At 47.4% G+C, this 72,089-nt stretch overlaps 1 protein-coding gene across 1 annotated transcript; it reads left to right on the top strand.

The window, feature by feature from the left end:
* Positions 1-13,284: 13,284 nt before the first annotated feature.
* SMAD7 (SMAD family member 7) lies at positions 13,285-64,773 on the top strand. The gene is made up of 4 exons (XM_085629597.1): positions 13,285-14,618; positions 20,458-20,511; positions 27,141-27,212; positions 62,731-64,773. Exons 1-4 carry the CDS (start codon positions 14,150-14,152, stop codon positions 63,267-63,269), a joined length of 1,134 nt encoding a protein of 377 aa, XP_085485723.1. The 5' UTR covers positions 13,285-14,149; the 3' UTR covers positions 63,270-64,773.
* The last annotated feature ends 7,316 nt before the right edge of the window (positions 64,774-72,089 follow it).

The following is a 72,089-nucleotide window of genomic DNA, read 5'->3' as shown; positions in this document are numbered from 1 at the left end:
ACTTCAAAGAAAATATCTACATCACTTCAAATTATGTAAGGGATTCTCAATAATTAAGAAGTTGTTCGTAATTCCTCCTGGAGATTTTAGAGACTGGATCAGACACTGGTATCATGAACTTCCTAGTGCTGGCCATTTTGGTCAAAATAGTCTAAGAATTGGCAAAAATATATTTTTATTGGCCAGATATGAAGATGGAGTTCCACTCTATATTAACTCCTATCCTGTCTGCTAAGTCTCTAAGAAAAGTACCCATGCTAAAGTCCAACTTGCATTTAATGGATAATAGCAAGCAGTCCAACAAAAGATCAAAGAGAATTGTCATTTCAACTGAACAGGGCTCTGGCTAGAAAACGGTAATTTGGCGCCTAGAGCTAAAATTCATACAAAATCAACCTAGTGTATATATGTTTTCTCTCAAAATAAGTAAGTGAGGCTTGATCAAGTAACACACATTTGTAACTCTCAGCGAAAACATATCTAATGTGCAGGTGTCAAGATCTTAACCCCGAAGAAGCCTGGAGGGGAAGATGTCATTCATATGTACAATACGCGCCTCATTATTCTCACAAAATCCCTCTTCCATTTGCAAAGGTTAAAAACCATGTTCCACTCTTCGGAACTGTGAAAGGTTATACATGAGCCCTATGGCTTCTGGGCCTTGAAGAGCCACAAAAATGAACACGCATATTCAGTTTTACAGGAAGCCTCTAACAAATATAAAACAACATTCATATTTGGTTCAAAGTGTTGATACATTCTGGGTAATGTATATGATTGCTAAAATTAACGATGGCCCTACTCACACAGCAGGTCACACACTAGACATTGTCTTTTCCAACTCACCTTTTCTCAAATGCGAAGCCCCAAAGCCAGTAAGCTGGTCTGACCACGCACTTATTGACTTTCAATTACAGAGACTCAGAGAATTGCAGCCGCCCGCTCTTCGCAAACAGTCCACATATAGACAATTGCATAAAATCAACCCAGGAACCTTCTCAATGGCCTTCACTCCCCTTAGGGACCTTCCCCATAGTAATATTGAAGAGAGTCTAGCCCACGTCAATAAATCAAGCTTAGCTGCCATTGAACTGACTACTCCACTGAAAACTAGCTCAAACAAACACAGACAAACCCAGGCAGTGTGGTTCACCCCCGAACTTCATAAGGAAAAAAGCCACTGTAAAAACCTAGAAAGAAGATGGCGTCGAACCCATCTCGAAGTGGACAAAGTAAATTACAGGTTAGCTCTCTCCCTCTATCACAAAAGTATAAAGCATACCCGGAAAACACATATTGTCCAACAACTTAGCCAAGCTGAAAACACCCCTAAAGCCCTGTACCAAATACTGAAAACCTTCACCAGCCCCAAAGCTTGCGAACTGGAAGAAAGCTTCCCTCAACCTCTCTGCGATAAAATAGGGGCCTTCTTCATACAGAAAATAGACATCATCTGTAATTAGATTGCCGCTACCAGCTGTCCTCCATTGCCAAACACCATCACAGGATCTCCTCCTAACACTAGGAAAACAACACTGTTAAATTTCCCTCCTTTATCGCAGGAAGAGACTGAGATGCTAATGCGCAAAGTCAAATCTGGCTCCCCTCTCGATGTCCTACCTGCAAGTATCTCAGCCTCTCTTACAAAAACACTATCAAACCCTATCTGCTCTTTATTAAACCAATCTGAAGGAAGGCCACCTACCCTTAACATGGAAGGCGGCTCAGGTCATCCCAATACGAAAGAACGCGAAAGCGTCCATGGAAGATCTGTCCAACCTCCGCCCTATTTCCCTCTTACCATATCTGAGCAAAGTTCAAGAAAAACATGTCAACACTCATCTATCAGCCCATATCGAATCGGCTGGCTACCTGGATCCATCGCAATCAGGTTTCCGACCCAAACATAGTACGTAAACTGCCCTGGTAACCGTTACTGACAACATCAGGCTTGCGCTAGATCAGGGCCAACCTACCCTCCTGGTGTTGTTAGATCTTTCCGCCGCATTCGATACGGTCGACCACCAGATTTATTACAAAGCCAGAAATAATTGGACATAAAGACACCTCAAGATGAGAGTGCAGAAATACATCGGAATCAGCATAAAGCCAAACCTGCGCATCCAGTTTATACGGTGTAGCATAAACAAAACAATAAATTCAAGAAGCAGAATACAGAGGATCGGAAAGCATGAGTCCTAGCTTCCCTGCATCAAGGGATGATGAATATAAAGCATTAATCTATTCCTACACTAACGCTAAAATGACATCCCTACTCAAGCATCTTCAGGGACCAGAAATTAAAGGGTGTCAGGAAGTGGAGTCTTCCTGAAAAGTTTCTCCACCATCGATGGGTCAATAGCATAAAGCTATTGAGACAGAGCTTGTTCTAAGGTGCTCTCTCTCCGAAGGCAGAAGAAGAAGTGGACACTTTCCCTACTCCCAACAACACAACAGCTGCGGCCCGTACAGGTAAGAGCGGTGGGGAGGTGGGGCCGGATGAAGGGGATTTCAACGGACGATGACAAGGGAAAATTAAATAAATAATTAATTTTCCCTCTGTTCGTCTCTGGGTACAGTCCTAAAGGTAGTTTTCCATGGGACCGCAGTGTTCTTCTTCTCACCACTTCTGTCCTTGGTTCCCAAGCCTTCTCCTGTGCGAAGGACAATGGTCTCCCTTTACCGATTCACACCGTCCAATGTAACTTTTTATCTCCTTGCCTGACTAATAAAACAAAGACATTATTCTAGCTAACAAGAGCACTTCTTTCACCTGCAACACAAAGCGTGAAGAAGAACAAATTCCTCAGCACACAATTCAAACTGTTAATTCTAAAGAGAGAGCTTCCAGGGAAAATGCGTTTCAGGCCCACAAGATTTGGCTAGCATAAGGAAAATGGTGTGTGAGCTTAACGAAATTGCATAAGGAAATAAGGCACATTTGATTGATGTATTTGCCTACAATAAAATGACACGATTTTGGTGTAGACCGATCCTTGACCAACATTTTAGCAGATGCCCCCCTGATTGGTGGTAAACCTGTTCCGCTGTTACTTTATGCGGATGACGCTGTTCTTTTATCTCGAACACAGTTGGGCCTACAGCGCCTTATTGATAATTTCACGCAGTTTATACAAGCTAGGCAGCTTCGTGTGAATAAAACTAAGACATACGTAATGTCATGTGGTCAGGCAGCCAAGCAGGTAAAACATACTTTCTTTCTAGATAAGGAAAAACTGACCTCTGTTAAATCTTTTTGTTATTTGGGAATAACATATAGTAACAGTGGGTCCTGGAATGCGGAATTTGATGCCGTAAAAATAAAAATGTTACGGTCTACTAGTAGTATTTTTCGTTTTGCCTTTAAACTTGGCTCACGAAGTATCTATGATATGTTGAACATATATAACGTATGTTGTGCTTCCTCTGCTCTGTATGGGGCAGGGGTATGGGGTCACTGTGAGGGTATTTCCCTGCAGAAGGAGGAAAACAAGTTCTTAAGGAGGTTATTATGTGTTCCCCCTTCCGCCTCCATACAGTTGATCCATGACGAAGTTGGGATCGAGTACATCTCTGACTTAGCAGCAGTTCGGCCACTTTTATTGTGGCGATCTATTTGGGCTAAACCGGAGACCCGATTCACTCAGGATATTATCCTTGACTGTATAGGTTTGGATCATTCCTCACGGGTATTATGGTTAAGATACATCCATCATTGGTATCTACTTTTGTTCAACATTAATGTGTTCCGTGAGCCGGAAAAGGTTGTATCCATTTCAAAAAAAGAAATTAAGATAACGTTCCTTAATTTTCGTAAGGCTGAGCGAGACAAAGCTGTTGGAAATCTTGCTACTTTGAAATTTTACAAAGATCTAAATTTAGCTTCTGGACTACAATCCTATCTTGTATTTGTGACCCGCCCTTCCCACCAGTATGTATTAACACGGGTCAGATTGGGTATAGTACACCACTTGGTTGCTTTTCCAAACACAAAGACTAGTTTAAACACACCTTGTCCGTGTGACGGTACTTCTCGTCAGAGTAGTTGCCATTTTTTACTTTTTTGTAAATTTTATCAGTATTTTAGGCTTAAATACCTTAAACCAATTTTTATTAAATACAACATCTGTACCACACAAACAGCATTGATATTTTTATCTTTACTAGTGAACGAGGAGATTTGTTTCTTCTTGGCTACTTTTATTCTAAAATGTACAGCTGCCAGGAAAAGTATTGTACTTTAATGTTGTTTACTGACCTGTCTGTACTTGTGTTATACAGCTGCCAGGGTTTATTCATGATGAAATTAATGTTATTATCCCTGTCTGTATACATATGTTTTATTTCTCTTTGAATTTTATATCAATGTCTGTATTAAGGTATTTATGCAGTGCCCCACAGTATAGAATGATTATTTAATAATTTTAATATACAGTTCCCAGTAAAGGCCTAGTAAGTAATTTCTACTGACTCCCAGTTAGTTTATGTAAGAACGTCGTGTATTTTATAAAAACATGTTGATCTATAGAGGCATGATTACTTTTCACTTGCTGCACTTTAGCTTTTTCCATTTTTTAGGAAAGATTATTTGGTGATTTTAATATTTCAATTGTGTTTTTGCTTGTATGATTTGTATGTACAAATCGAATAAAAGCTTTTGAACGAACGAACGAACGACACGATTAATCAACACATTTAATAAATAAATAATTGTCAGTTTCACAACACAAACTCTTCACATTAATGTTCTCTGCTAGTTACACTCACTTTCTACGTTAATTCTCCATGTTACTTCACATGAGCCTAGGCACATCACATTTCAGATGAATACATTTCACAATATTGGCACCTCATGTTAATATGACAAAAGAGTATATGCGGGTGCGCTCTACACATGTGATTATAATGCACACCCTCAAATAAACTTCATTTTCTGCTACCCCAGTTCCCCCCTCTGATGACGCTGAGTCATCACAAAACACTTTAAATCCCTGTAGAGTAGACCGATCTGAACAGATCTCGTAGCTAGTCTCCTCAGTCTGAAGTCCCCCAACCGCTTCAGATTCTCATAATGGCTGTTCTGCAATATTTCCACCCTTATTTCTCTCTCCCTGAAGGAATCTTCCATTTGCCTTGCCTTGTGCCATTTGTATGCTCTTATCATACCTAGCAAGATGATAACACAGACCAAAACAATTTTTATTGGCTTCAAGATGTATCCAAGAATTACCTTTCCTAGGTTAGCAAACCAACTTCCAACTGCTCCAGATCCTTTTCCAATCTTATCCAAAACTCCCTCAGTTGCCAAGTCATGTATCTCATGATGTATATCAGTGATGGTACTTTGTATCCCCTTAGATCTTTACTTTTATCAGGAATGTAAGTACAACACTGTTGGACCTTCAGCATCTGACAAACTCCGCCCTCTTTTGCTAATAACACATCCAAAGCACGGTTTTGCATCAACATCACTCTTATCAAAACCATTTCTCCACCTGTGAGCAGCAATGGTTTCGCTGTGTTAACCGACAACTTATCCACAATTGTAGACAACCTTCTAATCTTGATGTCATTCAACACCACACCCAAACTAGGTATCATCGTACCAAATATGTCTCCCACAATTTCACCAGCATTCAGTCCATGCTTTTCCCTATGGTTTATCTTCCCTCCAAACTCTCCAAATAGTCTACTTGATATATCGTTGGAAACACAACTGCCACATAACAGGTACCATACAAATTATTCGGAAGCCCAACGTATGCATTCTTCCCACACACAAAATATACTCCTGGCACCACTTGCACTGCTTCTTGGAGGAACTTCTTCGAAGAAGTATCAATTCGGAAGAAGTGATCACATACACTCTGTCCCACAAAAATAGTGTCATAACGGGCCTGTACCTGTTGAATGCAAAGATTGCCTCATTGCTCCCAATCCAGAGCTATAGGACAATAGCTTCCCATAGCCTTGTGAGCTAGCTCCTCATTGGTTCATTCAAAGTTTCCTTCTCTATTATCAAGCTTAACAGTTAAACCTTTATGGCTATCCTCTACGTGATCTACAAATTTATTTTCTGTATCCGTTAGGTTGAAAGTTAGATTAGGTCTATGCGCATAAGCAGTGTCTAGTGTTACTTTGGGTAAAATACTTTTCCATTCTCTCTTCTTGCTTGTAATAATCATACTTGTTCAGGTGTTTATAGACTCGTAATGACCCCTTCCATAGATCATGCTAAGGAGCAAACACCAACTAATACCATACCTCAGAGGTAGTTGGTGATACCTGATCTCCTCCTCAACTGAAGCATACACTCATAACAATTGCTCACATCCATAGAATTCACAACAGTTTAGCATAAACATTCAGTGTGTAATCACCTTTAGACAAATCTACATGCAGAAAGCAACTAGTTTGCTTTATTAAGCCTTTATCAGATCCTAATGTACCCTCCTATGAGGCAGCAGTGGTAGGTGCTATATCCCATGTACCCTCACTCCCTGTTCCTCAACTTTATGTGCCCTTAAAATGGACTCAGTAATGACTACAGCTATTACTGTGATTACCCCTACAATAAGTGTACCTATAATACATTTGTGCCTACAATTCGAATTTCCAGACTCCATTTTTAAAGTGGCTCGAATTGTAGCTTTAAGAGGCTCAACACACAGAGTCTCTTTTTTCCGCTCTTTTTTAATGCTGTGCAAAAAGAACAATTGATGGATAGAATGCAGAACAATGTCATACATTCACCCCAGTACAGAGATCTGGGCCTAAATCCATTATTTGTTTGCTCACCATGCCATTCCAGTTTGGACCCAGCCATTTGCAAATCAGTCTTGACCCTGCGCCCAATGGGAACAGTCCAGCCCGAACTGCCAGGCCAGGTCGTCCCTGGACTGGAATCAAGCATCCTTACTTTTGATGGCATCTATGAGGGCACCCTTTGCCTTGCGGCAAGAATTGTTGAACCAAGTTTGTTTGGCACCCTTATTCACCTTAGAATGCATCAGAAGATTACAAATATTAGTCAGGCTAGTTGTCAATTCTACGTGCAGAGCCTCTAATCTACTGATGGTTTGGGGAAAGTCAAGTGTCGTGGCAGCCTCCTCCATTTCCGTTAAGGGCGAAATAGTTAGAGAGTATAATGCGGCTGCCTTATCTGGTGACTGCTTGAGTATTCCCCATCTAATTCTCCTTCTATTGTTAGCAAGTGTTAAAGTGCTACCTGCAGGGGTACTAGTGGTCTTGGGATTATAGAGGTCTGGAGGCTCCAGCTCAAGTATCAGGGTGTTGTGGTCACTGTCATGTCTCGGCATGACAGCGAATTCAACAACCCACTGCCATATGGTTGTTTCCACTAGGATATAATCCAACAGAGAGGATTGTCCAGTTCTATTGAAGGTTAGCTTCCCTGGCTGATCTGACTTGGTACTGCCGTTACACGCCCTCAGGGAATGGGTTAGTGTTACTACATTAATCTGAAGTACTAGGGGGGTCCAGGCCTTAACCGGTGGAATTTGAGGATCAGGAATTAGCTAAAGACAATCCTCATCGCTAGGGGGAGCATCAGTAGGGGCAGCGAAGGGGCTCGAATTGGCAATTAAAATCTCCCCCTATAATCAGCCTTGCATTCGGGGTGTTAATTCAATAAATGTGTTTTAATAGACTTATAGTCGGGGGTTCCTGTGCAATGCTTACAGGGTGGAAATAAATGTTGATGAAGGCTATTTTGATCCAGAATGAAAAGGTGAGTACAATACACTGGATGTCGTTGGATAAGGTGTTCAACTGCTCAACAGTACAATCCCAGTGAGTAGCAACCCAAGTGCATAAGCCCCCCGAGGGTTTACCTCTTCCCCTCGTCGTAGCCAACACATTGAAAGTTGCAAAACCCCCCTCACAATGTCCTCCCTTGCCCATGTCTCCTGAAACATACACACATTATGGTTGCCTACAAATTGCCCCCAATCTGGGCAGTGCAGTTTGCTTTTTATTCCGGCGATGTTCCATGATAAAACCCTCCGTTTATGGTTGGGGTTAAGGATACCACCATGTGCATTATGACTGTTAGGGTTGGGGCTTTGAATGAGCCCTAACTGGGCCGTGGAGGCTACTTCAACAACTTCCAATGGGGGGCCACTCCTAGCTGGACTAGAAGTTAACGAGTCGGGAGAAGTGAGAGCTAGGTTGTTAAGCAAATCTACACCGATCCCGTCATAATCTGAGATTCCCCGATGGGATTCAAGTTGTTGGTCCCTGGTTCATCTCCATTACTACTGAGGATATTCTGGGTCTGCAGCCCACTATTGCTCACCCCTGATTCCCTGTTGGCCCTCAAGTCGCAGAACTAAGAGTGTGACCACCTTGCTGCGCGAGTCAGTCCACCTCCTCAAGGGCCCCAAATCTGTTTGCTACTGGGATGTTTAAGAGAGGTCTAGGGGGTTGGCCTACTATTGGATGGAATTGAAACCTATTTGCTGGAGCCCTAGAGGTTGGGGTCCAAGGTAGGGTGTAATTGTGAGAATAGAAAAAAAACAGAGTATGAGCTCGGACCCCTGTGCATGGTGCATAGGAACAGGCAATCTGGCCTGCTAAGGTTTGTACAGTCAGGGAATTACTAAAATTAATAACTTTGCAGTCTCCTTGTGTTGATTTTGGATTCTTACCCAACCACCCAACTCTTCGAACCATTAAGATTTCTCCTCCCCGGTCATAGGAGAACTGCTTGTGCCTGGTTAGCCAAAAAAGGCACTTGTTCCTTAGGTCCAACTGTTTCTTTCTGGCCATTTTTGATCTCAGGTACAATAACATAAGGGAGTGAGGCCGAGGGTAAATTTATGGTCGGGGTAGTCAATAGTACTGATCCCTCTGCCTCTACAGGGTCAAGCCTTTCCCTGCCTACCCTGTGCTCTACTTGGGTGGGCCTTCTTCTTTGTAAATCCTCCTTGTTGGGAGCAGATTTGTTGCTTCCTTTCGCATTGGTAAGGCTCCTGGGCCAGTTATTGTCCTCAGATCTTGGGCTGGGTGGATGCCAGGCTTTTCTGAGTGAGACAGAGTATTTTCAGCTGGCATTTCCTCCGCCCTACCGGCACTCATATGGATAGTGGAGGATACAACCCTTGGAGGACCACGCTTGCCTGGGGAGGATTGGTCTACACTGTCCGTCTGGGACCTACAGTCTTTCCTCTTCCCTAAAGCAGGGGTAGTGCTATCAGAGGGATTGGTATGGCTGCTCTGACCTATTAGTTGACCTGTGCCTGGGTAGTTAAGTAGGAGTGCAAGCTCTTCCTTTACGATAACTCTCACCTGGGTCTCTAACTCCATTATCAGATTCCTCACCCAAGAAGGACAATCAGAAACTAATTGAGGGTTAGTGGGAATTTCAGTCACTCTCCTAGTTCATCTTCGCTGGGTATTAACTCTGGGTTTTTCCTTCTCTTAGCCCCTGACCCATTTCCAGTTTTACGTCTAACAGTCTTAGATGAGCTGGTGGTGGTGCCCCCGTTACGAGTTGCTGGCTTCACTGGGAGTTGTTGTGGTGCTAGTGGAAGTGGCTCTATTGTTCCAGACATAGATTCTGCTAACCCAGATGCAGATCCAGGGATTATTGGTTGGGAGATGGATGGCTCAGGCCCCTGACAGAATATTTATGGAGTTAAAGACAGGCGCCTCTCTGTCAACTCTATTTCAGTCGATATCACCCCTATGGCACTCTGAAGCATCCTGTCAATTGAAGTTTGGGGCAAAGGAGCAGGAATAGGCACCTGGAGGTGTTTTTTTATACTGCACAAGTACGCTAAACCACGTGCCGAGTCAGGGAAGGGTATAATACCACCACACCTTCAATGTGAGCCTAAGAGGAGTAGAGTAGACTTGGGCACAAGACTAGGATTACAATTAGAAAAGGCGATACAAAAGATACGATCTAGTTGGCCGATTAAACAAAAGGCACAGAGAAATGGTGAGAAGGAGGATGTCAAGGAGTCAATAAACACAAGAAGAAAATGTCTCAGCTGATGACCGACATAACATGAAGCTTGTGCAAGTTCCACAAATTGTTTGTGTGGGTCACTGGGTTGCAGGTTCCCTGGTTCCACCACCAGCTCCCAGGGGTAAATAGGGGGAATGCGTTGGTAATTCTGCAAAACGGTGTGAAGAAGATACAGGGTGCAAACAATTGGATTGGAGGTCCCAAAGAAGTATTACCAGCTTAAGAGCACCGAAGAGTAAAAATCAATGGGGGTGGCCCTGCCCTGCCTCTTCCTGGCAATGACGGACAAGGACGGGCCCACCCTTGGCCCGGCCCACGTGCATCCAGCGCCGCAGGGTAGAGGCAGCACTTTAAAGCACGATGGAAATGCCTCCCCCTCAGCTGTGGCGGTCAGAGAAGCACGCGTTGCACCCTGGGACTTGCAGTCCCACCAGTGTGTGGCGCGAGCCTGCGAGGGAGGAAATAGAGGGAAGATGTAGCACCCTAAGATTAGGATCCCACCAGGTTGTGATGCGGCGATAGTTTGTGCCCCCAAGAGTGGCCCAGTCGGAAAGGTGTCTGCATGCCTAGGGAGCACACAGCCTGGGAGATTAAGGCGGGAGGGGGGGGGGGGCAAGCCGACACCAAACCACTTTTATTGTGTGTGAAAAAGGCCGCTTTATTGAAACAGGTGCATATCACAATTTAGACTCCTTGGCCACTGCCTTACAAAACTAAAACCTCGCTATACAATAACTTCCTGACCCCTTGTTTCTTCCCCCAGCCCTACGATCCCCACATCAGTTCCCCCATCCCTTAAAATACAACATAACATTCCATAACCGACATATAACCCAATCCTACACCATGTAGCCTTTCCAACTCCCAAACTCCCCTGACCGTAACCCCTACCTGCCTCCTGTGCAACTGTAACTATCCAACCTCTAATCTAAACTTATCCAACCTGGATACCCTTTACCTGTCCCTGGACCCAAATTACCAAACCTATAACAACAAACTCTATCCAATCCCGGCCAACTGTCAACCACCCCACTTGCACCTGTTCCAAGCGACAATACATCAAACTGCCCCTATGTACCTATTCCAACAAATGCTGCCCGCCATAAATCCTATTTGCAATCCAACCCCCTCAACTGACGCCCCCTCATCCCCTAAATATTAGGGTGGGTGGGAGGGAAAACTTTTAGACTAGCGCTCCCAGCCACCAGGTCACCAAGCCTAAAATGGTGGCTGGGAAAGCGCGGAAACGCCCTAAATACCCCTTGGGCTACTTTTCAGGATTTTGGGCTACATTTGGGCTATCCCCAAATATAGCCCAATATTTACAAAATGGCCGCTCCGGCCACTCCCCCCTCCCAATCTGCCCGGGGGGTGGGGGGGGCAGACCTCGCTGTGCTCGGCTGCCCCCCAGGCTCCCATTGGACACTGTGAGCTCGGATCACCCACAGATCAGTTCTTGGCACCGTAAAAAGAGATCAGACCTGACCATGCAGTAAACGTTCTCTCCTGCCCCTCAGTTTACCTAAATTATTTTTTTTAAAAAAATGTTACGTTGCCTGGGGCACGCGAACAGACACTGGTACTATTTCCATTTCTGCGAAAATACCGCAAGTCGTCAGTAGGGGGCGACACAGGCCTCTCATTCGCGAAAAACTTGAGCGCTCAAACGGGGGGGAGAGCCCTGTGTTTGTGAAAAATGTATGTTTTCACTCGCGCTGGGACTTATGTGGCTGACTCTTAACATCCGTGGACCATTTACTGGACTCACAGAGCTACCGTGGAACAGTCGCGGAGGAGAGAGGCGATGCTCAGAATGTAGAGGAGCCCGCGTGGGGAAAGTGTCGGAAGCCTGTGAAGCCTCCTTAGAAGCAAACTTCTACAGCGCCAGCCCCGCCCCTTTATACGCACCTCCCCCACTTGCACCGGGGCGTGTGCTCGCTGCTCGTGCAAAAGGCTGGCACCAAGACCTAAGTAACGCCCTCTCTGCTCGGCGCAGGAACACAGGTTTTAGCAGCACAGCCCCCCATAGCACCTTCCTAGGCACGACGACTGTGGGCAGAAACCCTGATGCTCTCGACTGTGGCTCCGATAAACAGATCTGGGGAGCCAAGGCTCGTGGCACTCTCGCCTGCAGCGTGCGCGCGCACACGCAGCGAGGATAGCACCCATTGCCACCCACTCCATGCTGCATGCACACGCAGGGCACTGAAGAAGAGCCGAGGGGCAGGGGCTCGTTGCATATAGCAGGCAGACCAAAGTGTCACCCTGCAATACGTGGTGATTGCGCAAAGAGCAGTGGAGCTCCTTGGCACGTGCACGAGCTGTGGGGCTAGAGTACTGTAGCAGTCCAGTGGTGCATATGCACAGTCTGGGAACAGTGGCCCCTAGCGCCTCCCCCTTACATTCCCCGATTCTGTAGGACCAGGTACCCGTGTGGCCCTCTCCTCTGATACAAGTATGCAGGCTGGCACCATAAACTCATAACGCCCCCCCATCTGCATGCACACAGGGCTGTGGGATACGAGTTCGGTAGCACCCACCTTTCCTGCACGTAAGCAGGCTGGCTCCGAAGTCCCTGGCACTCTCCCCCGGCTGCAGAATCAAGACACTTTGGCACCTTTCACGTCTCCCGACAGTAGCGCCCCTCTGCGGACCCACCCACGTTTGCATGCACACAGGATAAGAGATCAAGCACTTGGAGAACCCTAATACGACAAATGCACCCCGACTGGTAGCAAAGCACCCCGTCGCTGGACCCAATGAGACCTTTCATGTGCACAGTGGAGTACATGTACACTGACGTGCATCAGAGCCCCGTGTACGCACATTTGCACGCACACAGGGTCTGGGATTGGGGATTTAGGGCACCCTACCAGGGCACGTGAAGACAGAGTGGCCGCAGAGCCCCGTGGCGCCCCCATTCCCGTTTGCACGCACACAGGGTGTGGGATCAGGGACTTGGGGCACCCTACCAGGGCACATGTACACAGACTGGCAGCAGAGCCCCGTGGCGCCCTCCCCCTCACAAGCACGCAGTCTCAGGCTACTGCAAGCAGAGCTCTCGGAAACCCGAGCCGCTGTTTGCGCAACACAATCCCTTTTTTTTTTCTAAAGCGACAGGGTGTCTAGACGGCCATGTGACCGGGCCGCGCCACTGCGCACTGGAGACTGAGAGCAGAGCCGGGGGCTGCCAGCCAGGGACAGGGCTGGGGGAGCGTGGAGACAGAGAGGCCAGGGGGGCGGGAGAGACGGGAGGAGGAGGAGGAGGGAGGAGGAGGGCCGAGAGCTGGCAGGGGGAGGAGAGTCAGAAGGAGCGAGGAGACGCGGAGCGCACTAGGTAACATCCACCTCACTGGATGCACAGCTCTGAGCCGACGAGCCGCGCGAGTGGACGGCAGAGAGAGCCGAGAGAGCAGTGCCAGGGCCCGCGTGTTCCAGCAGCACAGTGCCTGGAAGGCCCTCTCGCACCCCACGTCCACGCCAGGATCATGTGCACAGGGAGCCCGACCGCGGGGGGCATGTGACGCCCTGGATTGCCGTGCAGCCACTTTTATTTTCTTTGCAACATTGCTTCTTCCCTTGGTGCCCCCCTCTGGCCCCATGTTGAACCTTGCGCCCTTCTGGACACGCAGCCGGGGATATTTCGTGGGATGCTGCCTGCTTCTGCCCTAAGGATTTGTACACAGCGTGGGCCTGTGCTCCGGACTTAGGTGGCTTTTATTTTTGCTATTTGGTGTCGTGCATTTTCTGTGACTAACAGCCAAGAGAGGTGGACGCAGCTTCAGCCCCGTGGGGCGCACAGGGATGCTCTGCCTGCCCGGAGGCAGGCAGTAAGAGGCTGGATTCAGGGGGAGCCCCTGCCCGCGGAGGGTGAACGTCCCGGGGAACCCCGCGTGGAGGTGGCCGCAGTCTACACTTGGACCACCGGAGGAGCCCCACTGGAGGTGACCGGATCCCCGGGGGCCCCTGCGCGCCCGGAGACTGGCGCATGTCGGAGAGCGCCTGGGCCGCCCGGATCGCCCCCCGCTCGGCGCCCTCTCGGGGGGCGGCTGCTGTTGGCTGTGCCCCGCCGGACTCGGAGCCCGGATCCTTCATGGTTTGCGGACGGCATGCTCGCCTGGTAGCCGCCGGGGAAGCCTCAGCTTGCCGTCCCGCATGTTCAGGACCAAACGATCGGTGCTGGTCCGGCGGCTCTGGAAGAGCCGAGCGCCCGGCTGCGGGGAGGGCGCGGAGGCCGAGGCCCGGGACACGCACCCCAGCGGCACCAGCACCGGGGGCTGCTGCATGGGCAAGGCGGCCAAGATCGCCCGGGCCGCGCCGGCCCCCCCGGAGGCGGAACTGAAGGCGCTGGGCCACTCGGCGCTGAAGAGGCTGAAGGAGCGGCAGCTGGAGGCGCTGCTGCAGGCCGTGGAGTCCCGCGGGGGCGCCCGGACCGCCTGCCTCCTGCTGCCCGCCGAGGCCCGGCCGCAGGCCCTGCCGCTCTTACTCTGCCGCCTCTTCCGATGGCCCGACCTCAGGCATTCCTGCGAGCTGAAGCGGCTCAGCGGCTGCGAGAGCCACGGCAAGGCTGAGCCCGACCTGGTGTGCTGCAACCCGCACCACCTCAGCCGGCTCTGCGAACTAGGTAAGGGACAGTGCTGCACACTAACCTCCTGCACACTGGGCACTAACACCAGCGGCATGCACCACCCCTCCGCAGTCTGCCACAAGTCCTGCTGCTAGCTAGGTAAGGGGCTGCGCGTGCACTCTAACCTCCTGCACACTGGGCACTAACACCAGCCGCCCCCTGCGCAGTCTGACACAAGTCCTGCTGCTAGGTAGGTAAGGGGCAGCGCTGCACACTAACCTCCTGCAGACTAGGCACTAAACCAGCGGCATGCACCACCCCAGCCGCCCCCTGCACACTGCCACAAGTCCTCCGAGGTAGGTGAGGGGCAGCGCGCGGCGTGTGCACATGTGGCATGCCGTGGTACACACTTCACTCCTGCACGAGGGGCACCAACTCCAGCATGTATCACCCCAGTCACTCCCTGCACACTTTCTAAGTATTGCACACTCGGTGTGTATATGCGCATAATAAACTTATAACGAGAGGCGCCTGCAACTGGTTCTGCGAAGTAGGTCGCTTGCACAGGTTGTAATACTTTACCCTAACTGTCATCCTGCCTTTGTATACCGTCCTGCAGTTGTGCATACAGAGCAGTAGACTGCACACGGACACTACCCTCTGCACAGGTACAACATGGACAGTGCACATCGCCACCCGAGACTTTCTTTGATGTGTGCACACGTCCTCCTGTTCACTCCAACTGTTCCCAATTCTCAGACTTAACAGTGTTGCCCATCACTCGGTACTACTTCACCTAGAACGAAGTACACGACCATAGTGCCTCGTAACTCCCCCCTACCTGACCTTCCCGCACTAACCCCTCCACCCACTGATAGGCCTCTGCAACACAACTTATCCCCACGCAGTCAGCCCCCATACATATACTGAGACACCTCCTTCCCTCGACGTTACCGCAGGGCTGGCACACCTCGTGTACTATCACCTATCTACCCATGCTGCCCTGCTCTGCATGTGCGACTCCGCATACTCTCAGTTATTAATGAGGTGAACATACGTGTCTTAGTTATCACACGCCATGGTGATTTGTGCGGCCCCCTTCGTGTCAGCGTCCAGCCTGCTGTGGGCATCAATCTTGCACGGCGTACTACAGCCTCACGTGCACCGTGACCCCACGTGACCTGCCTATGGTGCACTTATTAACGTTGCACGACAGGCAGCCGTCGTGGGATGAGTTGCCGCACCATCCCTGTGGCCTGTGCACATTCATGCTACACCATGGATTGCCCTCCACCACAACAAAGAGCGCCCTATTCAGAACACTATATGAGGGCCACACTTGTTGACCTGTGCCATGTCAGTGGCGGGCATTAAACGTACGCCACAGCAGGGGTCCACGCGTCCAGGTCCCTGTGAGGTCACTTCTCTCACGCACACTGGTGGGAAGGCTGGCATAGAGTTCACATTTCTTTCACAGGCCTGGCCGTGGCCTGTAGAGTCCGTCGAACACCTGCTATATTATGAGGCCCACCTCCTGCTATTCTCTGGGACTGCCTGCATTACCAGGGCTTTCCCTGCAGCCCGTGCCGGGCAAGGGGCCTGTGTTATGGGGCTTGCATTCCGAATAACACTAGGAAACCAAGTACTTCCGGGGCTTCTGTGCCCCACACAAGCCTGGTACTTCTTCATGTCATGACCCCCCCCCCCCATTCCTTACTGGCAGGGGCAGTCCTTGTGGCACAGAGGTCTTTCGCACTGCATGTGGTTTCCTTTTCTTTGTAGGTAGCACAAGAGACTTACTTCCTGCCCCAGGCATTGCATACAATTCAGATGATGCAAGGAACCTGCTTACTGCCCACGGCGCCCAGGCATTCCAAGTAACTACTGCCTGGGAATTCCATGCATGCCATGTAACACATGGGACCTACATACGGGTAAAGACATACACAGGGGGCCCATATAGTGTCTGGTGTCTTCTCCTGCATTCAGTGTACTTACTACAAGGAACCTACGCACTTTGCAAGACTACACTAACATTCCAGTGAGCCTCTACTTTCTCGGGTGTCACTCAACGGTCCTAGATACTGTCCCGTGCTTCCTTGCTTTACAAGTGGCACAAGAAACATCGTTCACAGGGGGCACCCTACCTCCCTGAAACTAAAGCCCCCATGCCCAGCCAAAGGCGTCCTTTTGCGTTCCAGGTAACACAGGGGGCGTATATGTCCCTGGGCTCTTCGCCTACACTTCCCCTAACACTTGGAATCGACTCGTAATACTGCACAGTGCTGCACAACATTCTAGGTAATACAAGGGACAGCTACCACCAAGGGCTTCTCACATTTCAGGGTTTGCAACGGGCCATCTACAATCTGACACTTCTTTACATTCCAGGTAACACTGGGGGGCATCTACAGTCTGACACTTCCTTACATTCCAGGTAACACAGGGGTGCAACTACCACCTGAGACTTCCATATATTCCAGGTAACACAAGGGGCCATCTACCACCTGAGACTTCCACACATTCCAGGCAATACAGGGGTGCAACTACCACCTGAGACTTGCATACATTTCAGGTGATACAAGGGGCCATCTAACACCTGAGACTTTCATGCATTCCAGGTAACACAAGGGGTCTTTTTAGACCTCCTTACAGTCCAGGTGACACAGGGGGCCATCTACCACCTGCGTCTTTCGTACATTCCAGGTAATACAAGGGGTCATTTGAGACTTCCTTACAGTCCAGGCAACACAGGGTGCCATCTACCACCTTAGACTTCCATACATTCCAAGTTACACAAGGGGCCATCTACCACCTGAGACTTCCATACATTCCATGTAACACAGGGGTGCGTCTACCACCTAGGACTTGTCTACATTCCATATAACTCAAGTCACGAGCAGACTGGCAGGCCCTCCTTACCTTCCAGAGAGCACAAGGATGTTCTATACATATACAAGACATCTGCACACTGCCAGCGTTGCACATTAACCCTTAATTCCTTGAAAGGCCAAGTGCCATTTGATGCCATGTTAACTTCCGTTTTAAGAGCCGAGGAGGCTCTTGGCACCCTCGCGCCACTGTAACATGTAACTGCCACGAGGCACCAGGGTGCTAAGTGGCGCATTATGCGCCCTACCTAAAGCGTGATGGGCCCGGCCGCCTCCCATGCTCCAGGGGCGCCGTGCTTTCTCACAGGTTGACCAGGGCACAGAGAACACTGCTCCATTCACTTATGCACACACGGACCCAGCCTGCTCTGATGTGTACTGGGGCTGTGCACAGCTGTTCCAGTGCTTTGGAATGTAACATCTCCTGCACTGGCATGCATAAGCACATGTATTGAACTGGCATGCATAGGCACATCTATTGCACTGGCATGCATAAGCACATCTATTGCACATCTTCTATACTAGTCTGTATATTCACATCCCCTGCACTCGTCTGAATGGTCTCAACTCCAGTACTGGTCTGTATAGTCACATCTCCTGCACTGGTCTGTATAGTCACATCTCCTGCACTGGTCTGTATAGTCACATATCCTGCACCGGTCTGTATAGTCACATATCCTGCACCGGTCTGTATAGTCATATCTCCTGCACCGGTCTGTATAGTCACATATCCAGCACTGGTCTGTATAGTCACATCGCCAGCCATGGTCTGTATAGTCACATCTCCTGCACCGGTCTGTATAGTCATATCTCCTGCACCGGTCTGTATAGTCATATCTCCTGCACCGGTCTGTATAGTCACATCGCCAGCACTGGTCTGTATAGTCACATCTCCTGCACCGGTCTGTATAGTCATATCTCCTGCACCGGTCTGTATAGTCACATATCCAGCACTGGTCTGTATAGTCACATATCCAGCACTGGTCTGTATAGTCACATCGCCAGCCATGGTCTGTATAGTCACATCTCCTGCACCGGTCTGTATAGTCATATCTCCTGCACCGGTCTGTATAGTCACATCTCCTGCACCAGTCTGTATAGTCACATCTCCTGCACCGGTCTGTATAGTCACATCTCCTGCACCAGTCTGTATAGTCACATCTCCTGCACTGGTCGGTATAGTCACATCTCCTGCACCGGTCTGTATAGTCATATCTCCTGCACCGGTCTGTATAGTCACATCTCCTGCACCGGTCTGTATAGTCACATCTCCTGCACCGGTCTGTATAGTCACATCTCCTGCACCAGTCTGTATAGTCACATATCCAGCACTGGTCTGTATAGTCTCATCTCCTGCACTGGTCTGTATAGTCACATATCCAGCACTGGTCTGTATAGTCACATATCCTGCACCGGTCGGTATAGTCACATCTCCTGCACTGGTCGGTATAGTCACATCTCCTGCACTGGTCTGTATAGTCACATCTCCTGCACCGGTCTGTATAGTCACATCTCCTGCACCGGTCTGTATAGTCACATCGCCAGCCATGGTCTGTATAGTCACATCGCCAGGCCCTGGTCTGAATAGTTACATCTCCTCCATTGGTCTGTATATTCACATCTCTTGCATTAGTCTGTGCATCCCACATGTTTACTTACCAACATTTAGTTTGATTGCTTACTAGAAGGCCTCCTGCACAGCGGAAGTGACGTTGAGTGCACCTACCATTTAAACGCACATACAACATTACCTTTGCATGCCGCGTTAATGGTGCTTTTAGTTACACACATCCCGCTAGCAGTCGGTTCACCCATATCGGTACTACATCGCATTCATAAGCACCCGCACCCCCTGAAACGGAATGCTGGTAACCAAGGTTACGATCCGACTTGCAAGCAACGACAGTCGAACTTCACGTGACTCTTGGCAGCACCACTGCATGTGTGACCGTATTGCTTGTCGCAGCATACTCGCGTAAAATGCGATTGCATGCCTTGCGGGCACTAACCAAAGGTAACTGCCCGTTCCTGTTTATTTTCGCATGTGCGCTCGCGCTTTTGATCTATTTCAATGGTGCAATGTCAAAACACAGCTCCTTTCATTCTTTGGCAGCCTGGGGCTGACCCCACTTAGTTTGCAGACAGTGCAGAGATGTCGCCATTGGGAACATCTGAGAGAAGTAACTGTACTACGCGTCCCAGTTGATCAGTTACAAATGGTTGCGACTGAGTCCCATAGCTTCCCTTATGGACACCTACCAAACTGCATATTAAACATTGAGACTGTGAACAGTTGCGTATTTGGATCGGCTAGCGTTGTGTATTGTTTTCAGCTGGCATTTCTGTTTTTTAATGCATAAGAACTAAGTATAATTTCACTGGGCGCAAGTTTAGAGTCCTAAATGTCTACCCCAAATGAAAATCTTTCTTCCCAATGTGTAATTTCCTTATATGGATGGCTTTTGTATGTTTGAAGTGCACACTGTCTAGCAGAAATTGAACTTGTTGGTTTGACTAACATGTTTGGTCTTGGGTCCCATGCATTTCATAATCATTAGCCTTAAATGCAGCTATACACATCTCTGTCCCTAAAAACTTTCATGGGGGGGGGGGCAGGGTTCGTCAGGCGGGTGCGTAGCACTCTATGGCAGTGGGCAGCAGGGGGCTAGCGCCTCTCCCCGCCCGGCCCCCTCTGTGCGCTCGGCTCGCACAGCACTATTATCAGCCTGTCTGCATCGGGGGTGCTTTCCAGGGCTGGAGTGTGTGTGAGCCGCGCCAAGGAGGCCCGCTCGGCAGCAGATAGCAGAGAGCCTGGCGCCAGGCGGCCCCCTTTGTTTATCTGACTGCGACTTATCAAGGCGATCGCCGCCTGGCTGCCCGGCCTCCAACCCCCAGCGCTAAGACAAACAGCTCGCCTCCAAAGAATGCCCCTGTTATCACAGCCTCCTATCGCGCGCTCCCATGGCTCGGCCTCAACCTCTCTCCCTCTTTTTCTCTCGTTCCAGAGTCCCCTCCTCCTCCCTACTCCAGATACCCCATGGATTTTTTAAAGCCAACTGGTGAGTGCACTTTATTTTTATTCCGTTCTACTTATCTTTTCATTCATGTTTGCCTCAGTTCGGAAGTCTCTGCAGCAAGAAATGAATGTGGCTTTGCTAACTTTTTTCTGTACAGTTTGTTTTTACTTTAAAGGGTCTTGTTCTTACTTGGCTGTTGTTTTGTGGCGATTGATGCCCCTTCGATGACACTAATAATGCATGCGGCGGTGGACGTTTATGTTTTAGCTCTGTTTAGCAGTATATTGTGGCCATATGTTGCATCCATTAAGCGGCTTTTGGTGGGGGTGCCGCATTTATTCTCAAGCCAGTGTGATGTATCGCCTACTTGGGTCCCTGACATCTTTTCTTAGTACATTAGGCACCAGAATAAATATTTTAGGTCATGCGTATTTCAGAAGAAGCAAGTTCTGTAGAGCACATGCTCCTCTCCTTGACCATAAAGAGCGCCTCCAGTTCAGAGAGCACCCGTTCTCTTGTAAGGAGTGCTCTCATTCAGTGCTATTTTGCTTTTCCCTTTGCATTCTGGGACTTGTAGTTTTAATTTTCCATTATTGATTGTATGCCAAAGATGTAAACAAAGGACAGAAAGGGGACTATGTACGCTTGTAATTAAACACTTGATTATTAAACACTTGATGAGGATCTGCAAACTGCCCCCCCCCCCCCCCCCAAAAAAAAACCCAGGAGATTGGTTTGTAAACGTGTGGCATTATTGCATACATTTAATGTTTTTTTTTGTTCCTGGGAAGTGCTGCCAAGCGTCCTGTCCTCTCAGCCGGTTAAAGGTCCCAGGAAGTCACTCTGATCAGATCTTTATGAATGAATGAGACGAGAATGCTATTCATATTGTGTGAATCGGGCGAAGACTCGCTCTGCTTTCCGCCTCCCTAAAGTCACTTTAAAGTTCAGACCCGGGCTTCGGCACTTTCCCTGTACAATGTCGCCCCCCTTTTCCTCCCGGCTTGTAATTGCTTGGAGGGCTGCCAGGGCAGGAGCCCATGGGCGGCTGGCACCGGCCCTTCTGCAGTTGTCTGTGTACATAAACTCCTGGTCGGCAGCCAGCATGCCCCTGACCGGGCAGGGCAGCAGTGCCCTGTTGGAAGCTATGCTGGATACCAGGGGCTTCGGGAGACCGCGCGACTGCTGTGAGTTACTCCATATCCCTGTCTGAAGATGAATTGATCGGGGTATCGATCGCGCCAGAGGTCTCTTTTGTGATTGAGTTTTAACGCCAGTCAACCAGTCATTTAACCGAATCTTTGGCTTGGAAATCTGAAATAAAAGGCTGGTGGCTTAAAATGGTTCCCTTCTTTGTTAAAAAAAAAAAGTCGTGGGCGTTCAGATGGGGTTGAACCCTACAGCTGAGGTAGTTTTACTCCCCACCCTCCCCAGAGAGTGCTGTATAACTACAAGCATTTTCTTCCTGTCCAACCTTTTCCCTGGAGCCGAGAAATGCCTGCTGTAGATAAGGATGCGCGGCCGGCTGCTGCCGCCGCTCTTCAAACAGACCGGCCTCTGCCCCTGGCTGCCGCTTTCTGCAAAGTGAACCTGGGCGCTCTGTGCCAGGAAGCGGCTCGAGCGTCTGATCGATGGAGCCAGGGCAGTCTGCGCCCGTGTATACAATTGTTCCATGCCAAATGGCGAAACTTCACATTGGCGTTTAGTGTTTGAATGAAAGATATTTCCCAACTCAAGGGTTACTAATCATGTCCTCACTGGGAGGACTTCATTGCTCTGCATATGTCGCTGTAGCAGTGCCTTGAACCCACTGAGCTACCTCGCCACAATAGCCATAGATCTGCATTGGCCGCCTCGGACGATCAAGGGATGCATTTATTCATTAGCCGGTGTTGACAGAAGGCGGCGAAAATGTGTGTCAACAACCAAGCCACAAAACATGACTTAGCCATTTTGAAAGGAAGAGTTCTTTGGATCAGCCAATGGGATGTGGTTAATGCGGCCAATCGGAAACTTGAATACAACTGGCTGCTTGCTGGAGGTTAAGAAAAGACCTTGGTAATGATTGGGACTACCTCAAAGGGCTTGGCAATGCACAGTGGGGAGCTGTAGTTAAGCAGTGTGGCTGTTCTTGATCTCAGAGGAAGGCATAAAAAAACTTTTTTATTTAGTGATTCATGCTGGCGGAACCATGCCAGGTTTTCAACCTACCTACTAAGTAAATTACTTACATTTACCTTAATTGCATGCAATTGTACCCTACGTGGGTATCCTCTATGTATGGCCTATATCTGGTTATCTTGGACCCACGTGGCAAGGCATTTAGAGGACTACTTAAGAAATACATGTTAATGTCATTAAAGCCCATCAGTCGAACTTGAAGGAAGTCGTCTTTTGCTAGTATTTGTTGTTTTGTCGGTGGTTGGCTGCGTTTGGTACTGGAGAGCTTGCTCAGTGTTAAATCTCCACGGTGGACTGTGTGAGTGTGAACGGAGTATGCCTATTGCTCAGCCGGAGTAAAGTTCGCCCTGTGCATGCATTGCCAGCCTGCTCGGTGTCTTGTGATGCAATGCTGGGCACGTGGGATCAGCCTCTCTGGGCCTGGGTTGCGGTCCCACAGCCATGCCTTTCATTCTCACGGCTTTCCCATTGGATTTTAAATCACATTGTGTTGGTTTTGTTTACCCAGTGTTACTAGGTGAGGGCCAGGCAGGCCAATTTACAATGTAAAGTAGAAAACGATAACCTGTTCAGCAGGTGGTTGTAGGCACAGCCTTTGAAGCACCTTATACAGGGGTGGTAATCCCACAGCCGAAGTAGGGTGACCATGCCATGCCTGTCCCGTGCCTTGCAAGCGTCTGCCTTGGGTTCTACGGATCCCTAACATCAAGGGGTGATGGTGCGGTCGCTGCCTTTTGGCTAGGTTTGAGCTATAGAAATGACATGTACATATATATTGCTGAGCAGAGAGCATTGCTCGTCATATTTTGATGAGTGTGCAAAACTGAATTTTCTTTTTTGAAAAACTCACGGTTCATTAAAAGGTTGCAAAAATTGGACATTTTCATATAATCTATATTTGAGTTTAAGCACACACAGTGATTTAAAATATATTTTACAGTTGCCCCCTGTCTTAATTCATCTATTTTAGGGATAAGTTTGTACATAATCTTTGCTGTAAATCCATCTGACCTCAACACAGTTAGGTCCGTGCTATAGGAAACTTGAAATAAACTTGTAGAATCGTTGCCTGCATCCCATTTCTACTCGTCTACTTTTTCATCCTCCCTACTTGGCACAGCAGAGCCATTCCCCTTGGCCCATCAGCACATTTCTCCTCTCCCCGTTCTGCCAGCCCCTTCTGGTCTATGGTTCAGGGATGTTCCCTCTGCCAAAGGAGTGTTGCCTCCCACTGGACAGAAGTGTCACTGAGTTTTCCTCACCCCTGAAACAGCCAACCTATACCCTTACTTGTGCCATAATTTGCAAATCCTGCTCCTGGCATCACACCCCTGCCCGTCTCTGGTGCAGCAGAATTTGGTAACTGAGCCTCTATATGAGGGAAATTAGTTCACGTCGCCATGGAAATACTTACTTTTTCATACATTTAACACATTTTATTTTTACAAAAACCTCTTGGGATGTCAGTTGTCGGATCCAGTCCTAGCTCGCCCGCCCCCCCCCTCCACCCACCCCAAAAAGTCTTCCATCCAGAACGTTGACCATGATTACTTTATAGAATAATAGGCTTTGTAGTATATTTTCGGGGTGCAAACTCATTTTAGTAGTGGCAGGCTGGAAATTAAAAGTTCGACCTGGCGGGAGGCCAAGCAAAATCTTGGCTCCAGGATCTCTAAAGCAGAGTTTTATGGCCGAAAGGCCGTGGAAATACCAGCGTAGTTTATTCAAACAACTGCAGCTCAGACTAGACGTTCTGTTTTGTCATTGGTATAAGTGGTGGTGCTGAGTTCCATGTACCTTTGTATCTATCATTTGGCCACTTTCTTTTTTTTTTAACAAAACAAAAAACTGGTCTTGCTGTAGTTGGCCAAGATAGATTCCAAGTCACAAAATGGCTTTAGTTGGTTGCGGTGTATGAATTTCGATACTGGTCTCCAACTTATCCCGAATTTAAAAATACTGAATACCTACTTTGAGTACCCCCCCCCCCCCCCCCAAAAAAAAAGAATTACGCTGACATGAGGCTGTTGAATTTTTCATGGGGTTGTGTATCCAAAAACCTACATAGCAGCATCTAGAATAAGTGGAACCCAGGTGAAAACACTAGGAACCAGCATTGTGTATAAAGGTGTGATGTGAATGACCAGGACTGTTTCAGGTTGGAAGGGGGTGGGTGGGGGTGGATATGCCATAGATCACAGGGTCTGCCATGTTCTGCTTCGGTTAATTATTTTTGTGCCTCTATCCGTGGCAGATAGGAGTTGTGCATGGTGGACATGCGAGTTATTAACAGGTTGTAAGTGTTCACTATGACAGCTCGAGAATTTCAGTGGTTTTACAGCTTGAACAAGAACTCCGTTTGACATTCTGGATTTCTGTGACATTTTTCAATGGGGTACTACTATATAGATGGAGCTGTTCTGCCATCTTTAGCGAGAGGTGCGAGCCAGGGTCCTTTCTTAGAAAGCGAGAGAGGCACGCACGCACGCACCGGCACGCACACGCGCTGGTCGCTGTCGGGGATCCAAGGAGGAAGACGAGGGTGGGAAGCGGAAGAGGCCCGTTCTGGACGAAGACCGTTACAGGATGGAACAATGGTCCAGCCAATCGCGAGTAGGAAGTTGTCCACGTAATTAGAACGCTCAGTGACGCACCCACGTCAGACGCAGCCAAGGGTTAAACAAACGCATTCCTTGGACGGCGCGAGCGCTGCAAGGCATCTCCGAAAGTGGGCTGCGTACAGTATTTCTCAAGTAACTCCGTTTCCTGTCTCCCCTATTGTTTGCGGCTTGATGAAGTGCATCCTGCCCGACTGTATATTCCTGCTTTGAGTTAGCCTGGTCGCCCCGATGAAAGAGATTAACGCGGGGCGGGGGGCACCGGTGGCTGCAAGGGCAGGGCTCAGACAGACTTACTTGAGTACCTCTGGCGTCTCCGCCCCCAGGCCATTTCTACAATCTTATAGTTTAAACACAAACCAGTATGTAGGCAGGCTCTGGGCTTCAGTTACTCGAGTACCACTGGAGTCTCCGCCCTCAGGCCTTGTAGACAATCTTTTATAATTTTAACTGAGCTCAATGTGTGTTTTCTGTTTATTAATTTATGGTCGTTAGCAGACATATACACATATTTCAGCAATCATTTACTGCTCGATGATTTAACAACTGTAAATATCAAAATACACGAGACACCATCATCAACTCCTGAATACTATTCGTAACTGTATAAATCAAAGCCTTAAAACAGTGAAGATAATTAGCTCTGTATAGCAGGAGTATGCCACATTAAATGTGGTGGAAGTGTTTAGTAGCTTTGGCTAGTACTGTTGTGGGACCCGGGTTTTAAATCTGGCCTCCGTTCATGACTTTGCCAATCGCTTCATCTTCCTGTGTCTATAAGCATGTGAAATGTAATTGTGTAACTGACACTTGATGTACATTAGCATGATAGTCTCCCAGCACCCCACCTAATGCAGAGTACGCCGCAGTTCACTAAATAGGGTTGGGCAATATAAATACCATTCCATACACGTGCCCCATAAACAACAACAACAAATGGCAAAAGAGGGATATATATTTTTTAGATCTAAACCCTTGGTACATGAACTTAGGAAAAGAAGCTTCTGCAAACTGAACTATTCAGACTTTCAAGGGAACTTCAAACTAATTGAGAGGTTACAACTGAATTATATCTGTGCTACTTACCCAACACAACCCCTTCCCCCCACACACATTAATCTGTCTATATTTCTAACATTACCTTAAGTACTCCGAAGTAACGAAAAGACGATAGACAGGCCTCTGTAAAACATCCAAATACATCTCTCACTAAAGTGGAATTTCTCAGATTTATGTAACCAGCATTTCTGTAAACATATGAGCTGGGCAATCGCTCCAAAACGTAGCGCCTGCTGTATAACTGGCCTCTACTTTAATTTTTCACTCCTAGAACTACTGCTGAGTTAGAAACCCGCTTTAATATCTCTTTAATATCAAAGGCCTGCCTTGTTTAGGAATGGCTTTGGTGGTATGGCGAGTGTTTATACACTTTGTCTCTTTTGAAATGGCCGCATAGTAGGAATTCTGTGACCGGTGTTGTGGCGGATCCTTCTTTTGCTTGTTGTAAAGAGCCGTCAGCACTATTTCCGAGAGGTAGTTTGTAACACAGTTTTAATTGATCCCTTTTTACACACTTTTACAGTTGAGGACAAAATTGATTTGAAAGGTGCCGTGGAAATATTGATTTTGAAAGGTTTCGGATAACAATTACCTAGAGTGATTCTAGATGGCTTTGTTATCTTATGATTCTTTGTGGTTAATTGGCATTTTCAGCCCCGTTAATCAAATGAATGAACGTGAAAGGAATCGTGGGGACAGAGGTACAGCTTGCATGCACATGTAGCCTGCAATCTCGCATACAAGTTCATTTTTGTGCACAAAACATTGTTACGCCTTGGTTTAATCTGCGTCTCATTCTTTTTCCTGTTGCAGACCCTCCCGACTGTGTGCCTTCCTCCACTGAAACAGGGGGAACAAATTATCTGGCCCCTGAGGGGCTTTCAGGTACGTTTAAAAGACTCATTTTGGTTTCCAGTTCCTCTGGGTTGCTTGGTAAAAATGAAATGGAGTGCGATAATGTGGTGGATGCGAGCGCTGAAGTCCTACAAGTTCATGGTCTAGAACAGTAACATGCCCACGCTGTGGCTTTTGAGTGGGAGATTCACCTCGGGGTTTCATTCAGCACCCTTCATCCATTGGTCAGCTGTGGTGTCACTCACATTTTGCTTCGCCCACAGGAGCATGGGTTAAGGGGTCATTTTACATGGATATATATATATTGTGACTCTTAGTGGTTGGTTTCCTACCATGTGTGCTTTCGTACAAAAACCATTCACAAACAAAATAAGCATTGACAAAGCCAAAATATCCATTTTCAACCCTGCTGTTTTTGGTTGCTGCCATTTTAAATGCAGCACCATGATTGGGTTGAATTGTATCGGTTGCACTGGCTCCTCTGCAAGTAGGCGAGCAGGCAGCTGTCAGAGGTGACCCGAAGCAAGCTGTACAGTAAACAGCGACGTTCTGGCTCCTACCCTAGTTGGCACACCAGGGTTTTCCATAATGTGGCTTTTGTTATTGAAAAGTTGGGCTAGAAGTAATAAAGGCTTTGCTACTTAAGTTCATTAGTTTCAAACATGTATACGCACGTGCTTCTAGCATGTATTGATCATTGGAATTATTTTGATAAAAGGTATGGTCACTTCTGTGGACTCTACCCAGTGAGATCCGGCAGTTCTCATTGGATCAGATTTTACTCCTCTGCCTAGTAGATTGTTATCGGAGGTTGCCCAAAAGAATAGAAGTAAGGAGAAGAACCAGGAAGCGACAGTGTTACACAGCCAGGCCTTCAGGAGTCTCCGGGAGGTTCTCAGGATTCAGTTGCTCGATCAGTGTATTGAACCGCATCGTTGTGATTTTTCCATGACCGCAGTAGTGGCATGGGTTCGTTTCACGCCGTGTGCTGTTACGACTCAGTTTGTAATAATTGATGTTCGGTGTTGGCCTGTTACTTGACCATTGCTTCCTGTGTGCCGGTAATTGCGGCCGGGACTTATTTTCGCAATCAGACTTTGACCCTCAGCAAAAGGGATGCTGAAAGGTGAACATAATTGGGATGGGAAAGATGAGAAAGAGCGAGAAAAGGAGACTGGTGAAAAACAAGACAGCCTTAGTATTCGGAGAGTTATTTTTTTTTTTAGAAAAACCTGCGACCTGCAGATACTTCCTAGGAGTCAAGCTGTGTTCGGAGGCAGTCATGTCTTTTCTACCGTGTGGTGGTGCTGCGGGGCTCCTGTCCCGTTTTCCCCATGGTTCCCACCCCATGCCCGGGTCTCCCGCTCGAGGAGCGTCTGCGGTGGGGGTGTCTTCGAGCGAGCGCTGTTTGTTATTCTTGCACACAATTTATGCCCTGCCTGTGTTACTTGAGAGGGGAGTATGGTGTTTGTTTAACGACCCTAATGAGAATTGTAAGCATGAAAATAAGACCAGCTCGGGGGCTCCCTTCCCCCTTGGCTCTCCGAGGCCGTGGGCCTGAGCGGGGAGGGGCGAGGGGATCAGCGAGGAGCCCTCGGAGCGCTGCAGGGGGGGCAAGCCTTCTGGTTTTTAGTCCAAGGATTTGCAGGGTGGAGTTTAAGGAATACCACATTAAATGAGACAAGGAAGTACTTGCATTTGAAAGGGTATTTTTTTTCTCGAAAGGTCCATATTATTGATAACATCTCGCCTGTCTGGGTCTGCCAGCGGAGGAAGGGGGGCGGGGGCCTGGCGGCAGGAAATAACACGGGCCGCCCTGTGAATGCTTTCTCACTGAGGGCCCGTGTTGGGCTGCCTCCAAGTCTGCAGCACTGGAGAAAGATTGAAAAACTGTGGCCTGGTAATTTTTTCAGGACATATCTATACATTTCTAGGACTTGTTATGAGTGCTTACAGGCGATACAGTAGTTCCTTGTTTTGTTTTAGGATTGGGGTTGAATTAGACCGGCTTGATTTTTGAAAATATGAACTCGTAGGGTATTATTGATCATTGTTTGCTTACCGTTGTTGAAAAATGTATAAAGAATTGAAATAAAAAAAAAATACGTTTTAGTGTTTGCTTATTCATATTGTGTTGACCAAGTCTTGCTATGGATGCAAACAGCCAAGAACACGTTACTGTGTATATAGTACATGAGACTAAAATAGTGGTGACCCCCACCCCAGGATGTTCCGGAGGGTGATGGCGCGTGGCCTAAGTTGCCACAGGGTCGTTTTTACCGGCCTGACCAGTACTTTATTGTCCCTGCCGGTGCGAAAAATAGGAGAATCACCTGAAGCCGCTGTTTCACCCTTGTCTTTACACCCTTTTAAACAGTTAATATAAGAGGGAAGCACGTAAAACGTGTTCTAGAGCTGCTTTAATGAACCCAGGCTGACGATTAAAGTAAACAGACAGAAAGGCCATGTCAAAAATACACACAGATGTCCAGGTCTAAGCAGAATTCTAAAACTTGAACACGTTGCTAGCATTTTTCTCCTGGGAAGGTGGCAATCCATAGCCTGGCACTGCAGCAGGCGAGGCATGGACAGAGGTATGCCACAGATTGGTATTAGGGGTGTGGCAGTCAGGTCAATGGGCGTGGCCAGATGTGGTTCAGGAAGAGGCGGCCCTTACAGTGATTTGTGGAGGTTTTCAGGCAGGGAGGTGTAATGTAGAGTTGTGATCAGGGAATCCTGTCAACCTGAGTGAGGTAACAAGGTGAGTCAAACTCGGTTGGAAATGCGAGCAGCAATGTTTGGAGGCCAGAAGAACCCCCCCAAACCTTGCATGGGGTTCCCTACTTAAATGCCATTGTGTGATATATGTATGTATGTGCTTTGACTGTTTCCTCTCTAATAACCTTTTAATTTTTACACATATGAACCACTGTATTTATGCTTTACTTTGGCCCACGAAAGGTGGTGAGACGGACATTGTAGATGGAAGCAGGCCTTGATTGTAGGTAATGTTTGAGTATATTTCCATTGATGTAGTTCCACAGATAGGCCTCTATTTGTTTGTACGCAGCTTCCTATGGCTAGCAGCAGTGACGTTGAGGGGAGCTCTGTGACTTTGCTGTCAGAGGAGTGTTTTGCTTAGGGCTGTCCGGTACTGTTTCCGTAAGGGGAGGAACCGGATGGCCATGCGCTTGGATTAGGGCTCCTCTTAAAAGCCCAGCATATTCTGGCACCGCAGAAGGCATTTTCTGTCTTTAAATTAGTATTCAGAGCAGGTGCCTCTGTCGTAAGTGTAGCATCTAGGAGGTGGTAGTATTCTAGTGGCAACACAGAAGCCGCACGCGCACTGCATGAGGGCATCTATATAGCGCCTTTTTTCTTTCCAGGCCCAGAGGGATGATTGGCCAAGCGATTGTGTCTGGTGCATGTTTCGTAGTAGAGTTGGTTTTACATTGTTCCCTATCCCTACACTTTTGGGATATCCTGTGTGGGGAAGGATAGGGTAGATTTGAGTGCTAACAGCCCCCTGTGTATTGGAATAAAGGCATTGGACTATAGTGTCAGCAGCCTCTTATGTATGGTGCAGCGTGGTTTTATCACATTCTCGGCTACCTCCTATGAGTGGTATAAAGTTCCCGCAGCACTGTTTGTCTATCATATAGAGGTTTGATAACGGAGCCAGCACCACCTTCTGTGTCTAGTATCCAGTGGTTTGATAAGTGCCATGCACAGCTCCTGCTTAACAGTATACAATGGTTTGATAAGTTCCAACAGCACCTTCTGTGTGTGTGTGTGTGGATATATATATATATATATGTGTGTGTATATATATATATATATGTGAAGTATACAGTGGTGTGATAACCGAGCCAGCAGCTGCTTCTGTGTATAGAACAGTATGGTTTGAGAACGGTGCCGCCTGCGCCGTCTGTGTCTCGTATATAGCGGTTTGATAACAGCCAGCAACACCTTCTGTGTCTAGTATATAGATGTTTGGTCACCGCCAGCAGCACCTTCAGTGTATACAATATAGAGGTTTGATAACCGAGCCAGCAGCACCTTTGTATATAGTACAGGTATGGCTCGATAAGTGCTAGCAGCACCGTCTGTGTATATAGTACAATATGTTTTTATAACCGCGCCAGCTGCACCATCAGTGTATACAGTACAAGGTTTGGTCGCCTAGCTGGCTTCATCTTCTGTGTCTAGTTTTCAGAGGTTTGATAACAGCCAGCAGCACCTTAGGTGTATACAATATAGAGATTTAATAACCGCCAGCAGCACCTTCTGTGTCTAGCATATAGAGGTTTAATAGCAGCCAGCAGCACCTTCTGTGTCTAGTATATAGAGGTTTGATAACAGCCAGCGGCACCTTCTGTGTCTCGTATATAGCAGTTTGATAACAGCCAGCGGCACCTTCTATGTCTAGCATATGGAGGTTTGATAGCAGCCAGCGGCACCTTCTGTGTCTCGTATATAGCGGTTTGATAACAGCCAGCGGCACTTTCTGTGTCTCGTATATAGCAGTTTGATAACAGCCAGCGGCACCTTCTGTGTCTAGTATATCGCGGTTTGATAATAGCCAGCGGCACCTTCTGTGTCTAGTATATAGCGGTTTGATAACAGCCAGCGGCACGTTCTGTGTCTAGTATATAGAGGTTTGATAACAGCCAGCGGCACCTTCTGTGTCTAGTATATAGCGGTTTGATAACAGCCAGCGGCACCTTCTGTGTCTAGTATATAGCGGTTTGATAACAGCCAGCAGCACCTTAGGTGTATACAATATAGAGGTTTGATAACCGCCAGCAGCACTTCTGTGTCTAGTATATAGAGGTTTGATAACAGCCAGCAGCACCTTCTGTGTCTAGCATATAGAGGTTTGATAACAGCCAGCAGCACCTTCAGTGTATACAATATAGAGGTTTGATAACAGCCAGCGGCACCTTCTGTGTCTCGTATATAGAGGTTTGATAGCAGCCAGCGGCACCTTCTGTGTCTCGTATATAGCGGTTTGATAACAGCCAGCGGCACCTTCTGTGTCTCGTATATAGCGGTTTGATAACAGCCAGCGGCACCTCAGGTGTATACAATATAGAGATTTAATAACAGCCAGCAGCACCTTCTGTATCTAGCATATAGAGGTTTGATAACAGCCAGTGGCACCTTCTGTGTCTCGTATATAGAGGTTTGATAACAGCCAGTGGCACCTTCTGTGTCTCGTATATAGAGGTTTGATAACAGCCAGTGGCACCTTCTGTGTCTCGTATATAGAGGTTTGATAACAGCCAGCAGCACCTTCTGTGTCTCGTATATAGAGGTTTGATAACAGCCAGCAGCACCTTAGGTGTATACAATATAGAGGTTTGATAACCGCCAGCGGCACCTTCTGTGTCTAGTATATAGAGGTTTGCTAACAGCCAGCGGCACCTTCTGTGTCTCGTATATAGAGGTTTGATAACAGCCAGCGGCACGTTCAGTGTGTACAATATAGAGGTTTGATAACCGCCAGCGGCACCTTCTGTGTCTCGTATATAGAGGTTTGATAACAGCCAGCGGCACCTTCTGTGTCTCGTATATAGAGGTTTGATAACAGCCAGCGGCACCTTCTGTGTCTCGTATATAGAGGTTTGATAACAGCCAGCGGCACCTTCTGTGTCTCGTATATAGAGGTTTGATAACAGCCAGCGGCACCTTCTGTGTCTCGTATATAGAGGTTTGATAACAGCCAGTGGCACCTTCTGTGTCTCGTATATAGAGGTCTGATAACAGCCAGTGGCACCTTCTGTGTCTCGTATATAGAGGTCTGATAACAGCCAGCGGCACCTTCTGTGTCTCGTATATAGCGGTTTGATAACAGCCAGCGGCACCTCAGGTGTATACAATATAGAGATTTAATAACAGCCAGCAGCACCTTCTGTATCTAGCATATAGAGGTTTGATAACAGCCAGTGGCACCTTCTGTGTCTCGTATATAGAGGTTTGATAACAGCCAGTGGCACCTTCTGTGTCTCGTATATAGAGGTTTGATAACAGCCAGTGGCACCTTCTGTGTCTCGTATATAGAGGTTTGATAACAGCCAGCAGCACCTTCTGTGTCTCGTATATAGAGGTTTGATAACAGCCAGCAGCACCTTCATACAATATAGAGGTTTGATAACCGCCAGCGGCACCTTCTGTGTCTAGTATATAGAGGTTTGCTAACAGCCAGCGGCACCTTCTGTGTCTCGTATATAGAGGTTTGATAACAGCCAGCGGCACGTTCAGTGTGTACAATATAGAGGTTTGATAACCGCCAGCGGCACCTTCTGTGTCTCGTATATAGAGGTTTGATAACAGCCAGCGGCACCTTCTGTGTCTCGTATATAGAGGTTTGATAACAGCCAGCGGCACCTTCTGTGTCTCGTATATAGAGGTTTGATAACAGCCAGCGGCACCTTCTGTGTCTCGTATATAGAGGTTTGATAACAGCCAGCGGCACCTTCTGTGTCTCGTATATAGAGGTTTGATAACAGCCAGTGGCACCTTCTGTGTCTCGTATATAGAGGTCTGATAACAGCCAGTGGCACCTTCTGTGTCTCGTATATAGAGGTCTGATAACAGCCAGTGGCACCTTCTGTGTCTCGTATATAGAGGTTTGATAACCACCAGCAGCACTTCTGTGTCTCGTATATAGAGGTTTGATAACAGCCAGCAGCACCTTCAGTGTATACAATATAGAGGTTTGATAACCGAGCCAGCGGCACCTTCAGTGTATATATAGTATATAGCGATGTGATAACAGAGCCAGCAGCAGCTTCTGTGTATAGAAGAACTCTATGGTTTGAGAACGGTGCCACCTGCGCCGGCTGTATATATAGTATACAGTGGTGTGATAACAGAGCCAGCTGCACCTTCTGTGTGTAGTACTAGAGTGGTTTGAGGCAGTGTGTGTGGACAAGAAAGGTTTCATACCAGCGCAGATAGTAGCCTCGTTTTGTTGTGACAGCAGCCCCCACCGTGTGTGTAACCAGTACCGCTCACTGTGTGATACTTGGTGTACAGCACTGTCATTTTTGCTGTAGGCACTAAATACGTGAGAGGTTGTGTTGGCCCATGAATGCATGTGAGAGGGTGTGTAACGGAAGCCCCCCCCCCCCCCGTCTGGTGTGTTTGTGGCAGTGTCTTACTGAATGAAGGTTGTGTAAGAGAAGTGTGCCCTGTGAAATAGCGGTGTGCCCTTTGAGCTCCCACCATCCAGCCCCAGCATCCTTCACATACCGGGGTACTGAGAGTCCAGAGCAGCTCTCAGATACGGGGTTCCTTCTACTGAGCTTCCACTAGCCCGCCCCCAGCAGTCTCTACATACCGGGGTGCCCAGGCACTGAACTCCTGCCAGTCTTCATATACTGGGGTGTCCGTACAGCTCGCACTGACTTCCCAAGCAGTCTTCAGACACTGGTGTGCCCTCGCACTGAGCTCCCGAGCAGCTTCCAGATACCGGGGTGCCCTGGCACTGAGCTCCCGCCAGCCCGCCACTACCAGCCTTCACATACCGGGTGCCCTCGCAGGTCGCACCGACTTCACCGGCGAGCCCTCGCACTGAGCTCCCGAGCAGCCTCCAGATACCGGGTGCCCTGGCACTGAGCTCCCGCCAGCCTTCACATACCGGGGTGCCCTCGCACTGAGCAGCCTCCCCCTTGTTTTCCGCCGCTTGTTTTCCTTCCTGGCCCCGACTCGCTGCATCGAGCCAGCTTAATGAATGGGGCTCAGTTCAGGGTGGCAGGAAGGTCGGGAGGCTGGAGCCAGGGACTTGATTCCTTTGGCAATGGAAGAGAAAAAAAATGTGAAAACTTAATCCCTCGGGAGGCCCCTCACAAAAGAACTGGTTCCTCCTGAAATGCACAGAGGGGACCTTCCATTCACTCGCGCTGCCCTTTCATGTCGTGTGTGGGGCCTTTTGTAGAAAGGGGGGTTGGGGGGGGGGCGGCCAGACTGTTGCCAATGAACACCCCCCCCCCCCCCCCCAACCAGATCTAGGGGCGGTCTGGTCTGTCCAGCAGGGAGGAATTTGGTAACCTGTTTCTGGAACTGACGGGGCTGGGGTAGTCAGTCGCATGCCGGGCTCTAACCACATTTTACTGTTTAGTGTACGCTGCACTTCATAAACGTTGGGTGACGTTAGGGGAGGGGTGGGATGTTTATCTTTTTCAATAAAGCATGCTGTGAAAAAAATTACCTGGTGTGAAAACTGAACGCTAGGGGAGAACCGCGCCTACAGAAGCTGCAGACACCAACCAGGAGACTGGTTCAATAAGAAAATGGCCTTATGGTCTAATTTTTATTGTCCGCGCAGCATGGTGCCTCCTCAAACAAGGACAATAAAAATGCAAACTGCGTGCACACACATTTTGGGAGATTTTGCCCTCGGTGTTCCCACAGTCAACAGCATACCATAACATCTGGAGGTTCCCCACAGGTCTCCGGTGAAGAACCCCGGCCCCCACGCTGCATGCATTTTGTGCTGGAGTACAGTATTTGCCTCCCACAAAAAAACATGTTAATTCACGTTGGAGCCAGCTTCGGGACAGAGCCTCGAAGTCCGGCTGATTGACGCCTCAGCACCGGCTTGGCATGCTTCCCGTGCCTTTGATCCGGGCTGGTATCTGCGACAGCCACAAAGAAGCTTCCTCTTAAGCTGAGTCCTGGTGGGAGAAACTCCATTTTGCTTGGGTGCAATTTGATACCCATCACCGGCTCTGTCGTTTTTCTTTTCCTTTCCTATGCACCATCTAATCTTGTTTTACCCGGATTTTAGCTTTTTTGAATCCGTTTTTATTCATTGAACATATCATCTGTGAATGTTCTTTTGTGGTCCACGGACCGAAATTAAGAAAGATTGTATCTTTTCCTTACCTCTGTACAAAAAAAGTCTGTCTGTAGAACTCGGACACCAATACCCCGAGTAAACATAATCCAAGAAAACAATTAGGAAAGAGATCTTGCCGTCGGCTGACTTGTTTGCAACAGGGGAAGACTAGTCCCCACTGCTACTCGTGATGTTTGCATTAACAACATTTATGCGTGTTTACATTCACGTTGTATTTTTTGTGTTTCTAGTTAAGTTTGAATATTGGCCCTGAGTAGCTATTAATGTAGGTTTAGAAGATCTGTATCCAATATTGGCCCTGAGTAGCTATTAATGTAGGTTTAGAAGATCTGTATCCATGGCAAATTTTCGAGATAACCACAGAAATTAGATTTGCATACAGTAAAACTGATTGGAACTAAATTCCACAGCCAGAGGATGTCCTAAAAAAGCTGCCTCGGAACCCTGGAACCATGTTGGGCAGACCTTTGCAAGAGAATTGCTAGGCTTCACTGAGGATTGGATTCAAGCTACAATCCATCTGGGTGGGAATGAGCATGTTGAACTCTAAGCTGCCTATAAGCATGAACATTACATCTGCACTTTTCATTGTTTTACCCTTCGAATTCCTGTGGTTTGTGGCTCAATCAGCCGCTCTTAGGATTGATCTCCTGTATCCATGCTAACGTTTTGTCAGATCACTATTTGAAAGATCTTGTCATTTCCTCAAGAGAATGAAATTTATTACTACAAGAGCACAGTGCGATTATTCATCTTATATAATTTTGGAAACATCTCAAAACTACTCTTGTTTGGTAGCTCTTAAACGTCCCTTCGTCTTAATTCTGTTGGTTGCTTGGATCAGTTCCAGGGTGCCTGCCGTCTGCTTAATTGTCACACATCACAGAAAATAAATAAATTGGTTTTGCAACTCTTTGCAGACTCTTATGAAGTTGGGTGTGGTTTTACGTTGGACACCTTGTTGGAAGTTCTAACCACAACTCAATAAAGGGGCAGGTTATTTGGTCCCTAATTTGAGGATAGTTTAAAGTTGTGTGCATCAGGCCTTTCTCTGGCAGGTCACCCCTCCACAGACAGAGCGGCCTTTTCAAGGCACTTTTTTAAAGAGTTGGTAAGAATGTGTGACAAGGCAACAAATGGGGGGACAGGGGCAAGTGGCGGGAACGAGTTGTATTTCTTGGCAAATCAGATCTAAGCCCTTCAGTGTTGCAAGAGGTGGCCTCCCTAAATGAAGAATGATGAGGTTTTATGCTGTTAGCAATCTTAGGTTGAACATGTCACATGTTGGGGCATCCAAGGGATAGGATTCTACCCAATAATTTTCACTTATGTTATGGGCTTTTGGGGTTAGGCAGGGGGTTTTACTCGCCAGGCTTCCTAGTATTCTTATTCCATGTGTAGTAGGTACTCCAGGTCAGCGCTCCACTCTTGTGTTATTAAACCATGTCTCCAAGCATCAAATATGCTGCTGCGTGAAAATACTGCTATATTCTTAATAGAGCCAGCAAATAGCATACCTGTAAATCCAGATTACTAATACTTGAGTGCGCTAAAGCAAACCTTCTGTCCTCGGAACTATGCAAAATGTAACTGGTGTAACAGAAAAGATGCTACTTTCTTACTAGTCTCCAGAGCAAGCTTTCAATGGCCTAGTGCTGATACAAACCACTGCTTCCTGGAGGTCCTGCCATGTCATGTCACTTGTACTATAAAGTCTGAGGAAGGCCCATGTCCTTCCTCCAGCCCACCAGTATCTTCTCAGTCCCTCTCTGGGCATTCAATATTTGCTTGAGCGAACCCCACCATCATTCATCTTAAGAAGCCTAGTTTTGATCCCATGGTTCCACCAAACTTTTGTATGCTTTAGGGTATTCTGTATTGAACAAAAGGTTTGTGGACCTCAGATAAACAAGTAGCCGTCCACCCAACAAGTGGCTTGAGCAGAGGTCCAGCACGCTCGCCCCTTTTGTTTCATATGTAAGTCTATCCTCTCTGACTTGCAGGAATCATTTATTTCTGGAGTTTCATCTCTTTACAAAGGATATCATTTTTTCTTGGCCTACTTTGATCGCTGATATTTACTCATTGTCCAAATTCTGGACACACATGTAAACCCATAAGAACGGTAAATAGTTCTGCTATGGCTAAAGTTTTCTTTGAGGATCCTAAGAACAGATTCTAGGAGATACATAATATTTGTCCTTCTCCCTTTTTGAGAATGTTCCCGTTTTTTATAAACTAGGATCACAGTGGTTAGGGAGGTGGGCAGCCGCCTATTGTTTGGAGAGGCAAAGCAAACCAGGCATCAATGTATCAGCACTGTTAGGCTGATTCGGGAAAACTTGTTTTCCAGATTAGTTCTCCTAATGATTCTTAGATGATCGATGGCACACTTGTGGTTAAGGTACTTTGAGATCTTGGAATTCGGGCATTTTGAATCCTCAAATACCTGAATGAATAACTACATTTTGCAAAATGGTCTCAAATGTGGGCCAGATTTTATAAGAGTTTGCTGCTTTTATGATGTTCTGCGCTCTTGTTCCGAACCAAGATGGAATACTGACTCTTAGGACTTTCCAAATTGTTGTATCTTGGGTGCCACCATTATTCAGAATCATATAAAATGGCTATGCTACCTGTTTGTCGCCAAAGGCAGTGTCTCTTGCCTAGTTGGGCGGTGACCTGAATAAATTGGATTGCAGAACTGTTGAATCTGATGCCACAGGATCGCTACAGCCGAGACCCCAATAGCAGCGAAGAGGATATGGAAAAGCGGTTACATTGATAATGATGTACACGTTCAGTGCAACTATCACAGTTGAGGGTAAATCAAGCTTTTTTAGGGCACACTTGACTTCCGCCTTTGCCTTTACGAGGCTATTGCCAGTCACATTTAAGGAACTGGAAGCCTAGTAGACTCCCTCGTCAAATAAATTGGCCTTGGATGCGAGTGTGTCAATACTTTAGTCGCTGATTCAAAGACTTGATTCGTAAAAGGAGCGTTTTGGCAACTGCTCTTTTCCCTCGTGTTGACATTTGCAAGCACTGGATGCAGATTAGTCCAAACGCGCCAAGAGCTCAATATTTGGTATTTCACATTGATCCAGTGTTCAGTCCTCGAGCACTGTATCGTTGACATCATTTTGTAAGGGCATGTCCAGGAGATGTTTCACGTAGGGAGTGTTTTGTTGGTTGAAGGGTGAGGGTGAAGACTCTGGGAAAAGCATGGATAGGGAGAGACTATCTGGAAACTGGCCAGACAGCCCTCCTGTTTCCTGCTACTTTGCATGCATCACTTCTCACGTTGTTGCTCATCTAAAAGGACTAAACATAGTGTGATAACTAACAAATACAGTCTCCTGACACATTTTCATGGTGATAGGAGCAAGAGGCTGGTCATGGCCTTCCAGTTTGGCCAGATGACTGTTCGCCTGCTATTTGATTGTTTTCGACTCATCTGTCCTGACATTATGTCGTGACCTCCCTTTTCTGAATACTGCCTTATCCTGTATTTTTCTCGACTGTGACATTATTGTTTTTATTGGTTTGTTTGCCTCTGCTCTCTTAACAATTGTAAAGCGTACCCTCCCTTTTCTGGGTACTACCATATCCTATAATTTTCTCGAATATGATATTGTTATTATTCCTTTATTGTCTCTGCTCTTTAAATAATTGTGAAGTGCTCTGATACCTGCAAGGGTCATTTTCGCGCTATATAAACCTCTCAAATAATAAATAAAATATAATAAATCAGATGTATCTGTTTGCAGAGCTTGATTGGTTCTACTTCTGCGTGGTAATTATTACAACCCTCATCTTTTCCATGGTCTAGTCAGTTTGTATGGTGGATGGTAAAGACAGAAAGATATGGTGAGCTTGATCTGGTCCAGGTTAGCAGCATTGATTGGGCTCTAGCATTTCGCAGCTAGCCCGGAGGAGCCATGTTTGCCCTCCTCGGCCACGTGGCGGCTATGGGTTGGACATTCTAGCTGGTGCCAGCTCCTAGTGACCTCTGCGCGAGCCATGTAAACGAGTACGGCAGAGGGCCAGACCAGGTCACTGCCAGCCAAACCATCTTTCTCCAGCCATATCAAATGACCAAAGGGGCAGCCTGGCTGCCTTCCTACTGTCGCAGAGTTGCTTCCTTTCCAGTTTATTTTCAGCTCCCTGCTGATTGGTGCACCAGCTTTGCAGCAGGAGACAAGTGAAGAGAATGGAAGGTTCAAGTTTGCCTTCAGTAGTTTTGTAGAACCCTGCTTGCTTCCTGGAAATCGCGACCATTTCTGGCAGGGTGGTACATGCAAAACTCTCATATATCAGTGCAGTGAAATGAATGTAACAGTAATTGTAATAGCTTATTGCAGTGTGTGTGTGTGCGTGCGTGTGTGTGTGTGTGTGTGTGTGTGTGTGTGTATATATATATATATATATATATATATATATATATATATATATATATTATAATTCATTTGTAGAGCCATGTAGGCCAGATACCTACACCGTCAAATTGTCAGCTCAAAACCGCAGTAGCTACATTCCAGTTGTGACAACTTTTTCCAGCTTTTGGAAAGTGGTTCATGTTCGAGCACTTGCTGTAGGAGTAATTGGCACCGATTGCTTTCACCTTGTTAGTTAACAGGAAATAATTGAGCGTGGGCAGGAAATTGCATCAGTTCCTTTGTACACCGGAATGCGAGGAGGGAGCACAGGGGCCTGCCTCCGAGGCGGCCTCGCCTTGTGTTGAGGTCGGTGCACTCGCGGCTCCGCGCGGCTTTTAATATTCCAGGATCACTTCAGTCGCTAGGCCCGGCTCCGGTTTCGCGCTGTTGCGGCCTCGCTTCTCGATTAACTGCGGGAGCTTTTGCTTGCTGTCTTAATTCGCTTCCCAGGCTGCGGTGCCAAGGACGGTCTTGGCTGGGCGCACACTATGGTTTGGCTTCTTGGCGTTCGAGCCGCCCCCCGCCCAGTGCCATTCCCTAGGTTTAAACTTGCAAAAACATAAGAATATGGAACTACTGTTTTTGTTGTTGGTTTTTTGGCTCGGCACACAGCTTTTTATATCTCGGACCGCAGGAAGAGTTTCACAAGTTCATCTTCTACAAAATCCAACGTTTACTGGTTTTGTTCTAAATCATATAAAACGTTAAGCAAACCTCACCATGTCATATTTTTTAAGCTATACTGAGTTGGCTGAGTGGATACATTTCTGCTGTAGTATTGAAAAATGGCAAGTGTGGAAATTCCAGTCAAGAGCTGGCATGTGATTCTGATTCGTCTAACTGGATGCATTGGAAATGTGTTCAGCTGTGAAACAAAGTGCAGGCCATGCTATGCGTTCGTCTTGTAGCTGCTAGGGGCTGAGGAACAAGCCCCATTTGCTGTCTGCGATTGTGCGGTGTCCATGGGAGGGCCCTCATGGGGAAGGGGTTAAACCATCATTCCTGGTGGGTGAGGGTAGGCGAGGTGGCTGCTGGAAGTCCTCCTTATTGTAGTGTTATGAGTTCTGGGCAGATCTTCAGCTTCCAGTCAAGTGCGTGCACTTGGTCTCTTCTGCCCTCCGTATAACCCACATCCGCTATGGTAGTTACGCTCCAGGCCCTGCTAGTGAGGGGCAACGCCAACCAAAACCATCAGACACACATTTTGTTTTTCACAGCAGTTGTGTTGGGCCTGAAAACCAGTAGGCTGCCAGTTGTATCCAGAGGAAACAATTTATCAATGGTTAACTAGAATTTCCAGCAGGTTTTTCACCCTGGCATCTCGCGATTGCTCAGCCTTTCTTCTTTCTGCAAGTCCTTTTTGGTGGTGACAATATTATCTTGCCATTGAAATGGATTGATGCCACTGTTTACTGGATTGCAGCCGGCCATTGTGAGCCGTCATTGACTGTGGTCCATCACCTGGTAGGAAAGGTGCAGTCCCACCCATGTCATTGGCCTGGACAGTACTTGTAAGGGAACTTGGAGAGACAAAGTGTATGTTTTCTCTGGCGGCTTCCGCCTAAGAATTGCCCACGCATTTAGACTGAATTGTGATGCAGATATACTGTATGCTAATTTAAGTATTACGTTAAAAATTCCAACCATGCATGTGTGGCTTCTCTGCTCACAGGAAGTGAAGAACCATGCTTGAGACAGGAGGCATGCTCCTGTTTGAGCCCTTCATTATTTAACATCTATGTTACGCCCTTGGCGGGAATATTGAGGAATTTAGGATTCACTCCTATCTCCTATGCTGCCGACACTCAGCTTCTACTTTCCTTCGACAAAACTAATCCCAATACTCAGGCCATCTTTTCTGAGGACATGAAGGTAATTGCGAATTGGATGAGTGACAACTTTCTCCAGCTAAATGCAGGAAAATCTGAGATTATGCTGTTCAGGGAAGCAATGTTGAGGTGGACTCCAAGCTGGTGGCCAGAGAAATTGGGCCCCGCTCCGACTCCAAAAAAGGTGGTCAAAAACCTGGGCGTCCGCATAGCTCAGAAACTAACACTAGGAGAGCATGTCACCTCCACTGCGGGAGCATGCTTCCACACCCTCAGTCTACTTCGAAGAGTCTTCCCTTATGTACCCTCCTCTACACAGAAAGTTTTGATTCAGGCATTAGTGTTAAGCCGCCTGGACTACTGTAATGCCCTGCTGATCTCAGCTAACAAAGTTTTCTTAAACTGCTTGTAGTCCCGAACACGGCGGCCCGCCTAGTTGCCAACGCCCCTCCCAGAACAGCCTCCATACCCCTTTTACAACAACTGCATTGGCTTCCAGTGCGGAAGCGGATTAAATTCAAGATCTGCTGTATGGTTTATAAATCTCTGCATGACATGGGTCCCTGCTACCTATCAGATAAACTTGTAAGGTACCTGCCTTCTAGATCCCTTCGGTCAGGATCCAAATCACTACCTTGCGCCACACAGTTTAAAAAAGCTTGCTTGGGTGGTAAAGCCTTTTCCTACCTCGCCCCCCAATTTTGGAACCAACTACCCATTCATCTACGACAATGCCCCGATTGCATGAGATTTAGAAAACTGTTAAAAACCTCTCTGTTCTGATGTAAGTCTCTTCGGTTGACGGTAGCAGTCACAGCGCAGAGAGACCACTGCTGGGGTGATTCAGGCGCTTTATAAGCTAAGAAATATCAAATAACTATGCCCTGTTGCTTGAAAAAACAGGAGGAAATTGTCTTGATTGGCCAAAAAAACAACGACCAGTAGGGTTGCGAGAACATGCTGGTATTTTTGAGTGGTCTGCTGGTTGGTTACCTGTGAAGAGTTGGATTCATGCTAGTGTGAATTGCTCAGCCATGAGCAGCGGATGACGCTGTGCAAGGCCCAGCTTCCTGAGGGCTGAACTGGTCTCTGTGTTTAGTCTTACTATCAGTTAAATATCTGCTCACCGTGTTCTGTTCCACACAACACCAGTTGGCGAGCCTTTGACCAGCTATCTATCTTCAAAAAGTTCAAGTGGAACTTCCAGCTACTGAGATTTGCATTGTGGGTGGTCATCTGCTTCCTGGCTTCACTGTTATCTGCAACCATGACATCTGAGACCACTAGTGAAGCGTCCACTGAACCCATTTGTGGATTGTACTTAGAAAGTGCAATCAGCAAATTTACAGTTTTAACAGACGTGATCAGTTGATCTATTAAGCTGCCTACCCCGATAAAACATGCCCTACTTGGTCTCTTGCTGTTCAGTGGCTCCCCATACCTGTGCACCCCAAGAAGGATCTGCTGGATTGGGTGCCAAGCTCTCTTTAACTGATTTTCTGGTAGATGTGGCTTCCTTGTGCGCATGCTGATCCCCCGTGGCTGGTTCCAGAATCGAAGTGGACTGCCCTCGCCCCAGCTGTATCTTCACCAGTGGGGAAGGCGCCCACAGAGGACGCGGCACTATTCCTTCCTGCAAGCAGTGTACACAAGTGACGCAGACGGCCAACGCCTGTCTGCCCCTTGCAGGCACCAGGGAGGTGCCTGCTTGTGATGGGAAACCCTATTAAGGCTTCATATATAATTAGAATGCAGGCACCTCTTCCTTGTCCTCGCTGCTTCCTCCTGGTGACTTCACCACCACCCTGCCCTTGCATGCGTAAAAATCCACGGCTTCACCGTGAGCGCCCGTATCATTACTCAAACAGAGGGCATTGTTGGAGCCAGCCGGGAGCTCTTTTACTCCCATTTTCATGACACCATGAAAAGGGCAGGCTGTAATTGTGGTTCGGTGGCAGCCTGGTGTGGGCGACTTGTCATAACACAGAGGCACCGAGTGTGGGCAGGCCCTGCGCCGCCCCGAAGGGCCTGGGGTGCTCCCACTGTTCAGGAACGTTCATTCAGGTTTAGTTTCCAAATAATTAACTCGGTGACTTCATTTGACGGCAGCAGCACAGACACCGCCCATGTTTCAGCAACCCTCGGCGCCTGCATCAGACTCCGTGGCACTCTCGGTGACCAATTTACCAGGCAGTCCTGCCTCAGTAAACAGAGGAAGAAAGCTCCCCGCCTTTCAGGTGGGAGTCCTTTTTTTATCTACATTTGTCTTTTCAAACGTGTTTGTAACGTACTAGTATGTGAATTTAGCCCGGACAGTCAAGTTCATTTTGTACGGTACTGAAATTCCCACCAAGCAGAGAGTGCACGTGGATTTTATGTAACATACAGAAGGCCTGCAGTTGTCAGTACTACACTTGAAGTAAAAACTCATGAAACATGACCAAACTGGGCATAGTCCTTTTATTCCGCTCTGTTCCGCCCCGCCGTACCTGGTATTTTATTGTGCCATTTAGTTTATTTACTCTTCATCATTTGTTTAAGATGGTTTGGCTTGCCCTCTTGTCTCCAATGTGTAAGGGTAGGGTGCCTTGCTTGTGCCATGGTGTGTTAAATAGTCTAGCGGCATCGATGCAGGCAGGGGTGATCAGTTTTGGGACAATGGTGGGGTGGTGTCACTCTGTCCATCGGCCTCTGAAAGTGTGTATGTGAAAGACATCTTGAATCCAAGGTGTGCCTACCTTATGATGAACTTGGCGTGTTAGCAAAGTGCGCGTGAAGTAAGCTCACTGTAGCTGCTCTGGGAGTTATGTGGTGAACCTGAGGATTGTGAATTGTAGTATTTTTGTCCGGGCTATATAGGCTCCGTCAGTGCTCGTTGGTTAAGGACCCACATTGCAAAGCAGAGCAGTTCTCAGTAGCTCCCTGTTGAGCGAGTCTTTGGGCAAGGCCCGTTGGAGTGTACCAAGGGATGTCACTCTGCGCCTGTGATGATGGGTGATGTTAGTGGAGTGGGCTGAGGCTATCAACTCAGTTTACGAAGATAACTGAAGGACTTGGTGGAAGAAAGGCCAGAGGCTCCCGTGTTCTTCACCAGTGTAGACTGAAGTACCCTGGCATCATCTGCAGTTCACCACCGGAACCTCCAAGAAAGTCCTGAGTACCCAACTCTTGATGCGACCAACGCAACAATAGGGCAGTCCTGGGCTCGCATCCAACTGTAGCACCCAAGAAGACCAACAGACTTCAAGCAGGACGTCAGCCTGCCAGTGGAACAGAGGAGGCTTGTCAGTGGACCAGTCAGATATGCTTCCAGCTGGATCCCTGGAAACCCTTTACAACTAGTCACCTGGATGGCTGAAATGCCCTCTGTGGTCACCTTGGCTTTTGACTGGTCCATCCCAAAGGCAGAACAATATGAGGCGTCCTCGGGGCCAGCACACAAGTCTGTGAACCGGATGTCGAACCCAAATGATGTTTAGAAATAAAAACTGCCCGTTTTGTCTTCCGACCTCCGGCTTTTGTTTTGAAAAATCAAGACGAGACAACTTTGTTACGCCACATTCCTGCGATTTCTGCAACGAAAGCAGTGGTCACGAAAGCGTGAAGGCTTAAAAAAAAATCCAAGAGCTAAAACGGAAAAAATATCTCAAAGACTGAAGGGATGGCTGGCCGGCATGTGCCGCCGATGTCCATGAAAGTCTTTTTTGTAAGTCTTCTGCGGGGTGTGAATGCAGGGTGGAATGCGCTGTCTTGGCTCAGTGCATGGTCCAAACGGGTGATGCCGCCTTTGGGCATGCATTCCTCACGGCATCTACTCCGTGGACCCCACCCTTCGCGCTTCCATTGTGCACCATGACTGACGGAGACCATAACCTTTGAGTTACTCGTTTTAGCGAAGCAGTGCTTGCAGTGCTGCAGGTGTGTTTATGAAGCAAGGAAAGGTTCTCTGTAGTATGAAAGCGGTTCATCCTCGGTGTACATTGTAGTATGTCCGGGCTGCTGGTTCCTTCGCTGATCAAATAGTTTATTTTCTTATGTCAGTTCGCGCTGTTTGGAATTAAAGCTAAGCACTTCAGATTTTTGCCCCACTAATTCACTTCAGACTCCACTCGCATGAAGGTTATTGCATAATCCGGTTTAATTATTATTGATGTTTAATTAAATTTAGTTTCGATGTTAGCCAAGATCTTTTGTTTCTAATACAAAAGATATCTTCTATACATGCATCCTTGCAGGGTTTAAACTCCAGTCTCTTCATCTATTGTCTGCTGTGGTGTCATTTACAGCATATTACATACGGCACAGAGTCAGCCCACTTCAACCATTGTGGTATCTGACTGTGAGTGACGGCATTTTGCACTTGCACGTTGTACACATCCACACAAGTGGCGAGTTTCAGTCCCATGGCCAACTAATGCAATGTGTGCTTTCACGGGAAAAAGTGTGTATATATTTTTGGCATTGAGACAACGCTTGTTTTCATAGAGAAGGAATACAGCAATGTTGTGGGCTCTTGAAGTCTTGTGTATTTGGTAGACAGGCAGGCCGATGAATAAGGAGTTGTGATACTTTACTCTGGAGTTTACTAGAGCTCCTACTATCAAGGGGGGTGAATGGTAAGTTTTTCATGGGAAATTTAAGTTAGTTGATTAAGGTTTTGACCAAGGCACCGATTTGGGATTAGAAGCTTAGGTCAGTGTCCCAGAATGTCCCTACTGTATTAGCCTTAGTTTTGATTGGTAGCTTGTGTCAATTCTCTTTGGAAGATGGGAAGAATCTAGTAGGCTTGCTGTCTTGGCACTGCTGAGATTTAGGCTGTTCTGATTCAGCCAGGGTTCTGTTCGAGGAGGATAACCCTACAAAGTGATGCCTGGTTAATGATATTTGTTGTTTTCGAAATTGAAATGGGCTGTTTCAGTCCTGTGTTTGGGATTGAAGCTAGATTGATTGGAGTCAAGTATGCTGTTACACTCGAGGTGGCATAGACATGGAGAGGTGGCAGCTTTCTCCATCATTTTAGGTGAAATTGACAGCAGGTTGATACTAGGCAGCGGCTCAAGAGGTTAGAACACACTGGTGTACTTTCTTAATGATGGATTATATTATATAGTGGACGGCTATCGCCTATTGTGCATCCATGTGGATTGTTGTGAACGTGGATGCGTGTGTTGGAGAACGTTGCAGGTTTTGTTCTGTTTAGCATTTCATCAGAAATAAAATCACCAAATACATTCAACAAAGGAACCTCCACTCCAGCTTGGCACCTCCCCTCAAAATCCCACCATTCAAGAAAAAAAATGTAGGTGAAATATCTCTGTTCAAGCAACCAAACGATGTAATTCATTACTCTCAAACACAAGATCCACAGATAACGGTCTTACTCGAGAGTTGGCTTGTTCCTACATAACCACCATACTCAAAAACAAATGTACAGCATACCCCTGTGTGTATATACCCATTTGACATGATTAAATGTATGTATTTAGATGTAGTGCGTTTCTTGATATAAATGTGTATAATATGTACTTGTGTATCTATGTATTCCCTACTTTACTCCTACTGTAAAGAAAAAAGCAACAACAAAAAGCGTTGACTCACTCCAATGCACTACCCTATATTTAACCCGATATCTCACTCAATATATCCTCTACCTCCACTCTGACTCATCCCAAACCCCATTTTACTACTATAAACTCCAAAAGAACCCTTTTTAGACTATTCCCTCCTCTAGCCCTCCTTGGATCACTCCAAAACCTCATTTTTAATGCTATGATCTCCCAAACAAACTTTTATAAATGTATCCCTCAAGTATCCCTCCTTTGACTCATCCCAAAACTCGTTTTACAACTGATCCCCCTAATCCATGTCTAGAAATTCTTCCCTCCTCCATCTCTCCTTATACTCATCCCAAACCTCATCTTACTACTACTATGATCTCCCAATAAACACTTTCTAGATTTTTCCCTCTTCTATTCCCCCCCCACCCCCCACCCCCCACCCCCTTTATCCTTTTCAATCCAACTGACACTCAAATGCCCACCACTCAAATTAACACGAATGTCACTATACTAATCCACCACTGATCCTTTCTGAAGTAGCATGCTACTCTCCGAAAAGAGCTTTGATGCCTCGTCAGGTGTAGTAGGCGCTATATAAATGCAATTACAAGCCAGCTATGACAGTTGGAGCACTGCTCTGAAACTTGTGAGTGAAACCAAACTTTTTACACACTACCTATTTCATAAACCCTCGCTCTACCAACCATGCACAACAAACTGCGTATAGCCATGTCACTGGTTATCTTGAAAGCGCTCTGAGCCATCTTCAAGAGTGTGAGGAGCTTTTACAAATTTTACAATTCCGTATAATAAACACAGTGTTGTGATGTCTGTGTTTTCCAGCTGGATGCAGAAAAATTTATTTTTTGCAATTGGAATTTCCCTGGAGCTGACTGAAATGTATTTTTAAGGGTGGTGAAGCCTGGTTGGGCAGAGAAGGCGATGCTCATTTCTGCTGCAGAGCAGTGCTCCTAACTTTCCGAGGCCGCCATACTGTTTCCGCCTTGCATTTCTGCGCGATGATGGCATGTGCTGGTTCCTTGCTCCTGGGCAGAGCATGAAACGCCTCATATATGGAAAAGGGAGAGAGAAGTGAAAATAAAGTCCTGGCAGGCTTGTTTGGAAAAGTAACCCAGTGTTTGAACTTACAAAGCCACTTTTGAATTATTGAATTACTGTAGAGTTATGAAGCAGCCGGAGACTTTTTATTCGCAAATCTTAACTCAAACCAGACTGTCATTTTCTTTTCCTCTGTTCTTCATCACGGCTGCTAGTGGGAGGGGCCGAGGAATCTGAGCCCGCGAGGCGGCGAGGGGACTGGGAGCCCCACGGATAAAAAGCCTCCTTTCTGCAGGAAGCCGGCGCGAGGCTCCTGCCTCACAGGCTGGTGAGGCCTGAGCCTTCATTGGCTGTCAGGGTGTGTGTAGTGCCTGTGCGCCCGCTGGTGGTTAGTGTGTGTAGGGCTCTGCATTCACTGGCTGATAGGCTGTGCACTGAGGCCTGAGCCTCCATTGGCTGTCACGGTGTGTAGTGACTGCGTCAGCTGGCGGTTAGGGTGTGTTGGGCTCTGCATTCACTGGCTGATAGGCTGTGCACTGAGCCTTCATTGGCTGTCAGGGTGTGTAGTGACTGTGCGTCAGCTGGCGGTTAGCGTGTGTAGGGCTGTGCATTCTTTGGCTGATAGGCTGTGCACTGAGGCCTGAGCCTCCATTGGCTGCCAGGGTGTGTGTAGTGCCTGTACAGCCAATGGTGGTAGGCTGTGCACTGAGGCCTGAGCCTCCATTGGCTGTCAGGTTGTGTGTAGTGCCTGTACAGCCAATGGTGGTTAGTGTGTGTAGGGCTCTGCATTCAGTGGCTGATAGGCTGTGCACTGAGGCCTGAGCCTATATTGACTGTCAGGGTGTGTGTAGTGCCTGTACAGCCACCGGTGGTTAGTGTGTGCATTTACTGGCTGTTAGGCCATGCACAGGCGGTTAGGTTGTGCGGTGTCTGTACACCCATTGATTTTTAGGGTATACATAGCATTTACACTCTCTGGTGTTAAGAATGAGGTTAATTCAAGCATTCCAGCCAACACATTTTGTATGTTTTAATGTATTAAGTGGGGCGTGTATGCCCAGACGTGTGTCCCGTGCACTCTGTGTCACTGGAACCAAGCTGTACCCGGCTGATGAGTCAATAACTAGGGTGAAACCGGTCCTGTGTTGCTTCTGTTCCGGTTCAGGGAGGACCATGCCCGGCAGTTTGGGCCGGACTATTCCATTAGACCAAGGTCTTGACTGATTTGCATATTGCTGAGTCCAGACTGAGGTAACATGGTGTGCAAACTAACAATGGATTGGGATGGGACCCCAGTAATTACCAGTAACCGAGTCTAATTCATGCATTCCATCCATCATTAGGAATGCACAACCACTGGTGGCGACTGTGTACATGGCCTCTGTACTCACTGGTGTTTGGGTGTAGATTAACTGTACATTCACCGATAGTTCAGGGGTCCAGGGCTGATACGTCCACTGGTTGTTGAGGTATGTAGGGGCATTGGGTAGTTGTTAGAGCATGCAGGGCTGCAGCATTTACTGGCTATGCGAGGGCAGTGCCCCTGGCCTGTGCATTCACATCTAGGTTGTGCATGGCATGTGCATTCACAGGCTGCTAGGTGTGCATGGTTTGCTCTTGGTGGCTGTTGGAGCTTTGCGAAGCCCTCGTTCGTGGAGTGTTAAGCAGACTGTGGTTAACAGCCCCCATCCCGTGTTTATATGCTTCCTTCGGCCCTCTTGGCATTTGTTGGTGCCTGTGTTGTATTTTCGCAGTTCTTCGTTGCTTGGCCGCGAGGTAAGTAACATTGTGGCCCACAACTGGTGGAAATTAAACTTTGTAGCACACTGCTCTTGAGGTTACTTGTGTGTCTGCACACTTCACTGATGGATACAAGATGGCACTACTTCTCTGCTGGGGTTACCGGGCGGCTGAGACCTCCTCATTTGGTGATTTCAGCTCGGTGTAGCATCTGTCCCAAGTCCGAGTCTCGCACAGTGTGCTCTTGAGCACCTCGATACCCAATAAATAATGACTGTTTTGTATGAAAGGTGAGAGGGCGCATCTATGGACACCAGCTTTGTTATTCCTGGTGCCCCACTGGTAGGAACTTGGAATCAGACGTGTATTTATCTAGGCGGGCGCTTAGCAGAAGTTGGTCAACTGCTTCCCCTTTCACAGACTAATGACACTGATTGTGGGCGAGGGGCGGAGACATGACAATGACTTTGTTAGAGGGTGAGTGTATGAAGCACCCCCCCCCCCCCCCCACACCCCCTGTAAAAAGCACACCCTATTCCCTTCCTCCATGGTGTGAAAACAACAGTTGGTCTGCGGGTCCTCAGCGGCCTACGAATGGCAGGGGAGGTCCCCTGCGACGCCAGACAATGGCAGAGGGGGTGGAGGGGGAGTACAATGTACCTCCTCCCTGCACAGCTTGAACTTTCAGAACGGGGCGTGGAGGCGAAATAGCTCCTAAGTGCCCCCAGAGGTTCACGGGGGTCACCCTATTTAAATGCAGATCTGCCACCATACCTGTACCGCTCAGAGCAGGCCTCACGCCCACCTCTTGTTAGTAGGGGGGGGGGGCTTAGGGACTACACAACTCTAAGTTTTTTTTTTGTTTTAAGAATTGAGGAGGGCTCACTCGCTAAAATGGCCTCCCCGCGTGTGGAATTCCTGCCGCCTTTGTGCCGTGCTGGGGGCGGGGGTCATCACGAGGCTGGCGCGGTGGGCACTGTGGCGACAGAGGGGAAATATTTCCGAGGGCAGGGACGTGCGTATGGTGTGTGTGGATGTGCTTAGGAATACAAGTCATTAGATTATGCCGGCAGACACAAGTAATGATTAACTTTTCGCGTCTGCACACTGTCTCCAGTCTGGCGCTGGCTGTTGTTTTTCCCCTAAGCAGGCCCTGGCCCCGAGTCGGCTGGGTATTAGGTTGTAAAGAAAGACAGAAGGAATGAAAGCGGAGCGAGGGAGGGCGGCGGGGGCCTGCGGAGGGGGCGGGGGACGGGTTTTTTTTCCATCAGACTCAGCCTTTGGAATTTATTGGCAAAGAATGCAGCAAATGTTGGAAATGCCGCCCCGTCCAAACAGTTTTCATAATTGTGATGGAGGAAGCAAAGGGCTGAAAAGAACTTTTGTTTGCAAGTTACAAGTTTTTTCTGTTTTCTCCTTCACCGACCAGGTTGTTCTGGAAAATATCCAGCAGTGGTGGTAACACGGCGGGAGAGGGGAGGGGTGTGGGTGTCTGTGCGTGACAGAAAATGATAGGGGAGATGGGAACGGGCGCCTTTTCCCTTTTTTTACCTTCAGTCTATGATTTCGTTTCATTAAAGGCAGCTTTAAGTGTTCCAGGGAAACACACCCCAAAGTCGCAGATTCTCACGAACAGGCGACCACAGTCGCATACAACCGGACGGAAATTGAGCGCGAGCTTCCTCGCCATGTATTTGCTTTTTGGACTAAAAAGAGGGCTCTTATTGTGAGAGGACGGTTAAGCGAGATGGAGGGGGCACTGAAGGACCTACATTCATGATATTAACCTTTTAAATTAACACATCACGCCGCAATGATGCAACCTCTATGCGCTGTAAACCGTAAATAACAGACGCCCTCATAACCGTGTCCAGTGGGTCTCGGTTTACCGAGCTCGGAGGGGGGGGGGGTGTATGTACAGACCAAGCAGACTTATGTACTCACGTTGTCAACCCTGAAAGGATGAAGAGCGGATGTTGCCTTAACCCTGTGCAATGGGCGTGCTTTGAACACCCCAGCAGCGGGGCCGGCTACGAGGGGGTTGCTTCTCTGGCTTAGAAGTTATCTGCCCAGAACATGTCATTAGTTCTGTCTTGGGATGGATGGGCCACAGTGGAGGTAGGACTTCATAGCAGGGAGGCAAGGGGAGTTTTAAAGAACTTTTTTTGCTTTCTTGTGGATGGATGTCAGATTTTCGGTCGTGCGTTAATGCACCGTGAGATGAAAAAAAAGCAAAAGCGAATAAAGCATGTCTCCAAAAGGGGCCATTTATCACCGAGTTTGAAAGCAGGGCGGTACATAAAAAGGCCGAGGAGCCCTGGAAGCAGAAGCGTGTCATTCACATAGCCCCTCTGAGGGGTATGAAACGCCTGCATTTGTTACACATTCAGTATTTGCTACATGGAATTGCCTTGTGGGGATTAAGGGTGCTTGGCTACTGCTAGCTCGTCCATTTTTAACAAGAGGGGGGAACATTTGCATACAATATTATTTCCAAAAGTATATGCAACTTTGAAACCTTTCTCCAACATCCTTCCCTAACCCAGTTTGAACACACCTGCATACGATGAAGATCTAAACCTGAAATATAAAAGTCCACTTGCATTTCCAAAACATTTTGCAACCACATTTTACGTGACAAAAAACAACTATTCAACTAAAAGCACTTCATCAAAAACTCGCATCTTTAAGGGGCATAAGTTCATGTGGGCGTGGTCACCCATCCAAAATCTGAAACCTGCTGTAAGTGAGCCAGCTAGGCCATGGGTCTTTAACGTTTTTACCTTTTCGATCCGGGAACGCATCTTTTCCCTTTTAGTTTACAATAATTAGTCTATTTTGCCTTATCCATTGTCCCATGTTCAGTTTTCTCTCTTTTCAAAAAAGATTGAAGACTTTGGTTTTCCAGAAGTAACAACCGTCTTGTTTTCTGTGCTTTTTAGTTTTTGTGTATAGTGACAGGATGCCATTTCCACGGTAACAGCCCTGTACAAATATGTACCTACATATATTAGAGGATCAGTGATTATTACACTTGATCTGATCTGTGTGCGCGATCTGTGCACTTCTACACCACTACCATGCTTTTTTATGAAATATACACAGGGCCTCTGAAATTATGCAACAATAACACAAAAGGTAGGATGGAAATTGTCTTGTTCGTTGCTCCATCTAAACCCTAGGATCTGCTAGTAAGCCAATCCTGCTGGATGTAGAAGCCTCATCCAGGTGTTGTGGCAGGCTTCATCATCAGCCACCTCATCCCCCCCACCCTGGACGGATTGGTGTGTTCACACTTACATGGAGAAAGGCAATTCCATCCTGTGAATATAAAATATAAGAAAACCAGCGTGATATGCCCTCCGATAACTTCTAATGATATGCTTTCTATTCATGACAGTGTAAAGCTCACAAAATACATATGTGACACTCTTGTGAATTGCTTAGCCTAATATGCCATTAGGCTAAGTATTTTAAGCAGGTGAACTATGAGTCACTGAAATTAAGTGACATTGGAGGGCCAAAATATGTGTGGCTGGGTTGACTACATTACGCGACAAGGAAAGGGGAATTATGTGGCATAATGTGGCCATTGTGTGACAGTTCATTATGTTATTTTTATACATGCTAACCTTGTCTAGGCAATAGTATCACCTTATTGCAATTTAACATTCAAATACAGCTGTAAGCAGCAGAAAATTGACCAGTTAACCATTGTGAATGGTCTTTCACTTTGCGGCACATTTTTACTAAATTTTGATCTGTTTGAGCTAGAAGCAATCTTTTGGTTAAAATCAGGAGATAATGCAGCAGTTGATGGATTGTAATCCATACCTATGGAAATGCTGCAGCTGCAAAATCTCATAATTCCAGTGGCCCTGAACATAACGCCGCTTCCTTCCGGTGGTGAGAGAGCAAGGCCGAAGAATTGGAAAATTTGTTCTGGAGATGGATCAGCTATGTTGTTATACTCCCTGGATACAGGCCTTGCGTCACCCTCCTTATTGACCAGTAGTTATGGTTGATTAATTGATATCCTGTATATGAAAAATGCAGTTTCAAGAATTATGAACCAAGCCTTTTCTCGTTCAAGGCTTGCTGCCTTTTCCTTACACCAGACCCATTTAACGGGGCATTATTAAGCCTTTTCCCATTTCTTCTTTCTGGTAGCAACTTGCAAATAAGGGTGGCCTCTGCTAGGCTTGTGTGGGAGTTGTTTGCTGTCAACTCAATTTCTGTCAAAAAACGTCCATATGTTGCTAATGATGCGTAGTGGTTCCAATTGTCTTTTTATTAACTCTATGGAATATGGCATGTTACCTGCTGAGCGTATGTAGTTCAAGGTCTTAAAACACTAATACCTGCGACTAAACTGATTGGTCAACAGGAATGCGTTTTTTGGCCTGTACATGGATTTGATTCAGACTTGGGGGCCTATTATGATCACGGGCAGATCGCCACCGCCGGCCATCCGCCTGTCAAATGTCCCTGTGACACCCCCCCCGCCATATTAGTGTGGTGAGGGGCACCGCGCTGGATGGAAAGATCGTCTGCCGCTTTTCCGCCAGTCGGATTGAAGGCTGGGCGGAAAATGCAGTTAATATGGTCATCCATATTATGATGCATGCGGAAAAAGGCTTTTCCATGGCGAAGACTCCGCCATGGAAAGACAGGCAGTCTTTGATATTGGGGGCGTTGCGGGCCCCCAGGGTGTTGGGGGTGCATTTGGGGGGGTACCTGTGGTACCACCCTACATTGGCATGCACAAGGTGGCAGGCACCACGCGGTGCCTATCACGTCGTGCATGCCAATGCACAACATGCATACTGTACATTGTGGCGGGTGCTGCTGACAGCACTGCCCACCGCAATGCATAATATGCAGGATGCCACCGCCCATTCTAATTGGCATAGCGGGACTGCCGCGCACCTCTGGCGGTCGATCCCGGTCATGGTGGCGGGCGCATCGTAATGGGCCCTTTGGTAACGATTTAACGCCATCCATCCCTATGAGGCAGTTCTTACTGTGACCCCCAAGCCCTCTACCACATCCAGATCAATCAAGACCTAATCTAACCGTTTTGTTGAATGCTCAGAGGAACAGCAACGCCACAAAAGGAAGGCATCTCTCTTACGAGACGTGGTGGCTCGCGTTACATCGGGGCACGAGTGTGTTTATCGCACCATGTTTGTGAACAAAGGTGTTGACTGTGCCCCTGGTTGGATGGCACATGTGTGCTCAGGCCTGTGCCAAGGGTCCAGCCTCAATCAGATTCAGTATCCACTTCCATCATTCAGCAAAACTACTGGTGACTTCACTTGGGACCCTCATCACACCACCTCCTTTTGCCAAGGTACCTGGCTGTGCATCAAGGAACAGTGCTTGGGGGGCTTCCTTGAGCCCCCATGCACAGGTGCTGGTCGCTACTCGGTCACTGGTCAGATGATCTTAAGTCTAAGTTGCACAATAGTATTACCCGGCCTAACCATGACGGTTTTAATTTAGTTTTATCGCCGTACAAAGTTTTTATTTTTTGTAATGTAGAGTGCATTCCATGCGGTTATTGACAAGTAAGTTGGGCGCCGACTCTACTTGAGTATTTCCTGAGGGGTGGGGGGGGGGGTGGATTAGTTAATTTTCCTAAACTACATTCTTTGAACTACATAGGCGCGTTTTTAACATGACTCCCTTCACTTTCGGCAGGGAGCGTGTGACCCTTACCCACTAGCCTCCTAACAACCCCGGGGGCAGCCTGCCTGCTTCTGGGGGGCTGCGGGGCGTTCAGCGGCCTCGTGCTCTCCATTCATCCCTGTCCGTGAGTGTCGTTGTTTGTCCTCGTCAGAGCTGGACACAGTAATCTGGGGGAGGGCCGTCGCTGGGCCCTCGTGGTGAACGGAGCTCGATGACCGGGCCCCGCCCTTCCTAGAGGCTCTCTCCGAGCCGGGGCCTTCAGACAGCGTGCAGGCTGTAATTTGCATGGCTGATGAGCCCGTAGCCGGGGACAGAGGAAGCTTCAGTCAGCTGGCCCCTCTCTGACCGCCGCAGACGGGCCGCCCGCCCACCCCCTCTCTCGCTCTCTTTTGTGTGCTCAGCGCGTGCTTGTTTGCAGGAGCGAGGCGTGCTCGCGCGAGGGCAGGGGTCTCCTGTCTGGGTCACCCACCTCCGGCCCTGGACTCATCGCAGCATCATGGCAGCGCGCGGCAATCACGATGTTGGCCCATAGATACAGTTTGTGAGCCATAACAGTTTTTCGTTTTTTATTTTCGCCTTTTTGCGTGAATCAAGTATGACATGGGCTGAGTATTGCCGGATGCTCGCTGTCGTGCCACACTACATACTCGCTCTTGGTGGCTTATTTTAATAGTGGTGGCGACTGGAGGTGTGGAACTGGTGCTGGGTACCAATATGGCAGAACAAAATGTCCGCTGCTGTCACCCCTTCTCTTAGAAAGCTCCATCAGCTCCCCAAATACACACTACTTGGACTGCACTCCATTGTTGGTATCTTCCACTCAGATTGTATTTCTTGGTATTTGTGTAGCCTCTTACCGTTTGTGAGGCCCACAGTGCAATGTGTACCCTGGTTCTTGGTGCTTACGAGCTGGGCGGGTTGTCTCCTGGATTTCATGTAGGGGTTCGTGTATTTTGCCGCATTGGGAGGACTGGAGCAATGTGCGCTCGTTCAGTGGCTCTGACCCTCTCCAGTGACTGCATTTAGTGTCTCCTGACTGGTTGGGTCTATTTTGTCTTTTTAATGTAGTCTCCTTGGGTGTTTTTGTGTTGGAATGCCCCAGTCAGACCCAAGGACTTGTTTTGACCCCTAGAGGTTAGCACCTCAGGTTGCCCCCTGGTTTGAGTATGTTTTGCCTACAAGTCCTGGAGGTAGTGAACCTCCTCCCTCAGTCGTCCTGCTTTTGGTTTGTGCTCTTCAATACTGAGACTCCAAATAAAGTGCATGCGTGGTGGCAGAGGAGGCACACTGGCAGTGCCTTGAATGTTGAATGTATTTACCATTGGTTACTCGGAATGGCATGTCCCTTGGGTGGGTAAACCACGCGCTGGTTTCCCGGTTGTAGACCAAGCTTCCCGTTTGTAGTGTGACATCCTGTTTAGGGTGGGACTATTCAAGCAGATTCGGGTTTACAGAAAATGTTTGAAACTGCATGCAGCTACTGTATCATACATGTGACTGGTACTGGACTTTCCATCGTAAGTTGATCTGGGGTGTAATCGCAAATATCAGCTGCTCACTTTAGGTTGGTTTGTATTGTAAAAGCCACAAGAGTTCTGCTTCTTGACAGAATGAAAACCAGCAGGCCCTGCTAAAAACAGAAGAGTATATTGTGTGGCGAAGTGTCGCGTAGGCAAGTTTGAAGTTATGGATAAGACTGAGAGGTTTCTGGTTTGGGGGTCATTCTGCAGATGGTTATTTACATACCTTTTGCCGGTAGTTTCTCGCACAGTAACAAGCGTAAGTGCATTTAATGGGTGGAAATGGGAAGTTACTATATTTATTGAAGAAGTATGGGAATAGGACTAACCACAGGGAAACAAAAGCAAAATTCCACGTGTAGAACCATATTTGTCATATTTAGGCATCTGGCAATCTGCTTGAGTAAAATGTTACAGATAGCTCAACTTAAGCATCTCCGATTGTTGTAGGTTTCGTGGAATGGACACAGGATCCTTCTTGAATCCCTGAAAAGTCAGACAATTTGCTGCATAGGTCAGAGTAATCATTCGGGGGCAATTTTAAGATTTTTCTTTTGTGACATTCTGTGAATCGGACATAAAATGGCGATCCTTGCTATCCTGAACACGAGTTGCCAAAGTTGTTCTGCCGCATTCTGATAGGCTTTTGTGACTAGACAGTCTGTCAATAGGCCAGCGGAAGGTGCTCAACATGTTTAGAGTATATTTTGGCACAACAATGTTTAGGGGTGGGGTGAGGGAACAGAAATCACGGTTGCCCAAAAAGGCGCCCAGGCTGCCATTGAAGAGCCTGGTGGGATACGGCTCCATTCATAAACTTGCACTTCTGCATAAAAGGACTGTTCATTCACAGCCAAGACTCACTCTTTTGATGCCTCCGGCCAATTAAATACCTCTTTGTGAGCAGCTACGCTCTCCACTAATGCAAGTGCAAACAGAGCTTGAAATGTGCTGGCCTCTCTGCCCCGGAAGGGGCAGCTCTCAGGTATGGAAGTTGTGGTGTGAAGAGTGGACTAATGCCCGGATATTAGGCCCAGTTCATGAAGGCATTTATGAGCACACGAAGTAATACTACAGAACTCATTTACGTACCATTACACCATCCCTATTAGGAAGAATGCAAAGAGGGCACAGTCCTTTTTGTTTGTATGCTAATTGTATTCAAATATTCCCTGAACGTTTCTATTTTATTCCCATTTCTGATCTTTTGGAGCCATGTAAGAATACGTAAGAGTATTGTAGGAGTAGTACTTTACGTATTCCAAAATGTTTTTGTGAGTAGGCCCCCTTAACCTTTTTGTTTCTGTGGTAAATGTGGCCTTTCCCAGCCGTCTTGAGTCCATTTGCTACACCAGGGCTGCCCTTTTGCTATTCTTGCGGGGGTATTAGTCACCCCCAGAGCTCGACCTGCTGTTGATTCAATGATATTTGAGTACAGCACATTTAAAATGTGCATCTCTCGTTGATTACTTGGGGGCATATTAACAAGGAACAGGGAAAATTAACACTAAGGGCGCTTAGCGTTAATTTTTTTAATGCCCGCTATCTCTGGATAATATCGCCTGGTTATCGCGTTATTAACAACGCTAACCGCCTAGGCGATAAAAAATCCAGCGATAGCGGCATTTTGAGAGGTTATCGCTGGTAATGCAGCGATAAAACTACAAGGATAGGGCTATCCTTGTTGATAGCCCATGGTGGACTTAGCCATGTAATCCACCTCCCATTGGATTACATGGCTAAGTCTGAAAATTAGCAGACGTAAACAAGCAGCGTTAACTGTGGTTAGCGCTGCTTTTTTTGTCTCTAACAGGGTTAGCTTGAAGCTTGATAATAGGAGAAATGTCGCTTAGTGACATCTCTCCTATTATTTTTCTCTGGAACGCCCACTTTGCATCTCATTAGAGATGCGAAGGGAAGCGTAGTGAAAAAGGGTGCTAACATGCGATTTTGCATGTTAGCACCCTGTTGTTGATAGGGCGATATTTTTATCTCCGCTTCTTTGGCTTTTAAAGCCAAAAAAGAGGAGATAAAGCCCTTGTTAATATGCCCCTTGGTAATTTCACCTCTTGGAGGCGTTGAAACACTTGAGCACTAATCACAGAATCCGCCTAATACCACATAACTAAAAGGAGGTGGGTGGCTGTCCATTGAACAATTCAAGTAGATAGTGGACAGTAGTGAGCCCGGCGAGGGAAGCGGGATTTATGTGGCCAGATTGGAGGCTGAAGAGCTCGGAAGGTAGTTTTTAGTTGGGAATGTGCTTTTTGGAGAGGTGAGGCCATTCTGAATCGCACATGGCCAGGGCGCAAGCCTGCTGTGTTATTCTGCATCCTTGGTGTGTTGAGAAAGATTGACTTGCTGTGCTTTTGCATATTTAGGTTTCCAGCCATCTCTTATGCACAATTGTGACTTGATGAAACACAGCATCCTCGCCCGGGGGCTTAAGGCTTCTGTGCTGTGTTGAGCCACATACATTCCCAAATAAACAGCTAGTAAAAGAAGTATCCGGTTGGGTATGCAGGCAGCGTAGGCTTGGGTGAAATCTAAACAAAATCAAATGTGACGATTACACTATTCAAATATTAATACAACGGCTACTGGTGCAACTCCTGTACCTATACTTGCAGAGGCGGCAGCACAACTGCAAGCACCTCGTGCGGGTGGCTAAGGTCCATGGGTCAAGGTGGCTCTCGTGAAAGCCCTGTATTTATGGTAAGGAAAAGCGAACCTGCAGGGAGCAGGCTGCAAAGGAGAAAAAAACACAGGGCAGGATCTGGTACACTTCTCCAAAGCAGCTTTGATCCCAGTCTCATTGAGAGAGAAATGTCGGGCTGCAGTCTCGTGTTTAAAGAAGGCATGCGCCTTTAAGGGCCCTGCACAGACGCGCGCGCATTAACACGAGCCGTCTGCGATTCATCTGCGCCTGGCAATTACCGTAATCTCCAAACTTCTCCTTACTGACGTCTGTCTGAAAATTACTGGGCGGGATTGTCGGGGCAGCCAAGATGAAAGAGAGAAATGCAGTCGGAGGGATTGTCTTTCACGCAACGTGGTGGCCGTAGCCAGGGCCGCTTGGTGTGCGAAGGCATTTTTGGCCCACTCGTGCGTGTTTGTGCACATATATAGAGATTTGCAAACACACACACATGCCTTGGGCTTGAAGAGGTGCCATATCGTTTTTGTATAACTGATATGTGTGTGTGCATTAGTGCGTGTGTACAGGATTGCTCTCCCCCCTCCTCGCCCTCTTTCCTATTTCTTTTTACGGTGGAAATTAAGCGAGCGAAGTTGACGGAACGCCCGCCGTTTCCTTATTAAATACTGATTGGTGGAGGCCGCGTCCGTTTGAGAATGTTAGGTTAAAGGGAACCCGATCTCCCAGGCTGCCTCCTGCTCCTCCATGCCCCTCCTGGCTGCTCTCTTGGTGCCAGGTTTCACGTGGGATATGCGATTCTATGAAACAAAGTCTTGGGAGGCACAGAAAGGGGGGGGGGGGTGGAGGCCGCTGCACTGGGGAATTGGGCAAAAAGGCTCAAACTTGTGCTCCCCCTTTCTCTTTTGCGAGATTTTCTTTTTGGTGGGAGTGGGGCTCCCGCCATAAACGGTTCCTCTCCTTGTGGCACTATGTAATGCCCTCAGGCCCGGCTTTAAGAAAGTTAAGGCTAGTTCGGCTTGCAGGAAGGGTTCCTTTTCCAGTGGAGAAATCGATATGCTGACATTAAACTTTACATAAATGACTGCAGGGGGGGGGGGGGGGGGGCATTACTCTCAAGTGTGCATGGTGATGAAATAAGTGGGTTAATAAAGTTAATGAAAAGGAAGGCGAGCCAGGGTTGGGTTTCAGTGCACTGTAGTAGATTGACGTGCCTGTAATCTGTGCTTTTTAGAGCTAATTAAAGCGTGATGTGTGACTTCCAAGATGGAAAAGGGGTGCGTAAACCACCGGGAAGTGGCGAGTGCATGCCTGTAGGCGCAGGCTCAGAATAGGGCTGCGAAGGCAGTTCTACAGCTGAAGACGCTGTAAAATAGATTGCCTTCCATGTTTGACAGCTTTGCAGATTTTCTTTATACATACTGTTCTCTATAGTAGCGCTGTGCGCGCCAAAGAACCAGTGAGGGAGACGGAGTCAAGTTATTAGTCTGTACCGAAGCCTAGTCGGTTTTGCGCAACATTCTTAGGCCCCCCTCCCCCACGCGTGAATGTCCACTCCAAAAGATGGTGTGTAACCAGAACGTTTGAAAGATGAGAAGGGGCCGACCTAACTTCGCGCCTTTCTGAAGTTCACAAAATCGGTACCTTTGAGGTGGGCGAGGTTTTTATACCTCGTGCTACAGGCCTAGAAACAATTGGGTTTCAATGTGGTACATGGACTATCGGGAGTGCAGAGTTCTGTTTCTGCTAGACGCTGACGTGCATGTGTTGTGCTTACATCGAGACCCCTACGCATCCATGTTTTTGTTTTCAGAACGCGAGACTTCCGGCGTCCGCGAGCCGCACCTCTTAACCCTAGCTCACTGGAGCACCTTAGCTTTCATTACAAGGCAGGAACGGATCTGTAAATTATAGCACATGCCTTTGCATCAGCCGGGCGAGCTACATTTACGATTCCCTTCGAGAATGCACCAATAAACAAGGCTGGTTCAAGCGCGGAGTGTTTGAAGTGCACAGGCGAATGAGGTGTGTGAGTGAAACGTGTCAGTGATTACTCAGCCACGTCCCCAGGGGGCTGGCACATGGAAGAGATCAGCGCTCGCGGGTGTGATTTCGTGCAGTCTGCTTGTAGTTCTGTTCAATGTGATCGAGTTGGATCCACTTCTAACGTGCCTTCTTGTTTCCCCGCAGATTCCCAGCTTCTCCAGGAGACGGGGGATCGGTCACACTGGTGCGTGGTGGCCTACTGGGAAGAGAAGACGCGCGTGGGCCGGCTGTACTCTGTCCACGAGCCCTCCCTGGACATTTTCTACGACCTACCTCAGGGGAACGGCTTCTGCCTCGGACAGCTGAACTCGGACAACAAAAGCCAGCTGGTGCAGAAGGTCCGCAGCAAGATCGGCTACGGCATCCAGCTGACCAAGGAGGTGGACGGCGTGTGGGTGTACAACCGCAGCAGCTACCCCATCTTCATCAAGTCGGCCACACTGGACAACCCCGACTCTAGGACGTTGCTGGTCCACAAGGTGTTCCCGGGCTTTTCCATCAAGGCCTTTGACTATGAGAAGGCCTACAGCCTGCAGAGGCCCAACGACCACGAGTTCACGCAGCAGCCCTGGACGGGCTTCACGGTGCAGATCAGCTTCGTCAAGGGCTGGGGCCAGTGCTACACGAGACAGTTCATCAGCAGCTGCCCCTGCTGGCTGGAGGTCATCTTCAATAACCGATAGCTCCACCTGGGGCGGACTAAGGACCTGGAACTACTTTGCTGCTAAATATTTCCTTCCGAGTGCTTGTTTTTTTCATGCAAACTTTCTGTTTGTTTGTTTGTTGGTTTGTTTGTTGAGTTTGTTCTCATTTCTGTTTTGAGAAATAGCTTATGGGAAGATTTGCCTTGCCTATTTAAAAAAAAAAAAAAGTTTTTGCTTGAGTATGAATGGCCAGTCATTCAGTTGGAGAGGGAGTAACAAAGGTCCCTGAAGGAAGGACATTAGGAAAACTACAGTTACCTCGTTGCTTTTTATTGAATCCCACTTAATTCATATCATGGGAGTTATTTGTCAGTTGGGGGTCTTCCCAAAGCCTATTGTGATCGCCAGAAGACTTTCCAAGCGGTTGGAGTTTGGCTGCGATTAGTTCTCCTTTCCCTTTGGTGTGGTGTGTGCATGCACAGGAGTTTCGGCTTCTAGTTGTTTGAGGTTGTAGCAGCTAGTCATCTCATGTGCCCACCACACTTATGTGAAGGGAGATGCTTTGCTGTCCTTTAATTGGTCAACATTGACTGGGAAGTGGAGAGGGGGGGGATAAGCAAAAAAAAAAGTTTATTACGAAAAAGCACTATCCATAATTTTGTTAAATAACCATGAAGCTTGTTGCAGGAGCTCTCTGCTAATCTGCCTGTCCCGAGCAGGGCTCATAGATAGGCGCAGGGGTCGATTTAGTAGACCAACCCAATGACCATCTGACTATTGTCAACCAATGGCTAAGGATGTATGTACTATGTCACATACATCTGCAGCCATTGGATGGAGTCTGTTACTACCAAGGTGGTTTTGTCTCCATTGTCTGTGGTTGTGTGACACAGCCTTTTATTTGAAGGAACTTATTCACCTTTTGATTTTTGTGGTTTGACTGACAAAATCTACCCGTTTGTTTCACACGTTCTAACGCTGCATTCAGACATGACACTTGCACCTTGAACAAGAGCCCCGAAGGGGCACAGAGACTTTGCAGATGCCTGAAAGACGTTAGTCATGCAATATTTGGGGGCATGCTAACTTTTCAAGAATCATAAGATACGGTACCGCTCATGCCCTGGAATATAGATGTATGTTCTTTCGTTTCTGCTTGACATCATACGTGTGCGCGTGATACTCACTGCAACATTGTTCATAGCTCAGTGAGCATGCTAGGACCTTAACATAAGCTATTTTTCTAAATATTAAAGTTTAAATGAACAACAGAATCAAGCACTCACCGGAACTTGAGCATTGTAGTGCTTTCAGAGAGAGAGAGAAAAAAGGACTCCTTAAAAATGAAAGATTTATTAAAGAAAAAATTGTATTTTATGTTATATATAAATATATTATTACTTGTAAATATAAAGACGTTTTATAAGCATCATTATTTATGTATTGTGCAATGTGTATAAACGAGAAAAAAGAAAGATGCACTTTGCTTAATATAAATGCAAATAACAAATGCCAAATTAAAAAAAAAAAAACAACAAAGTAAACACAAGTGTGGTGTTTTTCTGTAAACCTTATCACAGGCATGGCTGTTTATTGTAAAAAAGAAAAATTGTTCCCAGTGGGAGTTGCGCTTTCCTTCTGTGATCATTTTATGTGGGTTCTTGTCAGCCAAGAAGAAAGAGAAAATCGAACGCATATGCATAAAAATTCTTGATCGAGCCACAAAACCGTTGGCAAAAATAGCTCCCAATATTATATTGGCAGTGGGAATCTTTTTTCATCGGAGGCCAATACTGTCCAGCTTCTTGGATTTCGTTGGAGGGATATATATGGTGGGCGGGTACAACAGCTATAGCCATGCCTAGCTTTCTTCAGACACTGTGGACATCCTCCACTGTAAGGATTCATTTCCGTGAAAAATCTCAAAAGAAGAGCTTCAGCTTGACTACCTCAGACTCGTAAAACAACAGTTTGGTGAATTTTCAAAATGAGGAAATTCATTTTCCTTGGAAAAATTGAATGTATTCACTAGCCACATTTTTTTGGTCTGGCTTAGAGACTGCTTTAACATTTCTGTAGCCTCGTGTTTTCTTTAAAAAAAACATAATAAAAACAAATGCGTATGTGAATAGATACACAGGAGCTTTTGGTCAGCTCTTCATGCAGTGGTGTGTGCAGGCATAATTCAAAATTTTCAGCTACCCCAATAGCAAAAAGTGTGGTGCTATGGGCCTGCCCACTTCTGTCACTGGCTGTCTTCATTACTTTGAAACTTTTCATGCCTATTGCATATGTTTGCAAACATAAATATAAATAAAATTATCACAAACTTGCCAATGCTTGTTTTAGTTATGTTTCAAATTGTGCTTCTCCCCAGTCTGAGGAAGAAGAGATGCGGGATGAAGCCGGCTCTCTGCCGCACTCAGACCTGTGGCTCTGAGGAGTCCTGTTTTTTAAATTAATTTCCTTTAAGATGCACACCACGTTTAGTTTACATCGTTTGCTCCAAAATCATACCATGTACAAACTGAAAATTAAACTGAGGGTTGAGTTGAAAACAGGAGCACGTCTTTCCAGAAGGAATGGGTTGTAAGCCAATTGTAAGTGTTAGGGATTGAAGCAAGATGGGGCAACTGCACACCTAATAGAAACAACAAAAGAGTGATTGTTAAATTACTAGGAAAACCTAGACAATAAAACAGCATGGGAAAACAAAATTTATTTTATAAAAGAACCCTCACTCACCAACCTGGTTGGTGACATGCTTCATCATAGGGTTCCCACCAGAGAGGCCGAGTGCCTCTCTGGTGTGCTACAATGCCTGAGTTACAGCGGAGCAGGTTTTTTTGGGGGGGAAGTGATTGTGAAAAGTGGTGCAAGTATTAAAAGGTGGCTGGTTTTAACCAAAAATCGATTTTTTCCAGGCAAACCAACAACCGTTAAAAGCAGGTGAAATGGACGTAGACTGGCTGGTTAGGATAACATGAGTTGTCCGATTTAAAATAAGTGGAAAGAAATGATCGACATGTTTCAGCTTATCATTGCGGATTCGCTAAGCATTCTTAAGGACCAAAAAAGATTCCACGGCGGTATGCGCACGCTAAGGCGCACCCTAATCTGTGGAACCGTGTTAGTGGTAAAACTTACGGTTCTACCAATGTGGCCTCCTGGGATTTCCTAGGCCACTGAACTTGGAAAACGATATACGTTTAACTTCATGGGTCCGGGAGGGGGGATCAATGTGCTATAGTATTTCCATGCTCGCACACTCCCGCGGGAAACCTCACGCTGTCCTCCTCGGCCCGAATATAATGCACACCACCTTTAGTTTACATGGGTTGCTCCAAAATCATACCATGTACAAACTGACAATTAAATTGAGGGTTGAGTTGAAAACAGGAGCACATCTTTCCAGAAGGAATGGGTTGTAAACCAATTGTAAGTGTTAGGGATTGAAGCAAGATGGGGCAACTGCACACCTATCTGCCCAGGAGACAGAATTTTACCTCTGTGGCATTTTAGTAATAAATTCCAGTGGCTACCGGGACACCAATAGTAACAAGCTGCTGTTGACATGTGACCGTCTGACGTCACACAAGGGATGGACCTAGCACCAAATCATGGTTGATGGCGCCCATGAAAAAAAGGAAACAGACAATTATGGACCCAACCACTAGATGGCGGAATAATGCACAGCATGTGAATCCCAAAAACTCTTCAAGCTGCAAAACTACTACTTCTGGTTAAGTAACCATTTCATTTAGTGGCATTGTAGTCATTTATTCCAGGGGTTACTGTGACAACCTACCTGAGCCTTGTATCTTCCAGGGTGAGCTGCAGGTACCACCCGTGAGTCTGCGGGCCTCTCCACGCCGCTGGACAAGCTACAGGTTCTCCATCCCAATAGGTAACCAGATATGGGGTGATTGGCCGGTCACCCATATCTGGATTCCGAGAGCGCAGATCGCTCAAAGCCGCCACAGAGCAGGACAAGGCAGCTCCCAGGTCCCAGCTTGCATACCGGTCATAAGCCTTCAAAGGCGTAAGCCTGTCTGCTGGCAGAATAAGCAGCTAGAGAATGCCTTTCAGCTGGCGCGGTGCCCAGTAACAAAGGTTTACTAACAGCCTTCACAAACCCAACCTTTCAGGTCAGCCCGCGTGATTGTGTTGTGCAACAACTCGCCTTTGATGCTGAGGGATAAAGGTGGTCTGTGGAGCTGTGCACACGAGGAGCTCTGGCCAGGGTGGCACCAGATACTGAACAGTTCTTTTCCTCTACATAGATCCTCTAATGGTGTTTTACCAAGAATCAGTGACTGTGGCTGAACTCACCCTACCTCCCAACTCTGGATTTTGAGCATTAGACCATACCGGGCCACACCAAGGGGTCAATCGCTGCCTTAATAAAAACTGGAGAAGCCACGCTGTGCAGCTGGCTTGAGTCTTTGCTTTGCATTTTCTTGTAGAGCCAAACCCTCCTGGTGCGAGTCTCCCTCCTGGCACATCCATCAAACCCTCCTGAAGCATCATTCCCTCCGGATACATTAATCCATAAACTCTTCATTATAGTAACCAAACAGCTACACTTAGTGCTTCGCGAAACAACACAAAATGTGATGCGCTGTGTAGTGCGATCATTTCACATACTTAACCCATGCAGTAAGGCCATGAGCATACTTAACCCATGCAGTCAAGCCATGAACATACTTAACCCATGCAGTCAGGTCATGAACCGCTTCATTCTTAAAGCACACTCTGTTGCAAACATTGTATGATATAACATGGCTGCAAATCTATTGACTGAACACACCCACTAACACCACTCACAGGCCGGCAGTTATCAAACTTTATGTATCATAAATTGAACGTTTGGTACAAGTTTTACTATCCCACCCATCTTGTCTTTTTGCCTCGCCAAAGTCTGCTTTGTTTGAAGCCGCGTTTAGGTCTTTTCATGAGAAACCTCTTCCCCCCCCCTTAGCATCTACCTGGAATAACTTGCTTGTCCATGGTTTGATTTGATTTGAATTTTTGAAAAGCGCTTAAAAAATACCCTGAGCCGTCTTGGTGCTAAGTACCAAGGTACAAGAGACCACAGAAACTATTTATTAAAAAGCCATGTTCTTAAAGACTTCCAGAAACGCAGAAGAGAAGAAGCAGTTTTAATTTCCAAAAGAGGCACGTTTTAATTCAGAGTGGCACAAAGCTCCTGCCATCCCAGGAGGAGAGTTTGTGTTGGCACCACCAGATTTTGGGGCGAACTGGACCGAAGAGTCCTCTCAGGAGCATACCTTCTGAGTTTTTCTCTTAAAAAAACAGGACCATGGTGACCGGATTGTGGCAAGCCTAAGATGCAATTGCTGAGTCTGCCTTCATACCAGTCTCTTCTGGAGCCATCTGGCATTCCAAGCCCTGCTGAGTTGAAGTTGGCCTGTCAGGCAATTGTTTGGCAGCTGGTGTTAGTCTTTTCCAACACCATGTATCCCTAACTTCTCTGTAGTGCCGCCCATGCCAGTGTAGGTCCTGCCTTAGTCCTCCTTTCTGGGCTAGGTTGGCGCGACTCAAAGCCATCCTGCAGGACAGCTCCTGATTATCTGGTGTACCAGGTACACTTTTGGTTTCCCCCTGTCCAGGGCAATTAGGCAATTTTAAACACTGCCTGTCTCTTAGGCCAATCCCCAGGTCGACCATTGCCCCCACCCCCTACTGAGCAGCATCACTTTGCCCCTGCTCCCTTCCCCTTTTGTGTGTGTGTGTGGTGGGAAGGGGCAATACTTGTTTGGTGGTGTGAACTTTTCAAGCTCTCCTTCCCACCTTTATTCGAGGCAGAAAGGGAAGTATTCCTCCATCCCCCTTCTTCCAGGAGTGATTTTCCTAGGGGACCCCGTTCCTTGCACTGGGTTGTGCCTCCAAGGCTTGGATCATGGACCAGGCCTCTGCATTAACCCATGCAGTTAGGCCACTCAGGCCATGAACTCCTTTATCTTTAAAAACACATATCTGTGGATATTGTATGGAGTAACCTAGCCACAGGTTTATTGAATCATCCACCAATTCAGTCCAGTCAAGATTCTGTCTTCGGTTTAATAACCATCAAAAGTACAAAACATCCATATAGTGCATATAACAATTTGCTTCATTCAGTAGACTTAAGATTTATTTATATATATATATATATATATATATATATATATATATATATATATATATATATATAATCTACTGGCGGTCGTAGTTATAGTTACAACCTAGTTTCCATAGGAAATCTCAAAATTCTATTTTGAATAACTTTGGCGCCGGTTGACGAATCCTCGCGAAATTTTCAAAACTAATAGGGGCGCTCCGCTCAGCTCCTACCCTGAAAGTCTCGGGGTGATTCGTCAAGCGGGGGCCAAGAAAAAGGGGGGGTCCCAAAACGCGTTTTCCCCATGCATTTTTCCATAGGACCTTTAGTCGCAGCTACAGCCCGAACGGCTGAACAGAATTACGTGACATTTGGCAGAGAGGTAGCCATAAGGTCTAGGAAGTGCCTTTTGCAGGTCTGGTGTAAATCTGTTCAGTATTTCCTGAGAAAATAGCATTTAAAAGCATATCAATATCTATACGCGCGCACCCTGCCGTGCGCGAGCGCAATTCTGATTGGTTGTTAGATGTCGGTAAACATTCGAATCGGTCGAAACCAGGAAGTGTCGGCCGCCATTTTGTCTCTCGCAGTCTGAGGGGGTGAAAAAAAAAGGTGGAGAACGTGAAAAGGGGGCAGAGTGGACAGTTCCTGACCCCCTAGCCTTGTTCAGGGGGTCACAGAAGGACCCCCAAGGTCCTTAAAAAAAAATCGCGAGGTGCGCGCACGGCACGCACGCGAACCGTGGGTGCTCGGTGCGCGCACGGTGCGCGCACCTCGCGATTTAAAAAAAAAAATAAAATTACGAGTGAAATGTCCAGCTAACTATAACATGTGTGAAACCTATGGTTTTTTAAGTGACTCGCACTTGAGCCCCCACCCTCAAGAGCTCGGCGGATCGTGGCAGAATGGTGTAACGTCTCAAGGCGCTTGGGAATACGCCGAACCACCGTAAACTTTCAACGCATGGATTGGCCGGTGCAAACTGGGTGATGACTTCATCATGTTGCCTCTGCCTACTTAGGAGAAGGGATCCCGGTGCGCTGGTGGTGATATCGGTTGGGTGAAGGTCAGTGAATTCAGCCCCTTACACTACAAGATCCACAATGCAAAGGGAGCTGCAGGCACCGCCCACTGGGGCAAGGACTTCCACATGTGTTCCTGCAGCAAATGAACTTGAGGCAGCGAGTCCGGGAAATCTTCCTTTTAATGGTGGAAGGAGTGTCGCCACCGACTTCAGTGAGACGCTCCATGTCTTCTAGTGAACAGTGAATTCTGGAACGAGCAATGGCATCTGAGGAAGGCACTTTTTGTTGAAATGCATTATGCCGCTCGCTTTTAACTGCAATTATAGGACGTTGGATTCACCTACCTGTGTGGGCTTACATCTCTCGTACTGGAGGGGTTGTGTGGTTCTGAGGTTTTGTGCGTTGCCACTCGCACTTGAGCCCCCACCCTCAAGAGCTCGGCGGATCGTGGCAGAATGGTGTAACGTCTCAAGGCGCTTGGGAATACGCCGAACCACCGTAAACTTTCAACGCATGGCTTGGCCGGTGCAAACTGGGTGATGACTTCATCATGTTGCCTCTGCCTACTTAGGAGAAGGGATCCCGGTGCGCTGGTGGTGATATCGGTTGGGTGAAGGTCAGTGAATTCAGCCCCTTACACTACAAGATCCACAATGCAAAGGGAGCTGCAGGCACCGCCCACTGGGGCAAGGACTTCCACATGTGTTCCTGCAGCAAATGAACTCGAGGCAGCGAGTCCGGGAAATCTTCCTTTTAATGGTGGAAGGAGTGTCGCCACCGACTTCAGTGAGACGCTCCATGTCTTCTAGTGAACAGTGAATTCTGGAACGAGCAATGGCATCTGAGGAAGGCACTTTGTGTTGAAATGCATTATGCCGCTCGCTTTTAACTGCAATTAAAGGACGTTGGATTCACCTACCTGTGTGGGCTTACATCTCTCGTACTGGAGGGGTTGTGTGGTTCTGAGGTTTTGTGCGTTGCCACTCGCACTTGAGCCCCCACCCTCAAGAGCTCGGCGGATCGTGGCAGAATGGTGTAACGTCTCAAGGCGCTTGGGAATACGCCGAACCACCGTAAACTTTCAACGCATGGCTTGGCCGGTGCAAACTGGGTGATGACTTCATCATGTTGCCTCTGCCTACTTAGGAGAAGGGATCCCGGTGCGCTGGTGGTGATATCGGTTGGGTGAAGGTCAGTGAATTCAGCCCCTTACACTACAAGATCCACAATGCAAAGGGAGCTGCAGGCACCGCCCACTGGGGCAAGGACTTCCAAATGTGTTCCTGCAGCAAATGAACTCGAGGCAGCGAGTCCGGGAAATCTTCCTTTTAATGGTGGAAGGAGTGTCGCCACCGACTTCAGTGAGACGCTCCATGTCTTCTAGTGAACAGTGAATTCTGGAACGAGCAATGGCATCTGAGGAAGGCACTTTGTGTTGAAATGCATTATGCCGCTCGCTTTTAACTGCAATTAAAGGACGTTGGATTCACCTACCTGTGTGGGCTTACATCTCTCGTACTGGAGGGGTTGTGTGGTTCTGAGGTTTTGTGCGTTGCCACTCGCACTTGAGCCCCCACCCTCAAGAGCTCGGCGGATCGTGGCAGAATGGTGTAACGTCTCAAGGCGCTTGGGAATACGCCGAACCACCGTAAACTTTCAACGCATGGCTTGGCCGGTGCAAACTGGGTGATGACTTCATCATGTTGCCTC

The sequence above is a fragment of the Triturus cristatus genome, chromosome 2_1 (assembly GCF_964204655.1).
Source record: "Triturus cristatus chromosome 2_1, aTriCri1.1, whole genome shotgun sequence".
In the NCBI taxonomy this organism is placed as follows: Eukaryota; Metazoa; Chordata; class Amphibia; order Caudata; family Salamandridae; genus Triturus; species Triturus cristatus.
Note: the sequence above shows the minus strand (reverse complement) of the source record. Positions and strands in the feature narration are given on the sequence as shown.

Excerpts from the sequence above, each read along its gene's own strand:
- SMAD7 (XM_085629597.1), top strand. The coding sequence starts at position 14,150 with ATGTTCAGGACCAAACGATCGGTGCTGGTCCGGCGGCTCTGGAAGAGC. Across the intron at positions 14,619-20,457 it reads CAGCCGGCTCTGCGAACTAG|AGTCCCCTCCTCCTCCCTAC; the intron begins GTAAGGGACAGT and ends CTCTCGTTCCAG. Across the intron at positions 20,512-27,140 it reads GGATTTTTTAAAGCCAACTG|ACCCTCCCGACTGTGTGCCT; the intron begins GTGAGTGCACTT and ends TTCCTGTTGCAG.